The sequence below is a fragment of the Ipomoea nil genome, unplaced genomic scaffold, assembly GCF_001879475.1.
Source record: "Ipomoea nil cultivar Tokyo-kokei standard unplaced genomic scaffold, Asagao_1.1 scaffold2279, whole genome shotgun sequence".
Lineage (NCBI taxonomy): Eukaryota > Viridiplantae > Streptophyta > Magnoliopsida > Solanales > Convolvulaceae > Ipomoea > Ipomoea nil.
Window position 1 is genome coordinate 631,857 of NW_017618707.1, and position 64,454 is coordinate 696,310.

Here is a 64,454-nt window from a genome sequence, read left to right on the forward strand (position 1 = left end):
AGTTATAAAAACAAGTCTACTTATACACATTCCTTCTTAGGACCAGTCTAAAAAGAATAGGGTCTTGTGCAGTAATTTAACTTGGACCCTGCTTTATATAATTGTGAAATTAAAAAAAATATATTGAAAATTTCTACCAAAATATAAATATTTTTTTAACATGCAAAAAAAAAAAAAAATCTATAAAGAATTACAAATTATACAAAGTTAATTACTAAAATGGTCTAACCTACCCTTGCCCAGGGGGCAAATTATTGTATGGACCATGATCCACACAGTGTTGTGTGGACCATAACAAAAAGTACATTTTAATATACGAAATGTACATTATTTGTGTATTGAATGTACATTATATAAAATAATGTACTTTAAGTACTCAAATAATGTACTTTTCCTGAATACAATGTACATTATTAACATATAAAAAATTACATTATTTTTGTACTAAATGTACATTATTTTATAGCAAACAAAATATGGTCCGTCGAACTTGTGTAGACCATAATCCACACAACAATGATTGTGCCCAGGGTGGCCTGGGAGGAAACTAGAATATAATTATATGTAATTTGTTTTAACAAAATCATGCATTTTAAATTGACTATGAAGTAGAATGTTGCATGTTGGAAACTAATCTCTCTCTAGGTTCTCTAGAGTTTTGCTCTCTCTACTAGGTTATCCTAGGGTTTTCAACCGATTTCTTTCGCTCTCTCCGGTGTGTTGCTGGCGTTTCTTGTCTTTCTTTGGCTCCGTCTATCTGCTTCTGTATGGTTGCGTTAACGACGGGGGATGCTGTGGCTGGTCTCACAGCTCGTTGGGCCGATTTGGTCCTAGAGGATGAGGGGTTGGAACCTGTCGTGGATGGGTTCGAAACGGCGGTGGAAGGTTCCGATGAGAGGTGGGTGCTTGTGGGTCGGTTTTTGACGAAGAAGGTGGTTAAGGTAGAGTTCATGCGGTAAGTGATCGCGTCCGTATCGCAACCGGTTGGGGGTATCTAGGTTTCGGAGATTCAGCCATCGTTGTTCCTCTTTGTTTTCTTCCACAAAACAAATATGGGGCTTGTGCTTAATGATGGTCCGTGGGCATTCGAAGGGAGCACATTAGTCTGCAAGCAAGTTGAACCGGGTGTCCTCCCTGGTGACATCCTGTTGGACTCGCTTGATATGTGGATCCAAGTTCACGACCTACCGTTCGGTTATACTACAATTCCGATTCTAGAACATGTGGGTAACTTCTTGGGGCAATTTGTGAGGATGGACGACAGATTTCAGGATGCACCTTGGCGTGCTTTCTATCGGATTCTCGTAGCCATCCCAGTTGCGAAGCCGCTCAAACGCCGCATGAAGCTGATTAAAAGTGATAAATCTACCTGTTGGGTTACGTTCAAATACGAACGGTTGCACACATATTACTTCTGTTGTTGTTTGCTCGGATATGCATATAAATACTGTCTTAAGGCAAGGAACTTGGACATGCCTGTGGAATTGTACCCGTACGGTGATCTCCGGAGTGCATGGGGCAACCGTGATCCTCGGCCGGTGGGTGATCCTTGGATTGTGCCTCTCGGGTAGTCCAGAATGGAGGTTGTATCAGATGAGGGGAGTGATCTGTGACAGTCGGCTGAATTGATACCGCCGGTAGGAAGAAGTCGGGATGATCAGCGTGGGGTGGTGGCGGTTTCGAAAAGGAGGAGGGAGAATTTTGGTGGTAGGAGGCCTGGCTTGGGCAGTGGTGACATAACAATGGCTGAGGTTCCAAAAACCTTGCATCCGGCGGGTTCTGTGATCCCAATGAGTACCATCAGTTGGAACTGTCGTGGTTTGGGCAATCTACGGACATTTCGAGAGATTGTGGACCTGGTGTCCCGTAAGATGCCTGATTTCGTCTACTTAATGGAAACTAAAGTAGCGCGAACACACGCAGAGCAGCTACGTATCAAGATTGGTTTTGAAGGTTTTTTTATGTGGACAATGTCGGCCTGAGTGGTAGTTTGGCATTGTTATGGAGGAAAAATAATACCGCTAGGCTATTGCGTTTCTCCAACAATCATGTGGATGTGGAAGTTAGTTTAACGAATGACAGATTGTGACGTATGACGTGATTCTATGGTTACCCTGAACGGTGGAGGAGGAGGGAATCATGGCAGTTGCTTGATGTATTGAGGGGCAGATCAACACTCCCTTTGGTTGTGATAGGGGATTTTAATGATCTTCTATATCAGCATGAGAAGAGGGCGAATCCGCATCCAGATAATCTCCTTCGCGGTTTTGGGGAGGTTATTGACAGTTGTGGTTTGCTTTAGTTACCGATGAGTGGGCACCAGTTCACCCGAGAGAGAGGGGGAGGTATGGAAGGCTGGATAGAGGAGAGGTTAGACAAGGTGTTGGCCACGACAGGTTGGAGTGATATGAATGGCGGTGCTTGGATTGAAAATATACTGACTCGTACTTCGGATCACTCGACTCTTTTCCTCAATATTAATGCAACGACTTTGCATAGGGGTAGGGGTTCGAGGGGTTTTAGGTTCAAGATGGCTTGGCTCCATGATGAGGGGTGCAGGGATGTGGTTGAGACTGTCTGGCAGGATGGGATGACTGAGGGGTTGCTGAATTATCAGCAGCATTGTGGTAGTAGACTGATGCGGTGGGGAGGGGAACACTTTCATAAGTTTGGGGACCGTATGAAACAACTGCAAAAGAAGCAGGAAGTGTTGAGAGATCGGAGGGACCAGGTTGCGTTGGCCGAGTTCCAGCGATTGGAGGGTTTACTTTGCCAGCTGGAGGCCTAGGGAGATGTATTTTGGAGGCAACGAGCTAAACAACACTGGCTACGTGGTGCAGATGTCAATACAAAACTCTATAACAGGTATGCTTCTGCTCGTAAGAAAAAGAATTTTATTCATAAAATTAATAATGCTGATGATGTGTGGGTGGATGGAGAGGCCATGAATGTGGTTATCTTGGAGTACTATAGATCTATTTTTGCCTCTAATAATTCTGTGAGTGATGACCCCCTGTTCGATAATTTCACCCCCGTGTGTCTCATGATCAAAATAACACCCTATTACAACCCTTTGAATATGAAGAGGTCAAAATTGCACTTTTTGCTATGTTTCCTGATAAAGCTCCAGGACCGGATGTAATGAATCCGGGTTTCTATTAGCACTTTTGGGATGTAGTGGGAGGTGATGTGACTTCATTTATTTTGGGTTGTTTAAATTCTTCTTCCCTTCCTGATGGATTGAATGATACGAAAGTGGTTTTGATCCCTAAAAAAAGTGAGCCGAAAACGGTAGCTGATATGAGACCAAGATGATAGCTAACAGAATGAAACCACTAATGGGGAATCTAATTTCGGAGTCCTAGAGTGCTTTCATTCCTGGTAGACTCTTCACAGATAATATGCTAATAGCTGCTGAAGTAGGCCATTATTTGAATAGGAAGTAGTGTGATTTGACAGGATGGGGGGCTTTAAAAATGGATATGGCAAAGACCTATGATAGAATGAAATGACAGTTTTTACATAAAATGCTTGTGGTTATGGGATTTGATGATCGCTGGGTCAAACTGATTATGCTATGTGTAACCACAGTAAAGTATAATATTCTGGTGAATGGTATGAATAGTGGGCGCATAACTCCCTCCCGTGGTCTTAGGCAAGGTGATCATCTCTCCCCATATTTATTTATTATTTGTGCAGAAGGATTATCAATGTTATTGCAGAAGGCTCAGATGGCAAGATCTATACATGGATGTAGGGTGGCTAGGAGGCCCTCCCTATTTCACACTTGTTCTTTGCAGATGACAGCCTACTATTCTTTAAGGCAAATATTCAGGAGGCCAGTGTGATAAAACAATGCCTGGTATGTTATGAAAAACTGTCTGGTCAAATAGTCAATTTTCGTAAATCCAATATCTATTTCAGTAGGAATACCATGGAGAATGATAGGGCGGCGGTGGCGGAATGTTTGCAGGTAGAACAAGCTCCCAATTTTGGCAAATATCTTGGCCTACCTTCATTTGTGGGAAGGAATAAAAGGGCTGTTTTTTCTTATGTGGAGGATAAAATCAGACAGCGGATTAGTTCATGGAACAAAAAGTTACTCTCAGGCTGGTAGGGAGGTGCTATTGAAAAGTGTGGCTCAATCTATGCCTACTTTTACAATGAGTGTTTTCTTGCTACCTGATTCAGTTTGTTTATGTATTTAGAGGACTATGAACATGTATTGGTGGGAGAGTGGAACAAAGAGAGGAATTCACTGGAAAGCTTGGGATAAGTTATGTATTCCTAAGAATTTTGGTGGATTGGGTTTTAAGGATCCCCGTGGTTTTAATTTGTCTATGCTAGGAAAACAGGTCTGACGTTTCCTCACAAATCCCACCTCCCTAGTAGCAAAGATATATAAGGCAAGATATTATCCTGCTACTTCATTTGTTGATGCAACAGTAAACAGCTGCCCAAGTTATTGGCTGAAGAGTATTATAGTTGCGCATGATATTGTTTGTTCCGGGGTGTGCATGAGGATTGGTAATGGTAGAACGACTTTGATCTGGGGTCACCCATGGTTACCAGACGACCCTAGTTCGCTGGTTCAAACAGAGATGCCTATTGAGATATGCTCGGGTTGCAGGGCTGATTGATCAGCAGACTAATACTTGGGATCCCTATATTTTATCTGATTTATTTATTACTGAGGATGTGGCTCGTATATCTAAAACTCATGTTAGCCCTAAAAGACTCATGGTATAGGCTTGGGGACCCAAAGGAATTTATTCAAAGAATGCCTATAGAAATATTGGTGGGGATTATGTGTGTGCCCAGGTGCTTTTGATAAATGGGCTACACTTTGGAAACTAAAAGTCCCTCCCAAATGGAAGACATTCTTGTGGAGAGCAATTTGTGATATTCTCCCCACTACTACCAATTTGATTATAAAGAGGGTGGAAGTGAGTCCTACATGACAAATGTGTGGTTTGGCTCATGAAGATGTTAAGCATGCTCTAGTATTTTGTGAATATTCTAGATTTGTTTGGAATGTTACAGAATTACCAATCACAAATATTGTTACCAACTCCTTTCCAACATGGTTTATGGGTGCATTGGCATCTTGATGGAGGAGCAATGTGGACTGATGATCGCCGTGTTGTACCATTTGTGGGGAAGCCGGAATTCGGCCGTGTGGAAGAGGGTTCCCCCACGCCCAGCTAATGTTTGGAAGAGGGCTGCCACCGCCATGCACTCTTTCCGGCAGGTGCATCATCGCCCTGCACAGCCCACGCCGGTAGCAGCAATAGCGACCGAGGACCATGACGGCCCGCGGTGCTACGTCGATGCCAGTTTCCGGCAGGACACCGGGGATGCCACGTACAACATTGTTTTACTCTCTTCACGAGGTCGTTCATGGCAGCAAGAAATGGCAAACTACCGGTCTGTTTCTCAGCACTTATGGCGGAGGCCCTAGTTTTTAAGGAGGCGTTATCTTGGCTTATGGAAAAGAATGTCACAACGGTGAGCATTTTCACAGATTGCTCGGTTCTACGAAGTGTTTTACACCAGGAAACAACATCTATCTTGTCCTATGTTGGGGTCGTGGTGGATCAATGCAGGACTTCTATGTCATTATTTAGTTGTTGCTCATTTAGTTACGTTTCTTGGCAGGTTAATTTACATTCTCATACTCTAACTTAGTTAGCTCTTACTCAAGATCAGTCTATGTATTGGGATTCTATCACTCCTGACTCTATTGCTGCTTTGATTCATTAATACAATCATCTGATTGGCTTTCAAAAAAAAATTGACTATGAAGTACATAACAAACTATTCTAATTCAACTAGCTAACACAAATTGACTAAAAATAACTTTTGGTTCATATACTCAATTAGAAGATATATATTTGTCTCAATTCTGAACTTCATGTGACATATATCTCGTTACAAGAGTCTATATCCATAGAACGACTTGAATTCATCTTGGGCTTTCTCTTAAATGCTCTGAACACCCATTTTAGCATCTTGACTGTGATCTGAATTGTGTGCCCCAACACAAGAATCACGGCATGCCCAGCTAAGAAACAGGCCCCAATTCTGTACAAGAAAAGTGCTATGTTCATGTTCATCATGTTATTCCCCTTCGGAGTAATCATGTTTATGCAGAAGAAATAACTTAACCCAATCCCAGTGATGGCCACCCACATTATGATCATCATAATGTACATAAAGAACTTGCGGCTTAGCGGCAAACCGCTAATCAACAGCAGTATGATACTGAGAGATGCAAGAAAGCTGGTGGTGTTGGCCACCAGGAACATACTATAAACCGGCGGCTTGTAATAAGACATCACGGATTTCCCAATTGTACCATTTATCAGTGTGTCACTAGACGGTGCAGCTGCAGGTGCAGAGGCGACAAAGGAGGATTCGGAGTTTCCTGTAAAAGATAAGAAACCATTTATGTTGTTTTGGATTTCTGACTCTCTTATGACTGTGTTGTCTTGCAATAAACCGCCGGGAGGGCTGACAACTGCCTGGAAAGCCATTGTTGCGAGCAAAGAAGCCGCCACCATTAATGCGTCTCGCATTTTTTGAACCCAGTTCTCTTTTTTCGCATTTGGCGGCTTGGTATTATTGTTGCCGATTGGCTTTTTTCTTTTGTTTTTCTTCTTGTTGTTTCTGGAGGGTTGGCTCTGGGGGATTTGCATTTGTTTAGGTGCCTTGTGTTTCACATCATTATTTGTAGTTTGAAGGAGGATGTCCATAGGTGTTAACCCAATCAAGTCTTGATGAGCATCCACTTCTATTGTAGTATGCTTCACCAAATACTTCACAGTCTGCATGCAATGCAACCCATTAAGTGCATGCAATGCAACCCCTTTTCAAATATTTAATTAATTTGAATGAAAGTATTAATGTCTTATCAAATGCATAGCTCAATTATTATAAATGTAGAAAAGGGAATTGAAATAAACAATTGAATTGAAGATGGGATATGTTTGTATAGTATCTGGTATCTACTATCTAGTCAAATTAAAGGAATTAGTTACCAATGAATAGATACTACATTGTAACAGAGTCCGTAGTACTAAAAAAAAAAAGAATTAGTTACCAAGTCAAAATTTGAGATTAAATTTTGAATTATTATTATTATTATTATTGAGGGTCAAATATGCAATCGAACTATACACGATAATGCAATTAGGTCCCTAAACTAGCCAAATCCATGCAATTCTTCTAATTTGCAGGTTTCCATCATTTCCAAATTAAATTATTATTTTTTTCTAAAATAAATTTTTAAAAATAACTATTTAAAAATGCAAGGTACGGAGTGGGATGTGGAGTGTGGGAATGACATTTTTACAGCTCGTGATGCTAATTTAATTATGTGTAATCCAGTTAGTTTGCGGTTGCCACAGGATCGGTGGATATGGCGATGGGATCATAAGGGAGCTTACTCTGTCAAGTCTTGTTATAAGCACCTAACTAATGTGGCAGGGGATGAGCGCCAATGGGCTAGGATATGGAGCTTACACATACCACCAAAGGTGAAGATGTTTTGTTGGCAATTAGCATCTTTTTTTTTTTGGCTACTAGGGACAACCTAAATTACAAGCATGTTGCTTGTTTTCTCGATTGCCACATGTGCAGGGCTCAACCGGAATCGGCATTCCATCTTTTTTGCAAAGTGTCACCATACTGTTCGTATTTGGAATAAGCTGGGGTGGGGGTTTTTAGCTGGCTACACTGGTAATGACATTGGTGGTTGGTTTTTCTGGGCTTTGAATGCTTTGACTGTTACTGCTGTGCCTAACTTTGTAATGGTTTGCTGGGGTCTATGGGGTAGTAGGAATGATTTTGTGTGGAAGGATGTTGTATTCAATGGGGACTTGACAGTGCATAGGGCGGTAATGTTTTTGGTCAATTGGTGCCATGCGAATGAGGACAGTGGTGGAGGCCATGTTGCTGTACATGCTGCACGTTGGACCAAACCTGCAAGGGGGAGGTTGAAATTAAATTGTGATGCTGCCTTTAGCCAAGAACGAAATGCAATGGGGTTAGGTTGGGTGCTCCGCGATGACGAAGGATCCTTCCTAGCGGCCAAGAACATGGTATTGCCTGAATTTTTTTGGTGAAAGAACCGGAGGTAATTAGTATCCGGGAGGCACAAACCTGGGTGAAGAATACGGGGCTAGGGAGCGTGGATGTGGAGATGGAATGCCAGGAAGTGTATAACGCTCTACGTGCGCCTAGCTTTTGTTCAGCGTTTGGTTTTTTGGTAGATGATGTAAAGGATTTGGCATCATAGGGGATGTTGAATTTAGTTTTGTTAAGCGATCTGCGAATCGCGCCGCCGACGCTGTTGCGAAGGAGGCCTTTTCTGTGTCAGGTTGCGGGGGTGGATGGATACACCACCCTCTTTCCTTCTGAATGTTCTTGATTATGACTTAATGAATTAATCTTTCTTCTTCAAAAAAAATAATTATTTAAAATTATAAAAAAGAAAAACAGAACTTCCGGCCGGAGACTAAGAGTTTCTTCGTCTCCATCTCCGTCCATGAGACGAAGCTTCGTCTGGACGGAGATGTCTCCATGGCCGGAGACGAAGAAACTCTTGGCCGACCTCTCCGGCGGGAAGTTTTGTTTTGTTTTGTTTTGTTTTGTTTTGTTTTTTTTTTTAAATTTTAATTTTAAATAATTATTTTATTTTATTTTTAAATAATTTAATTTGAAATGACATGTTGGAAACTTGCAAATGAGAGAAATTGCATGAATTTGGTTAGTTTATGTTGGGTAATAAGGTTGAAAAAACCCCAAAATAATAATCCTACGGAAAGATTATTATTCTATGGGAAAACAGAAAAGCTGGGAAGGAAAAGAGGTGGGAAAACTGGGTAAGGGTTAGCACAAGTTTGAACGTAATGTTCTTTTCCTTAAAACCTTATTTGCTACATCCCCCACAAGTGCTAGGAGCGTTGTAGCCTAGGTTTCCCAGGATAAAACGTGCTACGATTCTTTGTTTAAGCACCTAAACAAAGAACCCGGCAAACAAAGCAAAGCTGGAACACAGATTGGCTAAAGAAGAGAGTAGAAGCATAGTTTTGAGAGGATAAAGCTACTGGAATTCCTTTGTTTCTCTACTGTGTAAAAAGCTACTGCTCTACCTCTCTTTATATAGGGATGTTGGAGTGATAGCATTCAACATGGCCATTAAATTGATATTAAAATCAATTGTGTAACACTTGTAACAGCCACCCACTAAGTAGGATTAAACTCAGTTTTAAAAAGGGATGTTGGAGTGATAGCATTCAACATGGCCATTAAATTGGTATTAAAACCAATTGTGTAACACCTGTAACAGCCACCCACTAAGTAGGATTAAACTCAGTTTTAAAATTGAAATTAAAACAGTGTTAATTCCAGTAACAGATGAGTTTAATCTTCTGAACATCTCTCGTGCGCGCTGTGGTGCAACCCGAGAGTGCACCTCTCGTGCTCTCGGTTTCGGTCGAACCAAGTGACTATATGTTTGGCATAACTTATGCCCGCAAGGCCAGCCAATTTTCGGACGACATTCGTGCCCGCAGGCACCGGCGCACGCAAGCTCGGGCTTGAAACAAGCCTTTTCGATCTCTTCTAGTTGGATTTTAATTTAGATAATTATTGTTTTTTTAGGTTCAGTGACCCCTAATTGCATTATCGTGTGCAGTTGGATGACATATTTGACTCTTATTATTATTATTATTATTATTATTATTATTATTATTATTATTATTATTAATATTATTATTATTATTATTATTATTATTATTATTATTATTATTATTATTATTATTATTATTATTATATGTCAATTCGCAAGCCATCTACGACTTATTCAAAGTCAATGGATAAAACATTTGATTGTTCTAGTTGGATTTTTTTTATATCTCTTGGTTATGTTGAAATATTTACATTTAAATTTTAATTATTAATTTATTAAATTTAATATTTAATTTTTGTGTAGTATACAATATGTTAAATGCTTTTGTTGGGCCAATGAAGGACCAAGCTAGTCATAATTGACTAGGGGATCGTTGGACAAATGCCTAAAGAGTCAAGTATAACATTATGCATACCTCTCGAAAATGTTGTGGTATGAATAAATAAAATTTCGCTTTCGCTACTAGTTATAACTTTTGATGTATAGTACTGGTAAGTGCTCGATAATGAGCAAAATTAAACCAAAAATTACTATCTAATCTCACTCATGTATAACAGCTTGCAATTCACGGGAAAATGCATTTTTGAGACACTAATGTTATCATATTGAAGGAAGAAACTAATGATAAGATTTAAAAAAGAAAACATACATACCTCAAATTGTTTATCTGCCACTGCAAGATGCAGAATCGTGTTGCCAAACCTATCTCTCTGATTCACAAAACCCTCACCACCATCTCCTATCATCTCCACCACAATCTTCAAAGCCTCCAACTGGCTATGCTTAACACACAAATGCAAAATGCTCTCTCCCAACCGCTCATCATCCACACCCATCATATCAACCAATCCACTTCTAGAAGACTTCCTTATTGCATCAATCAACTCCTTCAATACTTCAAGTCTTCCTTTCATGGCTGCAAGGTGGAGCGGTGTTAAGCCATCTCTATCACGACCCTTACACATCCCGGGATCAGCTAACACCAAAGCCCTAACCACATCAACGTGCCCTTTGGCTGCCGCGAGGTGAAGAGGGGAGGAATGCTTCGAGTTCAACTCCTTAACGAGTTGGGGTTTTCTTGTAATGATTTCCTTAACAAAATCATGGTACCCCAGCATCGCTGCAACATGCAATGGGGTCTCGGAATATATGTTCACTATGGTTCGGTCGAGAATCAAAGGATCTTCATGTAACAACCTCTTTAAGGTTCCCACATCTCCCTCTAGTGCAGCTTCAAAAACCCGCCTTTCCATTTTGATGTTTTTTAATTTGTCACAATATACACTGTACTATATATTGAGACACATATTTGGGTGTCTTATAGTTTTAGCTTCCATATTTTGAACTTTCCGCTAACGAAAGTTGAAAGAAGTTTCACACAATCTATATAGAGAGAGGCTGGCCTGGCCAGGTGGTATTTGAGAATATGAAATTGAAGTAGATGACAATTAAAAATCTGTTGAGTTTTTTTTTACTAGACAGGTTAGATGTGTAGATGAATGGCTTGCTTGTCTTTCACGGCTATTCAAAGTATGAAATGCAACATAAAATAATCTGTTAATGGAATAGTATAACTTGGACTCCTTATTTATGGATTTTCTCTTCTAAATTTTTATTTCTAAATCTTTCTAGAGACATCGCCAACCAATCCTCTTGGATTAGTCAAGTGGTTGAATTTATTCTTATTTAACATAGTATAAGTAAAGGAACAAATTTATAAAAATTAAAACACAGTGACAAGATTTATAATTCTAACAATTGAGAGAGCAAATGTGTGATTTTACCGATTAATTTATTTAAATGAAGCATTAGGTCGTCATCTAGACAATGGAAATTCTACAAATGTCAAAAAATAAGGTACTTATCATTATAATAAATAGAAATTAAAGGGTCTGTGATATTTTTATGAATAATTAAATTAATTATTTGTAAATGTCAATTCGCAAGCCATCAACGACTTATTCAAAATTTGAGCTAATTACTGTTGATACATAATCAATGGATGGCCAGGTGCATATATGGTATTTGAGAACATGATTAATTAATCAGAGTACAATTAAAAATCTTTTGAGTTTTTTGACTAGACAGATTATTATATGCGTAGATGAATATTGTATAATGGATTACTCGTCTTTCATTACTTTAATACAAACCATTCAAACTATAAAAGGTGACATTTCCTTTCAGAAAAAAAAAAGTGACATTTTTTTTCGGATCCTCTTTGCTTGTCATATTCATATCGTGTCATGACATGTATATATGAAACATATGCGTTTAATACATATTGTAACAGTTAATCTACTTTGAAATAATCATCCATCTCTTTTTTGGTAAATATTGTGATTTTAATTTGATTAATTTTAATAGACATTCCTCTTATACCTTGTACCTAATTTTTCTAATACTTTGAAATGATTTTGCCATCTTGTCTTTGTTGATATTCAAACTAGGTTTGCTAACCCTTATAAGTTATAAAAACAAGTCTACTTATACACATTCCTGCTTAGGACCAGTCTAAAAAGAATAGGGTCTTGTGCAGTAATTTAACTTCTACCCTTCTTTATATAATTGTGAAATAAAAAAAAATATTTATTGAAAATTTCTACCAAAATATAAATATTTTTTTAACATGCAAAAAAAAAAAAAAAAAAAAAAAAATCTATACAGAATTACAAATTATACAAAGTTAATTACTAAAATGGTCCATTGACTATAGCGAAATTATCAATTTGGTCCCAAGTTAACGGATTTCTAATGGCGGACCAAATTGGTTAAGATTTTTAAAGTTGAGGGACTTAATTAGTCAAAAAATAGTCAAGGACCAAATTAGTAATTTCGTTATAGGCAAGAGACCATTTCGGTAATTAACTCTAACACAAAACACATTGTACGTCTTATTTTACGAATTTATGTCTTATATTATGGGATTATGTTGTTAGACTATAGTTTATTATTATTATTATTATTAATGTTATGTTATGATGTAGTCTAGATTAGTCCTAGTCTAGTGGCTATTAGTTAGTTCTCTCTCCAGAGAGTATTAATTATAATCTGTTTCAGTTATTGAATTGATTATCTCTTTCCACATTCATCTGGTATCAGTTAGCCAGGCAAATTCCACGCAATTTTTTTTTCTTTTCTTTTCCCCTCCATCGACAATGTCCAGCAGCTCTGAGCGCACCGTAACCACCATCTCCTCCCCAAATAATTCCTCCAACACTTTAACAAGCGCACATCATTTCGTGTCGCTCAAGCTTACCCATCGGAATTACTTATACTGGCGGAGTCAGGTGATCCCGTTCCTCCGGGGTCAAGGTCTGCTAGGCTTCGTAGATGGTACACGGTCGCAGCCTTCACCATTCCTAGAGGTCCCCGCCGGCAGCAACTCCAGCGACAACATCTCCACGACGGAGAATCCGGCGTATGCAGCCTGGGTACAGCAGGACGCATCAATCCTCTCTCTTTTAATCTCCTCACTATCTGAGGAGGTGATGTATCTAGCTCTTGGACAAACCACCGCACGTGGTGTTTGGACTGCGGCAGAGACGGCCTTAGGATCATCCACGCAGGTTCGTTGTCTCAATCTGCTTGGGCAAATCCAATCCCTTCGCCAAGGAGACAGCTCCACCTCCGAATATCTGGGCAGGGCGCAGCATCTTGTTCAGGATCTCGCACTTGCCGGGAGGACTCTCACGCCGTCGGAGCAGAATTTGTACGTCTTTCGCGGTTTAAGGCCGGAATTCCGTTCAATGGCGTCCGCGTTGGCGATCAACGGCACGCCCGTTTCCATTCCGCAGTTGGCGGATTTTCTCTAGGCCCAACAATTCATCCATGAGGATGATTTCCCGTCGCACACATCGGCAGCAGTGGCTGGGTCTCCGTCGGCGATGTACGCATCGCGTGGTGGCGGTGGTCGTCGTCAGCATGGAGATGGCGGCCGGCAGTCACGTGGTGGCGGAGGACGCGGCAATCAACGAGGCGGCAGAGGAGGCCGCGGTCGGTGAGGTGGGGTGCGCTGCCAAATATGCAGCAAGCAGGGGCACTCCGCCGCATTTTGCTACCGGCGGTACTCCGAACCGCCGCCGACTGTTCATGTTGCTGTTGCAGGTGGCGGAACAGCGCCGGCATCCTCACCCTCGGTGACCACCTGGCTTCCAGACACGGGGGCCTCAATGCATGCTACCCCCGATTCCAGCATGCTCACGCAATCCGAGGAGTATCACGGTGACGACGTGTTGCGAGTGGGCGATGGCACAGGTTTGGCCATCTCGCGTGTGGGTCATGCAGCAATTCCGTCTATTAATAAATCTTTAAAAGTGTCCAGTATTTTACATGTTCCTGAATTGTCTGCATCGTTATTATCCGTTAATCGGTTTTCTAGAGATAATAACTGCTATTTTGAGTTTCACCCCACGTTTTTTGTTGTGAAGGACTGCATCACTCAGGCGGTCTTGCTTAAAGGGCCAAGCTCGGGGGGCTTGTATTCGCTGTCAGTTCCTAGCGCGCATTATGCTTTTGTTTCGGCTCGTGCCACTTCTGCGGTCTGGCATCAGCGTCTCGGTCACCCACACAGTCAGGCGCTTCATCGTGTTCTACGAGAATGCCCCGTTGAGTCCAATAAAACTACTGTTCCTAAATTGTGTGCTCCGTGTCAACTTGGCAAGTCTGCCCGATTTCCTTTAGATAGGGTAGTCAAGTCAAGTAATAATGTACTCGATTTAGTTTTTACTGATATATGGGGCCCCGCACCAGTTATTTCTGCGGATGGTTCCCGTTATTTTGTATTATTCGTAGATGATAACACCCGCTACTGTTGGTATTATCCTCTACGTCTTAAAACCGACATATATAAAATCTTTGATTTTTTCGGGCGACGGTAGAACGCACCTTTTCGTGTTCTATCAAGTCCATCCAGTCCGATTTGGGAGGGGAATACCAAAAATTACACAAACTTTTCACAAAGTTAGGGATTGTCCACAAGCAATCATGTGCCTACACACACGAGCAAAATGGCCGTGTGGAACGCCGGCATCGGCATATTGTCGAGACCGGCTTGGCGCTAATGGCACAAGCGTCTGTCCCACAACGCTACTGGGATCACGCATTTGAAACAGCCACCTTCCTAATCAACCGACTCCCGTCTGCTCCACTCCAGTTTGATACACCCTATTACCGCCTGTACAAAGTCCCACCCTCGTACACATATCTACGTGTGTTTGGGTGCCTTTGTTTTCCTTATCTCCGTCCGTATAACCGTCATAAAATCGAGTACCGGTCGAGTCCCTGTGTCTTCTTAGGTTACCCACCATCATTTAGGGGTTACCGCTGCATGAACCTGGACACCGGGAAGACCTACACTTGTCGTCACGTCCGCTTTGACGAGTCCACCTTTCCTTTTGCAGAAACTAGTCCCAAAGTTCGAGAAGTGCCGCCTGGCGTCCAAAGTGTACCATGGGGCTCTAGTCCCATTCTCCAAAGTGGCAGTGGTACCATATCAGCACCACCGAGTGCACCAGCACCATCGGTTCCTTGTGCACCGGCTCGTGCAACGAGGAAAAGGGGTCCACGGACACGGCCCCTGGAACGGGCCCACGTCATGCGGCTACGGCGTATGATTAAAGGGACTGGGGAACAACTTCAGGCACTCACAGCTTCAACTGCGGAGCCGACTTGCTATTCCCAAGCAGTTGGGCATCCACAGTGGCGAGACGCTATGGACCAAGAGTTCAATGCGTTACATCATAATGAGACGTGGCAGCTGGTTCCTGCTACACCGAGCATGAACGTTGTGGGGTGCAAATGGGTGTATCGCACTAAGCGCAAAGTCGATGGTTCGGTTGAGCGCTACAAGGCAAGGCTGGTGGCCAAGGGTTTCAACCAGGTTGCAGGCAAGGACTTCTTCGAGACATTTAGTCCCGTGGTCAAACCAACCACAGTTCGGATATTAGTGTCATTTGCCATATCACGCGGGTGGACACTCCGTCAACTGGATGTCCACAACGCCTTCTTGAATGGACACTTGTCTGAGACTGTCTACATGCGCCAGCCACCGGGGTATGAGGACCCTGATCATGTCTGTCACTTACGACGTTCCTTATACGGGCTTAAACAGGGCCCCGCGGGCCTGGTTTCATCGTCTACACAATTTCTTACTTGTAACAGGGTTTATTGCCTCCAAAACAGATGTGTCTCTGTTTCACTACTCAGCTGCAGATTCTCGTGTTTTCCTGCTTGTGTATGTAGACGATATCATCATGCTCGGAAATGATGCCACCTTAGTTGAGTCTCTACTACAGCGGCTAGCTGCGGCGTTTAAAATCAGGGATCTCGGGGCACCGACTTTCTTCCTTGGCATAGAAACCATCACAGTTCCAGATGGTATGATTCTCACACAGTGACGGTACATACGAGACATTCTGCAACGAGCGGGCATGACAGACTGCAAGCCGCTAGCCACACCAGCGTCTATTACTCAGCCAGTCAGCCAGTCCGATGAGCTTTTTGATAATCCGACACAGTTCAGACGGCTAGCGGGGGCACTTCAGTATCTTTCCATCACTCGACCGGATATATCCTATGCGGTCAATCGACTGTGCCAGTTTATGCACAGTCCCACACAGGAGCATTGGGGTTTGCTTAAGCGAGTTCTTCGCTATATAAAGGGGACTTTAGACTACGGGCTACGCATCTCACCATCCAGGACCTCGGAAATACATGCATACTCGGATTCGGACTGGGCCGGGTGTCCTGTGGATCGTAAGTCCACTAGTGGTTATGCTGTCTTCATTGGTACCAACCTTGTCTCATGGGTCTCTAGGAAGCAGCGTACAGTGGCTCGTTCGTCAACGAAGGCCGAATATAAGGGCTTAGCAGATGTCTGTGCAGAGGTTACATGGGTCCTATCTTTACTCCGTGAGTTGGGTCTTAACTCCACCACTCCTCCGACTCTTTGGTGCGACAATCTTGGAGCAACATACTTATGCGCCAATCCAGTCTTTCATGCGCGCACTAAGCATGTCGAGGTGGACTATCACTTCGTCCGGGACAAAGTTTCGTCTGGCGAGTTGTCAACTTCGTCTCCACCAAGGACCAGCTTGCTGATATATTTACTAAACCACTACCGGCTGCACGCTTTGGTGTTCTTCGCTCCAAACTCAATGTGGTGCATCACCCACCTTGCGCTTGAGGGGGAGTGTTAGACTATAGTTTATTATTATTATTATTATTATTAATGTTATGTTATGATGTAGTCTAGATTAGTCCTAGTCTAGTGGCTATTAGTTAGTTCTCTCTCCAGAGAGTATTAATTGTAATCTGTTTCAGTTATTGAATTGATTATCTCTTTCCACATTCATCTATGTGTCTATATGAGATTAACTATTTACATAAATTAGATATGAGAATAAGTAAAATATAAAACATTGTGTATGTATATCGTGTTATACGTTTCTGTGCATTATGTTACGAAATTCTGTACATTAAACATAATAATTCTGTACATGAAATTGATTAGTTGAAATTGATTTTCATATACACATTAACAATAATTACTGAGGAAACCATGCCCGATTATATCATTTTATAGGCTTTGGGCAGAGCAAAGAAAAAAAAAATCTAAATTTAACATATATTTTCGTACTTAAAATTAAATTACATAAGGAAAAAAAAAATACTAATATCAAATAACTTGAAATAAGATTTACAAGTTTTTAAAATGTATACATACACACTTCAAAAAGAAAAAAAAGTATACATAAACAATATTAATCATGAAAAAAAAAAAACAAATTCTAGGTGCTATTCTAAAGACAAAATAATCCACCGCATAGTGCCTTCATAAATAATAACTGATAAAAGTCAAATAGACCATTCAACTATATATCAAAATACAATCAGACACTCGAACTAAAAAAAAACCTCCAATTATACCCTCAAACTTGTTAAATAGGTTATTAATTGCATAAATTTAACAAGTTTAAGGGTTAATTGCACAAATTTAACATGTGATAAGTTGGAACTTGAATTGCTGGTTCGTTGGTCTTCTTGTACTAGAAGGAAATTATATTTGAAGACTATATGAATCCAAGATCAAGACCTACGATTGGTACAATAAGCAAAAAGGAGTAATCGCTCAACAAGCTACTCAGATGAAGCAAAGGAGAGAAGAAGACATGAGAAAAGTCAAAGAGCTAAGGAGAGTCTTGACAACAGGAAAATCGACTGTAATGTGATAAAATAATCGTGCATTTTCAAAAGTAGGACGATCTGAAAAGTTGAACAATTTTAAGAAAAAGACGTATGGGACTTGCGTTTGATGTCAAGAACGCATGTCCCAAATGTCTTTGTGAATTTTTTTTTAAAAAAAATTGTTTGAGGTATTTTATATGTCAGACACACAATTCGTACTTACGTTTGACGTATTTCTCTTACCATTAATACGCATTTTTGAGATGTTTGGTAGTGTATCACACATAGGACCGCAAGTCGCACTTGTGGTCTGGCGGTGGGATGCGACTTGGGTGAAGACCACAAGTCCCACTTGTTGTCTGGCGGCGGGGTGTCAGCGGCCATGTGGGTTGTAGGGTCGCCATTCAATTCAACCAAGGTTCATTTCAATTGCAGCGGCTGAGTTTGATGAAGATGGAAACCAAATTAACCCTCACATACATCCCAAACTACATGTCCTCTGCACCCTGGTATCTCAAATGCCCAGAAACCTTCTTTAAAGCATCAAAGAAAATGGAAGCCACATCCCACCGCCACACCCCAATTTTTTTAAAAATAATAATTTCACAAAGACATTTGGGACATGCGACCTCAAACGCATGTCTCAAACATCTTTTTCTTAAAATTGTCTAACTTTTCAGATGGTTCTATTTTTGGAAATGCATAATTGCTTTGTCACATTATAGTCAATTTTCCTAAACAATTCTACCAGAGGTCCTTTGTTTTTTATGTCAATTCTAAATTTTGTCATAGACTATTATTTTTGTCATTTAATATCTAAATTATTATTTTTTGGACACTTTTAGTTCTTCTCATGACTTTTTCTATTTTTAGTAAGGGTAACTTTGTCTTTTCATTTTTTATTTCAACCGGTTTAATTAGTTTAGGAATTTAGGTAACCTCTTATTTTTAGTAAGCATATTTTAAAATCGGGTTTTAGTAAAATCATAAACTAGTTAAACCGGTTGAAACCGGAAAAATAACAAAAGAAAAATATGAATGGACAAAAATGCTCTTACTAAAAGTAGGAAAAGTAATGAGAAAGATTGAAAGTGTCCAAAAAAATACTCCAATATGGGATGTTAAATGAAAAAAATAATAGTCTAAGACTAAATTTGGAATTGTCACCAAAGACAAAGGACATTTGGAAGAATTAACTTTTCTTAAAAAAAAGTATACATACACAATTAATCATGAAAAACAATTCTAGGTGCTATTCTAAAGGCAAAATAATCAATAACTACATAGTCGACGATAAATAAATAATTATAGTTTATAAAAGCGAAAAAACAATATTTTTTGAAACAAAGAATAAACAATTTGTCTCAGGTTGCCCATGCTTTGGCAACCGCAGTTATTGTGAGTCTATGTACTGGGAGGGTTCTCCCACGTCTTTTATTTGGGCGATGCTTTAATATGAAGTTTTGGAGTTTTAGATTTAAAAAAAAAAAGAATAAACAATTTAAAATCAAATATATTTACAAATAATATCATTGATTCATTTTTATCATAGTAAATTAATTATTAATAAAAAATTTAAAATAAAACTTACAAATATAGGCAAAACTATTGTACCCTTATTAACTTTTAAAATAACAAGCGTAAATACCAAAAATGATCCCTTAACTATAGCTAATTCACAAATTAGTCTCATCGACTATTGATTTTAACAAATTAAGTCCTTAACTTTTCAATTTTGATCCAATTTCGTGTTGAAATGACCGTCTACTTACCGTGATCAATAGTCAAGAATCAATTTGTGAATTTATCTATGGAAGAACCATTTTGGATATTTACGCAAACAACAATCATGTGACTTACCAATTAAGTTACTTTGTCTTTAAATAAAAATTTTGTGTGTGTATATGGGGGCTCCTAGCATGGGCCCTGAGTAAGGGTCCAACTAGCCCTTGCCCAAGGTGGCTCGGGAGGAAACTAAAATATAACTAATTTGTTTTAACAAAATAATGTATTTTAAATTGACTATGAAGCACATAACAATTTTTTTTTTTTTTTTTTTTGAATACTACTAACTTTGTTATAATACAATATTGGTTTATAACTACTTTCTCAAACTTATTGATATACAAAGAGTCAATACCGGTTACTTGATGCTAGACCACAAGATAAGTACATAACAAACTATTCTAATACAATAACACAAGTCCATACTTAATTAGAATATATATATATATATATATATATATATATATATATAATTTGTCTCAATTCTGAACTTAGCTTCTTCAATTCATGTGACATATATCTCGTTACAGGAGTCTATATCCATAGAACGACTTGAAGTCATCTTGGGCTTTCTCTTATATGCTCTGCACACCCACTTTACCATCTTGATTGTCATCTGAAGTGTGTGCCCTAACACAAGAATCACAGCATGCCCTGCTACCCAGCACGCCCCAATTATGGGCAAGTAAAACCCTATGTCGTTCATGTTATTCGTCTTCGGAGTAATCATGTTTATGCAGAAGAAATAACTTAACCCCATCCCAGTGATGGCCACCCACATTATGATCATCATAATGTACATAAACAACTTTCGGCTTAGCGGCAAACCGCTTATCAACAGCAGTATGATACTGAGAGATGCAAGAAAGCTGGTGGTGTTGGCCACCAGAAACATAATATAAACCGACGGCTTGTAATAAGACATCACGGATTTCCCAATTGTACCATTTCTACCGTTGTTGTTTATACTAGACGGCGACGGTGCAGGGGCGAAAAAGGAGGATTCATCTGAGTTTCCTGTAAAAGAAAAGAAATCACTTATGTCATTTTGGATATCTGAGTCTCCTATGAATATGTCGTTGGCTTGCAATAAACCGCCGGGAGGGCTGACAACTGCCTGGAACGCCATTGTTGCCAGCAAAGAAGCTGCCACCATTAATGCGTCTCGCATTTTTTGAACCCAGTGCCCTTTTTTTGCATTTGGCGGCTTGGTATTTGGCTTTTTTCTTTGGTTTTTCTTCTTGTTTCTGGAGGGTTGGCTCTGGGGGGTTTGTATTTGTTTAGGTCCCTTGTGTTTCACATCATTATTTGTAGTTTGAAGAAGGAGGATGTCCATAGGTGTTAACCCAATCAAGTCTTGATGAGCATCCACTTCTATTGTAGTATAGTTGAGCAAATACTTCACAGTCTGCATGCATGCAACGGAACCCATGCTCTCTTGGTAAGTTACGTATCGTAGTAACAAATATTATATTATATTCATTATCATCAATGTTACGTTAAATAATGCAAGTTCCTAGCTTAGCTTATATAATCTGAAAATAAATTTCCACTGATGGATATATTGGACCCGGAACGAACCGACCCAGAGAGACGGACCCGAGGCGCCTCGGCCCAACCCCTTGGGCCGTGGCCGGGTCGGCCCAAAGCAACTCGGCCATGGGCCGTGCCCGGCCACGGACGAGCTCGGTACACCCGAGCTCGTCACCATGGACCCGGCTACTGCTGAGCCAAGCCGGTCCGTGGTGGACTCGGCTAGCCCGAGCTCGGCACATGCCCGGCTCGGCCATGCCGAGTCGCCCCCGGTCCCAGAGGGGACGCGGTCAAAGCGGGCCGATCTAACCACCCCCGGTTCTAGGGGTGCTGTTGGGGGTTGAGCTGGTATAAAAAGCTCCCTCCTTGTCCTAACAAAGGACCCTGATCATTATCTTACACAACACAACATATTCCTGAATTACTATCTTCTAGCATTATTGTCCTAATCAAGTCTTGTAATAGCTTATTAGCGACAATTAATACAATATACGGTCCCTGCGGCCTTACGATATCTCTGCGTTACATTATTTATTTCGTACGTATTCTTATCCGGGTTTAATAATTCGGGCTACCCCGGGTGAATTAAATCCATCATTGGTGCTCTTGTTGAGAGCTGCTGTACCAGCTCAAGCGTGTTCTATATTCAGTGGTCCACCGCGACCAGCTACCATGATAAGGTCGAGATCCAACTCTCCACCACACCAACGGTTCCCGTAGCACCCAGCTCGCCGCAACCGAGAACGGCCCCAACTGGGCCCCCAACCTCCAACCGGCCGCCTCCACTAGGTCGGATACTTGAGAGATCACCTCACCAACCATCACAGCGGTGGGGTGCCATCTTCCATCGTCCCTCCTCCAAATCTCGCCCCGCTACAGGAGGGGGCGGTTACCCTTTAGCAATCCTTTACGACTTTGGCTCACCTCATAGAGGGTCCCCAAGGAGGTGCGCACGACGGTCTGGAGGCCACACAAAGGATGCCGACCCCGCCTCCACCTCCCTCAAGGGGCGCACCGGTCCAAGCACCCCGCTACCTCGGGCACTCAACACTCAAATCGAAGAGGATGTCAACTCACCCCGACCATCGGACACGCGGGGAGGGGGTGACATCTGCCAAGATCACCATCGAGAGGGTGATAGAAGGAGGTCGTCCCATGTTAGGCCCGCCTTTAAGAGGCTGGGCATGCGCGTGTCGGTCCGAGATAGGTTGGGCCCAAGGCCAACCCCTAACGCACTACAAGCGGAGGAATCATGTCCCCGAAGGTCGCCAAGCCGCGGGGCTCGAGCTCCGCCGCGACGCGAGTAGGCCTCCCGAGATGAGAGGTCGGGAAACAAATGGTCGAGCTCCAAGCACCAATCGTGACGAGGTCGAGCAGCTCCGTAAGCGAATGAACGAGCTCCCAGAGGGGATGAATCGCGCCCCAACAAGCTACCACCTTGTCGACCCACCCCGTTGAGGGGCTCCAAAGAGGTGTCCGAGCCCTCTTGCTTGGCCCCGACGTCTCTCGAGGGGTGCCTACATTTACCCCGCCCCTCCCAAGGGGGCGTGATAGGTCGAGCACCCGGCTCCCCCGAACCCCAGGAGCTCAAATATTGACATATGTTCTTATTAACCCATGGTTGCGGTCGTGCGTGTCGCCCCTGACCTTGTCATTTACCTAACGGTAGTACATGGGGGACGCCCCACTCACTACCTAACGGAAGAACATGTTATGGGTTGCTTTCCCCTTGACAAGGTCAAAGCCAAACCGGTGGGGAGAACCTACATAGTCCCCCGTGATATACACAACAAGAAGTCCTCCAATGACACCTTGCTACATTAGGTGTCAGTCGTAGAGGAGGTCCACAATGGGACCTGCCCGGTCCACCGGGGGGTCCGTCCCCTGTAATGATGTTTTAAGAGGTGGAGCATTCCCTCCAAAGATGTTGCAAGAGGTGATCCGTCCTCTCCAATAATGTTTCAAGAGGTCATCCGTCCTCTCCAATGATGTTTCCAGAGGTCGTCCGTCCTCTCCAATGATGTTTCAAGAGGGGGAACGTCTCCTCCAACGATGTTTTAAGAGGTGGAGCGTCCCCTCCAAAGATGTGGCAAGAGGTGATCCATCCTCTCCAATGATCTTCCAAGAGGTGGGACGTCTCATCCTACAACGTTTTAAGAGGTGGAGCATCCCCTACAACGACGTTTCAAGTCCCTCCAACGATGTTGTAAGAATCGAGTACTCACCTGACCTCCCCAACCGTACCCTAAGGGGGCACGAGGTTCGACCTCGCGTACCAACCCCGACGGGAGAGCCCGATAGCTTAGTCCGGCAGGACTTGGCTCATGCGGGTAGTGTACCCTAAGGGGGCACGAGCTCCGACCTCGCGTACCAACCCTGACGGAAGAGCTCGGTGGCTTAGTCCGGCAGGAATCGACCCAAGTGGCTTGCGCACCCTAAGGGCGCACGAGGTCCGACCTCACGTACCAACCCCGACGGGAGAGTCCGAGGGCTTAGTCCGGCAGGACTTGGCTCATGCGGGTAGCGTACCCTAAGGGGGCACGAGGTCCGACCTCGCGTACCAACCCCGACGGAAGAGCTCGGTGGCTTAGTCCGGCAGGACTCGGCCCAAGCGGCTTGCGCACCCTAAGGGGGCACGAGGTCCGACCTCGCGTACCAACCCCGACGGGAGAATCCGATGGCTTAGTCCGGCAGGACATGGCTCATGCGGGTAGCGTACCCTAAGGGGGCACGAGGTCCAACCTCGCGTACCAACCCCGAAAGAAGAGCTTGGTGGCTTAGTCCGGCAGGACTCGGCCCAAGCGGCTTGCGCACCCTAAGGGGGCACGAGGTCCGACCTCGCGTACCAACCCCGACGGGAGAGTCTGATGACTTAGTCCGGCAGGACTTAGCTCATGCGGGTAGCGCACCCTAAGGGGGCACGAGGTCCGACCTCGCGTACCAACCCCGACGGAAGAGCCCGGTGGCTTAGTCCAGTAGGACTAGGCTCAAGCGGCTAACATACCCTAAGGGGGCACGAGGTCCGACCTCGCGTACCAACCACGACGGAAGAGCCCGGTGGCTTAGTCCGGTAGGACTAGGCTCAAGCGGCTAACGTACCCTAAGGGGGCACGAGGTCCGACCTCACGTACCAACCCCGACGGAGGTGCCCGGCGGCTTAGTGGTCCAGGGGGACTAGGCCTCAAACGGTTAACATAAGGCATTGTGCTAAAAAAAAATGAATCAATAAGGGAGAGCTGATTGTCCATTCAAAACGCCAAGTCAATACAATGTGCCCACCTCCCAGAGGGGAAACATAAAATGTGCCCACCTCCGAGAGGGGAAGCATGTTTAACGAAGCAAAGACAAAAGAAAGTATCTCCCGGAGGAGAGACATAAAATGTGCCCACCACCGGGAGGGGGAACATGTTTAACAAAGCAAAGACAAAAGGAAGTACCTCCCGGAGGGGAGACATAAAATATGCCCACCTCCAGGAGGGGAAGCATGCTTATCGAAGCAAGGTACAAAAGGACACACCTCCCGGAGGGGGCCATAAGATATGCCCACCTCATGGATGGGAGACATAAAATATGCCCACCTCCCTGAGGGGAGTCATAAAATGTGCCCACCGCCCGGAGGAGAGACACAAATGTGCCTACCTCCGGGGGGAGAAGCATGTTAGGAAAAGTACAAAGTGGTGGAGCGGAAGACGGAACCATATGATAAAGAAGGGATGACGCTAATCAAGCCGCTATCAAGTCTAATCCTTGAGGTTGGGGTCAGTCACGTTGGGGTCGGCCACGTTGGGGTCGGTCACGTTGGGGTCGGTCACGTTGGGGTCGGCCACGTTGGGGTTGGCCGTGTGGGGCTCGGATCCGTGGAGTGCGACTCGTGTTTACTCTCCTCCATTAACGAACCTCGGCCCAAGAGGGGCTACCTCATGAGCTCACCCAAGAGGAGGACGACTACCCCATGAGCTCGCCCAAAAGTGAACTCAGAAATCAAAGTCTCATACACGATGCCAGGGAGTCCAAGACTTGTTAGTGTTCTTGCGGAAGAGAAGAAGTCTCACTCATGATGGATATCTTACGATTGGAGCAAATCGACCCGGGAAAGCGGAACAAGGAAGTATGGAATAGACCCGGGGCATAGTGGTGAGGCCCCTTACTCGGCCCAAGGTGCCTCGGTCATGGTGAGCTCGGTCACAGGAGGTCGGCTAATTATTAACTCGGGGCAATCGCGTGGGAGTCGGCTCGCAATGTGTCTACTCTCTATCGTTGTCGACTTATCACAACGAAGAGAGTGGGGGACTCGTGATGGATATATTGGACCCGGAACGAACCGACCCAGAGAGACAGACCCTAGGCGCCTCGGCCCAACCCCTTGGGCCGTGGCCGGGTCGGCCCAAAGCAACTCGGCCATGGGCCGAGCCCGGCCACGGACGAGCTCGGTACACCCGAGCTCGTCACCATGGACCCGGCTACTACCGAGCCAAGCCGGTCCATGGTGGACTCGGCTAGCCCGAGCTCGGCACATGCCCGGCTCGGCCATGCCGAGTCGCCCCGCTTTGGACCCGGTCCCGGAGGGGACGCGGTCAAAGCGGGCCGATCTAACCACCCCCGGTTCTAGGGGTGCTGTTGGGGGTTGAGCTGGTATAAAAAGCTCCCTCCTTGTCCTAACAAAGGACCCTGATCATTATCTTACACAACACAACATATTCCTGAATTACTATCTTCTAGCATTATTGTCCTAATCAAGTCTTGTAATAGCTTATTAGCGACAATTAATACAATATACGGTCCCTGCGGCCTTACGATATCTCTGCGTTATATTATTTATTTCGTACGTATTCTTATCCGGGTTTAATAATTCGGGCTACCCCGAATGAATTAAATCCATCATCTACAATTCCACATGTATATGTCAATTCGCAAGCCATCTACGACTTATTCAAAGTCAATGGATAAAAGACATTTGATTGTTCTAGTTGGATTTTCTTTTATATCTCTTGGTTATGGTAGAATATTTTCATTTAAATTTTAATTATTAAATTATTAGATTTACTTCTTAATTTTTGTGTGAGTTAATTCCACCATAGGTTCATTGTCTTTGGTGGCAATTTTAAATTTAGTTCAGACTATCTTTTTGCCATTTACCGTCCCTAGACTATTATTTTTTGGACACTTTTAGTCTTTCTCAGGACTTTTTCTATTTTTAGTAAGGACATTTTTGTCTCTTCATATTTTTCTTTTGTTATTTTTCTGGTTTCAACTGGTTTAATTGATTTAGGACTTTAATAAAAATCGGTTGAAAAATATTATTACTAAAAATCAGAGATTACCTAAACTTATAAACCAATTAAACCGGTTGAATTCGGAAAAATAATAAAAGAAAAATATGAAAAGATAAAAATGTCTTTACTAAAAATAGGAAAAGTGATGACAATGACTAAAAGTGTCCAAAAAATAATAGTTTAGGGATGTTAAATGGCAAAAGCGATAGTCTCGGACTAAATTTAAAATTGCCACCAAAGACAAGGGACCTCTGGTGGAATTAGTATACAATATGTTAAATGCTTTTGTAGGGGCGGATGCCAATGAAGGGCAAAGTTATAGGTAGCTAGGGGACGAAAAGTTATGATTTTTTTTTTTTTAATTATCGACTAACATTATTGTTGGATTGAAATAACGAGATTTAATTTCCAACCGTGGCAGATGCCTAAAGAGTCAAGTAGGGATGGAGCCAGAAATTCGGTTGGGGGGGGGGGGGGGGGCGAAGAAGTAGCGACAGATTCAGAAATTGTTTTCAGTAAAGGCGAAATATTAAAACAAAAGAGATAATTTTAAAAAAAAATTAAACACATCTCATTATTAATATAAAAGAATGTTATATATATGTGTGTATTAAATATTAAAAAGTTGTTAAAAACGTGACTGTGTTGAAACCATAGGGAAGGAGTTAAAAAAAAAAACTGTTGAAGCCAACTATAAAACTATGTTAAAGCCAAAATTCCAACACATATCCTTTATCATAACTCAACATGTGCTCAATCAACTCATCTAAATCAACTCTTGTTAACATTCAATAGTTTTATTTTACTAATACTAACACATGTACTATATATACATATATACATACAAAAATTATATATGGGGTGGGGGTGGGGGTGGGGTGAGGGGGCAGCTGCCCCTTGCCCCCCCTTTGGCTCCGTCCCTAGAGTCAAGTATAGCATCATGTATGCCTCTTAAAATGTGGCGGTATGAAGAAATAAAGTAGCGCCTTCGCTATTATTTATAATTTTTGGCATATAGTTGTGGTCGCGCTTAATAATGAGCGAAACCAACAACCGCTATTTAAAAGTGTAGATTGTGTATATCTCACTCGTGTGTAACAGCTTGCAAACCACATGAAAATGCCTTTTGTTCTTTAAAATGTGATATATGGCAAGAAGTAGCTATTTTTGAGACACGTACTAATGATTAAGGGTCATTATTGTTCAAATGAGTCTACCCCTTCTCATGGGTCCATATAAACAGATATGATCCATTAAAAGTTAGAGATTAATGGTCTTGATTTTTCACAATTGTGCACTTCATAGACAATTGCACAGTTGAAAAAATCTAGCTAAACCATTAATCTCTAACTTTAATATACCGATCTGTTCATATGGACTTATAGGAAATGGTGGACTTATTTGATCATGAGTCATGATTAAGATTTAAAAAAAGAAACAAACAAAAAAAAAAAAAAAAAAAAAAAAAAAAAAAAAAACATTGCATACGTACCTCAAATTGTTTATCTGCCACTGCAAGATGCAGAATGGTGTGGCCAGAACTATCTCTCTGATTCACAAAATCCCCACCACCATCTCCTATCATCTCCACCAGAATCTTCAAAGCCTCCAACTGGCTATGCTTAACACACAAATGCAAAATGGTCTCTCCCAACCGCTCATCATCCACACCCATCATATCAACCAATCCACTACTAGAAGACGATGATATTGCATCAATCAACTCCTTCAATACTTCAAGTCTTCCTTTCATGGCTGCGAGGTGGAGCGGTGTTAGGCCATCTCTATCACGAGCCAAACACATCCCAGGATCAACTAACACCAAAGCTCTAACCACATCAACGTGCCCTTTGGCCGCCGCGATGTGAAGAGGGGAGGAATGCTTCGAGTTCAACTCCTTAACGAGTTGGGGTTTTCTTGTAATGATTTCCTTAACAAAATCATGGTACCCCAACATCGCTGCAACATGCAATGGGGTCTCGGAATAAGTGTTCACTATGGTTCGATCCAGAATCAAAGGATCTTCATGTAACAGCCTCTTTAAGGTTGCCACGTCTCCCTCAAGTGCAGCTTCAAAAACCCCCCTTTCCATTTTGATGTTTTTTTAATTTGTCACAGTATACATACACTGTACTATATATTGAGACATATTTGGGGTGTCTTATAGTTTTAGCTTCTTCCATATTTGAACTTTCCACTAACGAAAGTTGAAAGAAGTTTCACACAATATTCTATGTTGTCTTCATTAACATATAGAGGCTGGCATGGCCACGTGGTATTTGAGAATATGAATTGAAGCAGCTGATGGTTACATTTAAAAAAATCTGGCGATTTTTTTGCTTATATGTGTGTAGACGAATAGCTTGCTTGTCTTTCACGGCTTTAGTACAAACTATTCAAAGTATGAAATGCAACTTAAAAATAATCTGTTACTGTAACTTGGACTCCTATTAATGGATTTTCTCTTCTGAATGACTAAATTTGTATTCTAATATATCTTTCAAAGAGACATCGCCTACCAATCCTGGCCTCTTGGAAAGTTTTTTTTTTTTATTTTTATTTTATTTTTTTGGATAGCATATAAGCACTTTTAGCACTTTTTCTATCAGTATGTCATTGCAGGTTGGCAAATTATTGTGTGGACCATGCATGATTCAAATAGATGTATGGACTATGAACATAAGATATATTTTTAATTTACTAAAAGTACATTTTTTGATAATATATAAAATAATGTACTTACAAATAATGTACTTTATGTACATAAATAATGTACTTTTAATATATTAAAATTATATTTTTATTTATGGTCCAGCATGGCCCATGTAATAATGTTTGGTTGCCTGATTAATTAATTTGCCAATTGTACCTAAGCTAGACTTAATGGTTTGTAAGTCATAAATTTAATTTGGCCTTTATAAGTTATTCTAAAACTAGAAAATTACTTTTTGATTACAAATTTAATTTGGCCTTTATAAGTTATTCTAAAACTAGAAAATTACTTTTTGATTTGTGGGTACTAACTTGTCTATATAATTTTTTTTTTTTTTAAATACTCATAATTCTTTACGAGGTATTATTAGTTCTATATTTTCTTAAACAGTTTCAGCCTAAGAATCTATGCACTCACCACCGGGTTCACACCTACGACCACTCATTTGTAATGGCAACAGGGATGCCATCACACTACATGATAGTTGGCATCTATACAATTTACTTAGCATCATCAAAATTTGTAGAACATAATTCCTAACAGTTGTAAAATTAATTAGTTTTTTTTTTTAAATATAAAATCTTAGAGTGATTTCTCAGTGTGGTTGAATTTACATATATCTTATTTAACAGTATTATTAAGGAGCAAATTTGTGAAAATTAAAAGAGGGTGACAAGCTTTATAATTCCAACAATTGAGAGAGCAAAAGAGTGATTTTACCTATTTATAAAAACAATTAATTTCTTGAATGCTATGGTCAATACCACCTTTGCTAGGGCTTAAATTCATAACAGTTCATTTAAGAAAATCACTTCATGCCACTAAACTGCAAGGTAATTATTAAACTATATATTTACTTTGAATGAAGTATTAATGTATCAAATACATAACTCAATTATTATAAATGTTGAAGAACGAATTGAAATAAACAAATGAAACAAAGATATATGGGATTTGTTTGTATCGTATTTAGGCGAATTAATGGAATTTAATTACCAAGTCATAAATTGAGATTTAATTTTTAGAATTTTTTTGAAGGTAGTTTTAATTTTTAAATTAATTATTTGTATATGTCAATTCGCAAGCCATCTACGACTTATTCAAAATTTGAGCTAATTACTGTTGATAGTCTTGATACAATAATCAATGGATAAAGACATATAGAGGCTGGCCAGCTGGTAACTGAGAACATGAATCAGGTGACAATTAATGTGTAGATGAATATTGAATAGATTGCTTGTCTTTCATGGCTTTAAATTCGTACAAACTATTCAAACTATGAAAGGTAACATTTTTTTTGGGGTCCAGTCATATTCATATCGTATCATGACATGTCCAATTGATACAATACTCGTGAGATAAAAAAATGTGAAAAAAATTCGTTTTAACTTATAATATCTTGTTAAAGCAAAATTTTATGATGTGAGCTATGTTGATGTGGACTATTAATGACTTTCCTACCTATGGTATGTTATCTGGATAGCAAACCATAGGAAAAATAGCATGTCTTTATTGCATTCATTGTACTATTTTTTTTTTTTATCTTAAAAATAGGCATAAGACATGTTGGTTTGATTGTAAGTGACAATTGCTTCCAATAGATCACCTCTTTAGAAAAAATTCATGATTTTTTTATCAAACGGGTAGAGAAGTCAAGACCCTCGAGAATTTGGACAGGGGAGAAGAGTTGTTGGCTACTATGCTGATGTTTTAAAAAATTATTGACGGCCCCCAATCAATCAACTTCGAGTGGATTTGGGATTAAGCAATTAAGTGAATCTGATGTCCGAAGTCACGCATACAAGGGAGAAATACGAAGAATTATACATTAGACAGATGAAATGACTATTTTACCGTTTCATTTAAAGTCCAATTTACCGTAATCTGACGAAAGGACCTCAATTGGAAAGAAATTGAAAGTCAAGAAACGTAAAGTGTTCAAATTAAAAGTCGATGACTAATTTTATAAAATTAATATAGTCGGAGGACCATTGCTGAAATTAACTCTTTTTTTTTTTTTTTTTTTTTTTTATGACCAGGGAAATGTGACCTAGGTGTGCACGGGATAAATATGATTTTGATTGCCGCAAGGTGAACCAGAGTTAGGCCATCTCTTCTATCACGAGCCAAACACATCCCCGGATCGACTAACAAAAATGGTTCTAACCACATCAACGTGCCCTTTGGGCACCGCGAGGTGAAGAGGGGAAGAATGCTTCGAGTTCAACTCAATGAGTTTGGGTTTTTTCTAAGGATTTCTTTAATAAAACCATGGTGTCCTAGTATTGCTGCAACATGTAATGGTGTTTCGGAATAAATGTTCACTATGGATAAGGATAATTCACACATGTCCACCCGTTTACGATTCAAATCGGTTTACAACATATATAATTTAATTTCGATAGTTTTCTTACCTTTACTATGATCGATGGGAATGGTATGGAAGATATCTCATATCATTACTGAAAAAATGTAAATAACCGACTTTTTTTTTTTTTCATTAAAAAAATTAAGTGAAGATTAGTGAAGGTGAAGTGAATTTTTTAATCTCTCTTACCGACTTGTGGTCGAAATTTGTGACCACATTTTTGTTAGTTACTATTATGTTATATATATTGAATTATTATTGTAACTGATATATTTGATGGTTCTAATTAAGTTGTAATAGAAAAATTAGATATCCCAAATTAATGTATGTTTTGTGATGGTCCCAAACGATAAGACATTTTGGGTTGGGGGATTATTATAAGTAAGGGTTGTAAGTAATACAAGTCTACCTAGTAAAAAGACTTTCTTGATACACATTATAAATAGAGAGCCTAATAAGTAGTAGGAGATTTGATTTACAAACATTATTTATTCTAACACGATACGAGGTATCCTCACTGCTAAAAGTAGATTAGCACAAGCACCAATGAGCATACTTATCAAAACAAGTAAATTAAGTTTAATTGAGAGCTGCAAAAGTTAGAGTTTGAAAATAAGTTATACACAACGATAAAGTCTACATCAAATCTTATTGGTAAATTATTTTATTCCCAAGTTGGTGATTCGAATTCGTTCCCTCTATCAAACAAATTTTGAAATTCGGCTATAAATATGAAGATTGTTCTGCACGAGATACATAAGAAATTAAAGCATATCAAAAATACTTTCAAGCACTCTAAAATCGTTTCAAGTTCACATCTAATCATCATAGAGACTTAAAGAGTTTTAAAGAAGATTCAGATTTTCAAGTCTTATTAGTTGCATGATATTCAACCTTTGTATTGAAGTGTTGTAGATCTCTACATCATTTGTGTTGAAGTCCACCAAGCAGTACATCCTGGGATTCGTGCTGAAAAAAGGGAAAGTGATGAAATTGTCCCTTAGATTAAAGATTAATTGGTTAATTAAATTTTTTCGGTGGTATTTGACCGGCAATTTGATCGGAGTGATCAAAATTAATAAAAATTGAATAGTTAAGGTATTAAATTAACAATTTTAAAAGTCGTGGATTGCAATTAACAAGACTCCAATAGTTACAGGACCAAAATTGAAATTTACTCACATTTTAAATTAAATACATATTTACTTAAAATTTTTTTTTTTTGATCATGTGAGAGGGGGATACCCAAAGGAACTAACAGCTAAACATTTACTCCCCTTGTGTTCTGGGGAACTCGTCTAGTCATCATAGCCCCAACCTTATCATGGTGCAAAACTTCCAGGGTCTCCAAAGGGGGATCCTCAAGATAGCAACATCCATTATAGTGGACACTTGCCATCGCAGCCAACCGATCCGCCAGGCGATTTTGCTCACGATATACGTGCTCATAGCTGACCTCGCTAAAATACCCTGCTTCTCTTGCGCATAGCCTAATGATATTATGTCTCCGGTCAGGCTCGCCATTTTGACTGTTTAAGCTATCGATCGTTGCTTTGGAGTCGCTTTCAACAATAATCCTTTGCGCCCCATAATGTTTCGCCATGCGTAAACCTTGAAGAACAGCCCATGCCTCTGCGTCTTCCACCTTGCATCTGCCAATGCGGTACATGAACCCCCTGAGCCATGCCCCACGCTTGTCTCGCAAAACGCCACCGCAACCAGCCACGCCAGAGCCCTTGACGCATCCATCTACGTTTAACGTGAGCCAACCGTCCGGCGGCTTCCTCCACGCTGCTTGTACGGTTCCCGCCGTTGTGGTGTGCCGTGACGTTCTCTGTCTTGCCTCGAAAGCCGCCAGCACCTCCTTGTCATAACTCCTTAGCCACAACATCTTTTGCTCAGTGGCTGGTGTACAGTTGTTGAAGACCCCATCATTCCGCCAGCGCCACAGCCACCAGACGCGAATTGCAAACTTCTCCGGCCAGCCGTCATCGAAACCTGTTTTCGCATCTCCCCGAAGGTTCGTCACTAGCCAGTCATTCCAATTCAAGGTTCCTGTGGCGTTTCGTACACGACTGGGTAACGAAAGATCCCAGATTGGTCGCGCAGCCACACACGTTCTAAACAAATGATTTAGATCCTCTCGTTTCCCTGCACATAGAAAACAAACATCAGAAGTTGTAATATGTCTCCTGCACCGCTCAAAATTGGTGAGGATACGTTCGTGCTTTAACAGCCATAGGAACATGCTAATTTTTGCGGGAACTTGTAGCCTCCAGATTCTACCCCAATCCTCCTCCTGATTCGTAGTAGGAGTCGCAACAATCAGGTCATAGGCCGAGGCCACCGAGAATTTTCCGTTTTTACCCGGCCCCCAGCCCAGCTCATCTGGCATACTCTCCTCCGTCAGGATGTACCCAGCTAATCTCTCTTTAGCCTCTTCCGGCAGCGTCTGGTCAAGTTTCTCCCACATCCACCCACGAGCATTATCCCAGTAGTCCACCACATTCGAGTATAGCTCGGGTAGACTTAAAGGCCTGAGAAGCTGGCTGTATAAGGGTTCCCCATTGAGCCAATTATCCATCCAAAAACGCGTTGTCATTCTGTTACGTACCACTCTTGTGAGCCCCTTATCCAAAAAGCCTTTGGCCTCGGTGATACCTCGCCAAGCGTTCGACGCTTTCTTGCTTCCCGGCATGACCGAGGGCGTAGGAACACTCAGCTTCTTATACTTAGATTCAAGAACTTTCAACCAAAGGCTTTGGGGTTCCGTATTAAGCCTCCATGCAAGCTTCATCATGCACGCTTGATTCATTTCATGGATCTTCCGAAGACCCAGACCTCCATTCGCCCGTTTTGATGTTACCAGATCCCAGTTTGCCAGGTGGATTTTCCGCTCATTCGGCGCATCGCCTCCCCCCCATATAAACCTTCTGGTTCTTTTCTCGATCTCAAGACAGACGCCTTTGGGTAACGCCGCAGTCTGCATTGTGTAAACCGGGATTGCATTCAAAACTGACTTGGCCAACACAACTCGACCCGCTAAAGAAAGTGTTTTCGCCTTCCATCCCTCTAGCCGTGCCGAGACCCGATCCAACAACCCCGAATACGTGCTTCCAACGACCCTACCGTGAAGAGACGGTACGCCCAGATACCTTCCTAGATCGTCAGTCTGCGCGATCCCAAGTTTGGCCGCTATCTCGCTGGCCACTGCTGATACCGTGCACTTTGAAAAGTGAATAAGGGATTTATCTAGGCTAATTTTCTGCCCGGACGCTGCACAAAACTTGTTAAGACATCCCTGGATAATTTCCACCTGCTCGATCGATGCTTCACTGAAGAGGACCATATCATCTGCAAAACAAAGATGAGATATAATTGGACCATTAGAAGCAAATTTCAAACCTTTCCACTGCGTGCTCTCGACTTCGGAAACAATAAGCTGGCTTAAGCGCTCCATGCAAAGGACAAAAATTGCGGGGGACATGGCGTCCCCTTGGCGTATACCCCGTTCCGGTTTAATGGGCTCCATGCGCTTCCCATCCCAGATGATAGACAGGCTTGGAGTCCTAATGCAGGTCATGATTATGTTGGTCCATGTCTCGTTAAACCCTGCAAGCTGAAGGGTCTCCTGGATAAAGTCCCAGGATAGCCGGCCATAAGCTTTCTCAAGATCTAATTTGATAGCCATGTACCCCGTATTACCACGTTTCACTCGCATGGTGTGTAGAACCTCTTGGTAAATGATCACATTGTCCGATATCTGGCGCCCAGGGACAAAGGAGCTTTGGAACGGGCCCACCAACTTTGGCAAAATCACTTTCAGTCTGTTGGTGATCGTCTTTGTTAGGATTTTGTAACTTACGTTACATAGGCTAATGGGCCTAAACTGCGTAATCCTCTCTGGCACTTGAACTTTGGGAATTAGGGCCACGAGGGTATCATTCAGACCGTCCGGGATCGTACCAGTACGAATCGCGTCATGGACTAACCGGGAGATACTATGACCCACCACCGGCCACATATGTTGATAGAAGCCTGCATGAAAGCCATCCGGCCCCGGGGCTTTGAACGGTTTCATGTCTGTCACCGCTGCGTGCACCTCCTCTGGTGTCACCGTCCTGTTGAAAACCCTCCATTCTGAGCCCTCCAAAATGGGAAAGCTTGCTTCGGGGAGAGATACCATCGTCAACTGATCATCCTTGGAGAAAAGGCGGGCATAGAAGAGCCGAATATGATCCCTCAGTCCACTTTCTTCCGTGAGCCAGAGCCCATCTTCGTTCATAAGCTGCGCAACCTTGTTTCGCGAACGCCGAACGGTCGCCGCCGCATGGTAATACGCTGTATTCCTATCGCCTGCCGTGATCCACTCTTCTTTCGATCATTGGTACCATAGAAGTTCTTCCTGGTAAAGAATTTCCTCTAGCTCTCTACGTAGCTTATACTCGAGTTTAAAGAGACCCCTGTGTTGTCGAGTTGCCAGCATTCGTTGCACGCCCCCAATTCGGGCCAGCAAGGAATTCTTTCGGAAGTGGATATTACCGAAGACCGTCCTGTTCCAACCGGATAAAGTCGATGCGAGGCCATGCAGGTTAGATCTGAGGTCAAGACCACCGTTCCAAGTGTCATGAACCACCTCCTGCAAATCCGGGTGTCTCAACCATGCCGCCTGAAAAAGGAAAGGACTCATGTTAGAATAATTTCTGGACCGTCCCCCATCCAGCTTGAGCAGAATGGGGGCGTGATCAGATGCCAAACGGGCCAAGTGTGAGACAGCAGCATCTGGAAAGCGTGCCCGCCACTCCAGGTTGCACATCGCCCGGTCTAAACGGGCGCCTTTGATGGTGGTAGTTGAGCCGTCCTTAACCCAAGTCAACTTTGGCCCCGAAAACCCAAGATCCACGAGGCCTTCATCATTGATCCAATTTACGAACTCTGAGCTTCTTTGAGCAGAGAAAGAGACATAGTTCTTCGTCTCCTCTCTACTAACTACAGTGTTAAAATCTCCCGCCACCAGCCAGGGCCCTTGTATCCCTCTGCTCGCATGCGTGAGATCAGTCCATAGTCTCCGTCGTAGGTGATGAGCTGGGCTGGCATACACTGCCGCAAGGTTCCAGGGATCCTGGCCCGGCTGAGAAACCTGTAGCAAAATAAACTGCGGGTGAGTGAAAGAGACTGTAACCTTAAACACATCTTTCCAAAAAACCCAGATACCCCCACTGAAACCGACAGCTTCAATACGGATCCAGTCCGAGAAGCCGAGGTTGGAGCAGATTTTGTTAGCCTGAGAGCCGGATACCTTTGGCTCAAAAAGACCAAGGATGCATGGCTTGTGCGTTTTCAGAAGATGAAGAAGAGCGCGGCGGAACGGCTTGCCACCTGCGCCCTGACAATTCCAAAACATGCAGATCATTAAAACCTGGGAGAAAATCAACAATTCAAAAGAACCAAAAGAGACAACATAAAAGGAGAAAAACAAAGGTCCAAATTATTGAACCCCGTTATGCTCCCCGATCTCACGCTGCGCCTGACTCGACTCAAGATTCATGACCACATCCCCTTCATCATCCCTTTTTGCGAGAGGGTCACTGTGATGTTCATTAGTCGCCTGCCAAACTGGAGACGGAATGTCACCCACCATGTCCCCCATACACACCCTAGTTGAGCTTATGATCAGGCCCCCCTTTTCACCCCGCACGACAACATGCTCCTCTTCTTCAGCTGCCCGTCTGGAATGCGTGTTCGGGTTTCTTCGTGGCAGAGACGAGGACTGGGCGATGTCGACTGCCCCAGCACGGGCTGACCTTCCAACCTCGTTCTCAATTTGTTTCTCCGTGGCAATCACATTTGGTCTCCTTTGCCTTCCTCCACCACTTACCCGCACAGGTGCGCTATTCTTTAACTCAGCCGGAATTTGGGAGATTCCGACGCCATCCTCATCTGCCGGTCCTTCATCAGCGATCTCAGCATTAATTCCCTCATTGTTGGGATCGTGTCGCAAGGGGGCGAATCTTGAAACCTGTTCACCACCTTTGCGCTTGTCGCCTCCAGCAGCGGGTGCCTGATGCTGGGCAGGGCGGCTGCCTGGTGGCCTGCCCCCTTTTCTTCCTGGAGCAATCATCCAAACGCCAAAAGGTGCCGAACCAACAGCGTCTGGTCTCACTACTGCACTCTGTTTTGCGATGCCCGTCTCAGCTTGTGGCCGGTGTTCCCTCGTCGCCTCTGCTTGGTTCTCCTTTGGATCCTGTGTGGCTTGTGCACGCTTGGGGCATGTCTCTTCTGAATGTCCATATAAACCACACGTAAAACAGACCATATGCAGGCCTTCATAGGATACATACCTTACACGGCCATTGTACGTAAATTTGGAAATCATGGGCTTTGTAATATCGATCTCAACACAAATCCGCGCGAACATGCCCCTCGACACCAAACTTGTTGCTTGATCAACTCTCACCGATCTCCCCACCTTGTTGCCGAGCTTTCGCAGGAAAATTATGTTGTAATATTCCGCCGGCAGACAAGGTATCCGGATCCAAACTAAGACTTTTTCCGTATGAGCCGCGAAAGGATCAAAGTCCGGCTCCCATTCTTTGACGATGAGGTAGTGATCCAACACCATCCAAGGTCCTTCGAACATGGCGAACTCCAGGTCGTCCACAGAGCCGAAGCGAACGAGAAAATATCCATTATCAATCGCGATCAGATCTAGACTCCCCTTTGGTTTCCACATGGAGATCAATCGTCTCAACAGGTAGGCATATCCCACAGTCCGGCCTAGCACCTTAACAATAAGTGTCTTCCTCCACGGTGCGCGGATTGCTTCGATCTCCCTCTTAGTCAGACGTATGGTGGGGCACAAGGGGTCGTCACCTTCGTCGTCCAGCATCTCCTCGTCGTCAGTTGATTCCGCACTACTCAGATCATGATCCGCCACCTGGGAAGGCAGAAGATGCACGGTCGTGCCAGCTAAACTCTGCGCATACGTTCGTCGAGATTGAATCGGCGCCTGCGATGAAGCACGCATTCCCACTTGTGTGTCCATCTCTCTGTCACCTTGATCCTCTGCATGTGCCGATGTGACCTTCGTAACCATCTCATCCGATGGGGTCTCACTCACGACCTCCACATCCGCATGTGTCTGCCCCGCCTCTCCTGATCCCAAAGCGTGGATCTCCGCCGCATCAGCTGTTCGTTTCGGCTTCTTCGTGCTCCGTTCAAGGAGGTCCCGGTCTTCCGTCGAGCGCTGGTTAGAGAGCATATTTTCCAAAACACCCACTAAAAGGAATTACAATTCCATATTTACTTAAAATTTTAGAAACCAAAATTCTATACTAAGATTATGAATGCTCTTAATTGTATCGTAAAAGAAATTATAAAATTAGGTACAAATCATATTTATTATTATAAAAGTTGCAACTTCAATTCGTTTCTTTTTAGTTTCACTTTTTTTTCTTTTGACACAAAACTACATTATTATAAAGTTGTAGCTTCGTCAATTGTCTCTTTTTAGTTTTACTAGTATTTGTACCCGTGCGATGCACGGCCATGATATTATGGTTCAATATATAAAAGATTGTTATATTGAAGATATAGGACTAATAAGGTTTTAGATGTAATAAATAGACAAAATATAATTTATTGGCGTTCCATAAACAAAACAATTACGCATTATTAAGAATTTCTTTGTAAAGTACATTTTGAGTATTTTTTAAATGAGTATTTTTTAAAAGACCTCTAGATTCCCCACAAATTAAGACTTTAAACCATCAGGATTACTCACCCCTGCTACATATAATTGACCATGGTTAAGAACTGATTTTTACTCACCCCTGCTACATATAATTGACCATGGTTAAAAACTGATTTTTTCAGTAACAAACCAACACGTGAAAATGTTTAACCTTGACTTTTGTTGATTGTCATTGCATATGATAGCATAAGTGGGAACTGCTTTCTTTGAAATTTAAATGATAGTCTTTAATATGTTTGACCTTACTTTTGTTGATTGTCATTGCATATGATAGCATAAGTGGAAACTACTTTCTTTGAAATTTAAATAGTAGTCTTGAGTATTAAGGAGTCAATGCTATATTTTAATTGGCCGAAATCTTATACGGAGTATATGACTTTATTATATAGTAGGATTATTATTATTAAATAAAGTAACACATAATTTGTAAACAGTAAAATATCAAACAATTATGTAATTATTTAACTAAACTACTTTAACATGAATTTTACAATCCACAAATATACACAAAATATAAACCATATATATCTAAATAGACTTTAAATATTACTCTAACAATGTAAATACATGTACTATAGGTGTAATTAATTCACTAATAAACTATATATACTATTTATTTATATTATATTAATTTCTATATATAAATATATGTCTTTAAAATATATATTTATATATATCGCTAATCTCCTCAATTAACAGGTGTATGTTAATAAATAAATAAATAAATAAATAAAAGATAAGCTTTGTTGAGAAGAAGGTTGGCTTCTGGACATTTCCGATCTACACTCTCTCTCTCTCTGTCTACAGCACTATCAGGATCTGAAGTTTGCTATGAGGTTTCTTATACTGCTCATTCTTCTGGAGATCAAACAATTCCATAAGCCATGACCGACGATGGCGAGCCGCAATCCTCGACGTCGTCCGCCTCTTCTTCACCAATTTACATCCACCCAAGACGTGAGCCCTTCGAGCACGGCCTTCCCCCCTTTCCCAAGCTCATCACGGCACCGAAACACTGGGCCCCATTTAGGACAAGCTCTCCTACCTCGCTTCCAACTCTAACCGTTAGATCCAATCGCATCACATTTTTGATTTCCTCCAGATATCACCTCAGGTACTAACGTACTAAATTGATTTTAACAGCTATTTAGAGTTTTTAGCTCTTTTTTTTTTTTTTATTGAGAATCATGTACAATTCCATAATTTATTGGTTAAATTGTAAAATTCAAACTTAGGGTAAGTCAATTGTCTTCTTCCTTTTTTTTATCTAACAACAGTTGATATAAATACTAAGATATCAGTTTGCAATTTACCTTTATTTGATGCATTTTGTTTTCTTTTATTGCCTATAGTGGTGGACTTTATAAGTTTCTTCATAATACTCCAATGTGAGAATGAATTTGAACTGTTCTAATCTAATAACTTTTTAGAGAGTGTTTGAGTAGAATAGAATGAGTTACACTGTGTGAAAAGTATTAATTTGAAATTTGAATTGTAGCTGGATTAATCTATTTGTAAATCATCATTGTGTCAATGGAACTCAACAGTTTTATCACTTGTAATGATAGCATATGTCATCATACATGTCCTCACAGTCTGTAAACTTTATTTTGTATGAGTTTTATTTTGCAGCCATTATATATTTAAATCATTATGTTCATTTGTTAAAGTTGGGTGACCATATCCTTAATTTTTATGACAATGTATTAGTAGAATTAAAGAAATGAAATCGGGTATGCCAAGAAATTTACCTCTATTTGTAGCTCTGTGTTTTCACTTACAGCCTATGGTAAGCAAACCTTTCACAATGATTTCACCTGCCTTTTCTTTTGAACTTGCTTGAAACTGAAGATGTTTTGAAAATGGAATATAGAGTATGTTAGTATTGCTTTATTTTAATGTAAGTACTAAAATTTGAAGTCTTTTAGCTTCATAGACCAATGTGAAAATGGTTGGGAAGCCAAAGACATGTTAGAGGGCGTATGAAGATATATGATCTGTTTAAAAAGGACAATGAAGACTAAGGTTAGAAAGGTAAATTTTTAAACCTATATCTAGACTTTGGTTACTGAATTATTGAAATTTGAGATTTTGAAATCCATAATATAATTCCATTTCACTTTGGTTACTTCAATTTTATATCAGGTACTAAAATTTGAGGTTTTAAAGCTTGTAAATCAATGTGAAAATGGTTTGGAAGCTAGAGACATGATACAGGGTGTATGAAGATATATGATCTGTTTAAAAAGGGATATGAAGACATAGCATAGAAAGGTAAATTTTTTATTCTATATTTGATACTTAGTTATATGAATTTTTTTTATTCGAGATGTGCGTAAGTATTTTTTAGCCTTGTTGTTCTTGATAAGCATTGAAGGATGTAGTAGAGAATACTGCACGTAAGTAAAACATGCAGATAGAATATAGAACAATATAGATAAAAAAAAAAAAAAAAAAAAAAAAAAAAAAAGACAAAAAAGCATGAGAACAGCCTTGGATTTCTTAACTTCTTGGCTTGATGAGAATTGGTCTAGTAAGTTACTCTTTGTTGCACCTGTCTCCACTGGTCATCAATGTCATCCAACCTTAGTTTTCCCAGATTCACTCTCCTGTATCCAAAAAAAAAAAAAAAAAAAAAATAGTTAGACAATGAATGAATAAAATTAAGTAACTGAATAGATTAGCTATGTACCTCAGACCCCTCCTCTTGACCTTCTTCATCAATCATCCTAGATACACAACTCATCATCCTTAGTCATTTTCATAACTGTGAGTAGTTTTGCTGGGTTCCTAAAATGTTCAAACCTTAGCAGAAATTTTAAACACCATAGCTTTGTTACAAATACATTCCAACTCAGTTTGAATTGGATTTCCACTCTGCAAAAATAGGCAAATATAATAGCTTTCCAGATTTAATTTAGCATAGCATCATTAATAGAAGATTTTAGGAAAAAAATACCATAGAGCATTTGCACCTGTTCCTCCATGTCGTGGAAGAGGCATTCTTGGCTCTTAACTGCATTAGAGTTTCGGCCTTCAGGTACTAAATATGTGCGAACCAATCTGACCCTTATAGCTTTCTTGTATGTAGTGAAGACTAATCTCAGAGCTAAATCACTAACCACTAACCATTATTTATAGGATTTATGTGAAGGTTGAAGAGTGGGAAATTCAAATTAGCATTGAAGGATGTAGAGTTCCAAAGCAACTCAACCATGGAAGAACAATAATTGTGTTGCACCGAAATATGAAACGACAAAAGTATAAAGGCATAAGATTTTTGAATTGCTGTTCGCAATATATAGAAGGATAGTTTAGGTTTATTGTTTAATTAATTAATAATTAATTTTAATCTCAATTCTCTTTTTCCGATGTAATTATTATTGTTCTGAAAAGAGCCTTTATTAGGAACAACTTTTAACCTATATGGGAAACCTAAAACGTGGCTGAGCATTAGTTAGTCTTTAATACAAATACAAATACTTTTGATAATAGACAATTACTGGCTGAATTAAAAAAAAAAAAAAAAATTAACGCAATATTCTTTATATCAAACGGCGTCACTTTATTTGGGCGGGAAATTGAAGCTATGTGATTGGCTGAATTCTTATGGTTTTATTATATAGTAGGACTTCTTTTCTTTGACACAAATGTGTTGCCTGCAAAACATAGGCATATAGTAGAAATCAATTTTAATGTAAGGTTATATTATTAATATACGAAGTTCCACTACTATTATCCCCAACACAAGTGAAAACAATACACTAGTTGCAAACAAAACCAATTAGGTTATTGATATCTACCAAAGACAGTTCTTAAATGATTTTTTCGTTCTTTATTGTCTTATCGCCATTTCAAAGGGTCGTCCACATAATCACCTTAAGAGAGGTATAAGATGATCCTTAAAGATATTAATCAGAATGACTAAATCAGGACAGAATCTATATGATTCTGTGAAGCTTTGAAAGCTCTTAGAAGAAATTGACAAAAGGGAATATTAATATTAATGACATAATTGGTAAAAAAAAAAATGTAATTTTAAAAAGAGTAAATACCCAAAATGGTCTCTCGACTATAGCTAAATTCACAAATTGATCCTCGACTTTCAATTTCAACCAATTAAGTCCTTAACTTTGCAATTTTGACACGATTTGGTCCTCCATCTATTTGACTGTTTGTTGACCGTGATCGGCGATCTCCAGAAAAACCGTTAGCTCTCGTCGGAGCATGTGGATGCCTCTAGGATAACGTTGCACCAGTTCGGAAACACGTCGTCTTCTTCGCTCTGGTTTGAACTCAATTACATTGAATCCAAAGGGAGGATGAAGAAAGGCGACCGGATTTGGTAGATTGCTTTCGGCAGTGGATTCAAATGTAACAGTGTGGTCTGGAAATACAACCGGAACCTTAAAAAACAGACGATTGACCATGAAATTACATATATATCCTCAAAAATCATAGTCAACAAACGGTCAAATAGACAGAGGACCAAATTGTGTTAAAGTTACAAAGTTAAGGACTTAATTGGTTAAAATTGAAAGTCGATGACCAATTTGTGAATTTAACTATAGTCGATGGACCATTTTGGGTATTTACTCTTTTAAAAAAGTTAGTTAGGGTAGTACTAGTACACTCTAGAATTGTTTAGAAACTGAACTGGGTCCAAGCTAGCATTTTGAAGATCCCAGAACCTGCCAGAAACTTATTTCCTTTCTCCAGAAACTTCTTCTTCCTACATAAATCCCAATCTCCTCAGCTCTTTCAATCACGTCAGCTAACATTCCAATTTCAATTCGCGAAATACCACAAAACACACTGTTGAAGAAATGGATTTGAGGTTGATGGGTTTTGATCACCCGCTCTTCCACCACATCATGGACTACGCCGGCGACGACAAGTCATCCAACAGCAGCGCGCCTTCTCGGACGTTTATGCTGGACGCCAAGGCAATGGCAGCCACCCCGGCGGACGTGAAGGAGTACCCAAACTCCTACGTCTTCATCATAGACATGCCGGGGCTGAAGTCCGGCGACATCAAGGTGCAGGTCGACGGCGACAACGTGTTGAGTATTAGCGGGGAGCGGAAGCGTGAGGCGGAGGAGAAGGAGGGGGCGAAGTATGTGAGGATGGAGAGGAGGGTGGGGAAGTTAATGAGGAAGTTTGTGCTGCCGGAAAATGCGAATAAGGAGAAGATCACGGCGGTTTGCCAGGATGGGGTGTTGACGGTGACGGTGGAGAAGCTGCCGCCGCCGGAACCGAAGAAGCCAAGGACCATTGAGGTCAAAATTGGTTGAGATGATGAGCATATGCATCTAGTTATGAGTGCTCTGTTTTCCTTGCGTGATGAATAATTGTGTTTTTAAATGTGATGCACAATATAATGTATGTTGGAAGGAGTTTCTGTTGGTTTTAATGAGGAAAATACGTGTTTCTATATATAAATAATAGTTTATTGATGGAAAGTAGTGATTGAAAATATCCATAATGAAACCTTCGCACATCCTTGAAACACCTTTGACTCCATGGAAGTGGATGGATGAATGGGATTTCATGCATGACTTTAAAAGATAGGTAGAGAATTAAAATACAATATGTTAGATAGTAATTTATATGGAGTATTAAGAGAAGGGTTGATAGAAGTGCTTACAGACTTGGAAGCATTGGATTATATGTACTCAAAAAGCTAATAATTGTATAGATATTAATTAAGATTTTTTTTTTTTTTTTTGTTTGGGTGCCCTGATAGACTAATCCTCCTATCAAGAAACCAATGGAAGCATTAGAAAGCAAGAAGAACAAGATCAGAAATGGGGAAAAAGAAGTGAAAGGGCTTACAACAGAATTGTGTTCTCTCTCTCACTCTTTTTCTCTGCACTTTTACAGTAACGAAAGAAGAGTTTATATATCACTTCTAACAAACTAGACAAACTAACTCTTAGCTATTCTAACAGATGGTTGTTGAGCTCAGAAGTTAGTTTGCTGATTTGGTTGTCAGTTGTGTTGGATGGTGATTTTGCTGATGATTGAGCATCTGTTGATACCCCGGAGTGTACAGACAATGTAAACCCAGCTTGAAAAAAGAATTAACAGCAAGAGGCTTAGTAAATACATCAGCCAGTTGGTTGGTGGTGATGACATGTAATAATTTCAATGTGTCTCTGCAGCTTCTTCCTTACAAGATGGCACTGTATTTCAATGTGCTTAGTCCTCTCATGGAAGACTGGATTTTCAGCTATTGCTATAGCTGATTTGCTATCATAGTACGACATGGCTGGGGAATCAACGTTGACCTCTAGGTCTTGTAGCAGATAGACTAGCCATTGGATTTCACATGCTGCAGATCCAAGGGCTGTATACTCATCCTCAAATGAGCTTCTGGATATGGTATGTTTCCTTGACTTCCAAGACACCAAGGTTTTATCAAGGAATATGCAGAAACCAGTTACAGACTTTCTAGTATCTAGGCCTGCAATCCAATCAGAATCAGAGAAGCCTTTGATCAATAGAGATGATGATGTTGAGAGGAATAGACCTTGGCCAGGGGCTGCTTTGACATATCTCAGCACCCTGTGTGCAGCCTGCAAGTGTTCATCAGTACGACAATCTAGGAATTGAGGTAATTGTTGTGTAGCATAGCATATATCTGGCCTTGTGATTGTCAGATACAATAATTTCCCTACCAGCCTTCTGTATTGAGTAATATTCTGAAGTGTGTTGCCAGTGGTTCTACTGAGTCTGGATGATGTTGCCATATGAGTTTTGGCTGGTTTACATTCCAAGAAGCCAGCTTCTTCAAGCAATTTCAGGGTGTACTTTCTTTGAGTTAAATTGATCCCTTTGCTATTTTTAGCCACTTTCAATCCTAGGAAGAATTTTAGAGGACCTAAGTCCTTGATGTGAAATGCATCATCCAGATGTTTCTTGACTACTTGTACTTGGTTTATGCAAAGACTGGCAATAACCATATTGTTAGGAATATAGCGGAATAATGCGGAAGCGAAGAATCAAAAATTGAGAATTATAGAAGTTAAATAATAGGGAAAATATATATAAAAGACAAATGAATAATTAACAAGGGAAAATACAATATATATATATATATATATATATATATATATATATATATATATATATATATATATATATATACATATACACGTGAGAGTAGCTAAAAGAGAAAGAAAGAAAGAAAGAACTCAATTTAATGGATATTGATGTAAGAGGTATATTACAAATGTAAATATCTACACTATTTATACAATTCAAATGAAGAGAAAAAAGGGGACATGCAGACGTGTGAAGCGGAGATCTTTGCACTACATGCAAGAGAAGATGCCAGTGCATGCGATGTGGACAACAATTTGGTGGAAGACTAATTCTTCATGGATTTGAGGCATCAAATGTATTATTATTTTCTAACAATCTCCACCTTGGATCAAATCCATTGTGGAAATCAACAACTGGAACAGTCAACTAAACTCAAGCACTGCTTGAACTTAGCAATAGGAAAAACTTCAGAATAGCAGGATGGATCACCATTAACTTCCTATGCGACTGAAAGAGCATAAGCAACCATATTGGTTTCATCATCACTAGCGCACCTAGCAGGTTTTTTAATTGTCCTCCTAGGACGATCCGTAGCAATGGAATACTCTCGTTGTGGCTCGACGAGAGGTGCGGTGCTAGTAGATGGATCAGACATCGATGAGGATACCGCAACTGAACCTGTCATAGTACTGCCATGCAAGACGTACAAGCTTCCAGAATGAGAAACTTTCATGAGAACAAAAGAGCCTTTGATGACCTTTAGAACTCCACCTTCAGCTGTGTACTTGCACCCCAGAGATTCCAAGGTGCCCAATGATATCAGATTGCGTTTCAAATCAGGAATATACCGAACATTGGTAAGAGTCCTGACAACGTTATCATGAGTTTTAATCTGAACACTTCCAATTCCACTAACCTTGCATTGGGTATCATTACCCAGCAAGACAACATCACCATCAACCGGTTCCAGAGAGACGAACCAGTCTTTGTGAGGACACATGTGGAATGTACAACCAGAGTCCAGAATCCACTCGGTTTCGCTCCGTTTGCAACCGGAGGTAACAGATAACATAACATCGCCTTCTGAATCACTTTCAACAACACTAGCTTCAGCGGACTTATTTTCTCTTTCTTGCTTGTTTTTCAACTTGAAGCATTCAGTCACATCATGACCATGCTTCTTGCAGTACTTACATGATTTGTTGGACTTACGTCCTTTGGACTTGGATCTAGAATTTTTATTGCTACTCCCTGATTCAAATGAACGACCCCTTACGGTCAAACCTTCACCTTTGTCCTCAGACTTAATTTCAAAGTCAAACTTTTCTTTGGATAATAGGTTTGACTTAACATTGTCGAAAGTAAGGGTATCACTACTATTACCATACAACATAATTTCTTTGAAATGCTTGTATGAATTAGGGAGAGAGACAAGCAATAAAATAGCACGATCCTCATCTTCAATTATGACATCAATATTTTCCAAGTCCAATAAAATATAATTAAATTCATCCAAGTGAGATTTAATAGAAGTACCTTCCGTCATACGGATTATGTACAGACGCTCCTTCAGGCGTAGCGTGTTTGCCAGAGTTTTGGCCATGTAAAGCGTATCCAGCTTGGACCATAAATATGACGCAGTCGTCTAACTTAATACCTCACGTAGAACCTCTTTAGACAGGCACAATTGATTGGTTGAACGTGCCTTGTCATCCAAATCTTCCCAATCTTCACCTGTCATTGCAGCCGGTTTCTTCTTCTTCCCAGCTAGCGCTTTCTTCAAACCGTTCTGGGTTAGAATGGCTTCCATCTGAACCTTCCAGATAGAGAAGCTAATTTTCCCGTCGAACTTCTCGATATCGAACTTAGTGACAGTCGACATTTTTGAAAATAATTCTCAAATAAACCGCTCTGATACCACTTGTTAGGAATATAGCGGAAGCGAAGAATCGAAAATTGAGAATTATAGAAGTTAAATAATAGGGAAAATATATATAAAAGACAAATGAATAATTAACAAGGGAAAATACAATATATATATATATATATATATATATATATATATATATATATATATATATATTTATATGAATATACGTGAGAGTAGCTAAAAGAGAAAGAAAGAAAGAAAGAATTCAATTTAATTGATATTGATGTAAGAGGTGTATTACAAATGTAAATATCTACAATATTTATACAATTCAAATGAAGAGAAAAAAGGGGCATGCAGACGTGTGAAGCGGAGATCTTTGCGCTACATGCAAGAGAAGATGCCAGTGCATGCGATGTGGACAACAATTTGGTGGAAGACTAATTCTTCATGGATTTGAGGCATCAAATGTATTATTATTTTCTAACACATATCATCAACATATACAAGTAAGGCTATAAAGTCATTACCTTTGTCTTTTGTGAATAGAGAGGAATCAGATACAGCTTGTTTAAATCTCATGCTCAGAAGTTCTTGGGTCAGCTTCACATTCCACTACATACTAGCTTGTTTTAGTCCATAAAGGGACTTGACTAGCTTGCTGATGTTATCACATCTGTGCATGTTTTTATAGCTTTTTTGATTCATTTTAGAAACAAAGTTATTGAATCATGACCATTTATTACTTGTTTTCCTTGCTTTCTCGTTAGATTATGTTTTTACACTTGTTTTGAATGCCTTACGGTGTTCGGTAGTGTTTTTCTTCACCATTACAGGGTGAGCGTGAGAGCAAGGGAAGAATTACAAGCACGAAATGATCAAAAGAGGAAGAAGTCGAAGCATCAGCAATTCGACGCGTCGAGCCCATGCCTCGACGTGTCAAAAAATTCCAGTAGCTTCAAACATCGCACATTTTGGAGGCTCGACGCGTCGAGATCGCGGAGAGACGTTAATTTGGAAGACTCCTAAATTGATGCCATCGGGTTTCTACTATAAAAAGATCATCTTCTATCAACCCTAGGGTCTGCTTCTTCTGCGATTTCGGTGTTTTGAAGGCAATCAAGAGCAAAGCACAAAGAGGACCAACTTGAAGATTTACAACTAGCTTTGGAATAGAGAACTAGCTAGAAAGATTCGGGAGAACTCTTTCACTCTTACTCTTATTCTCGTTGTTATTTGTTTATCTTTAAGCATTGAATTTACTGTTATTATGTCCATGAGCGGCTAAATTCCTTAGGGGTTTTTGGGTGAATTTGTTTATGAACCTATGTGCCTTGTTCGTTAATTTCTTAATATATTTATGTTTGGTTTTATGATTTGTGTTGCAGTCTTGTCTTAACCTGTTGTTGTTGGTAATTAAAGGCCTAAATTACTAGCTTCATAGTCATATTTGTGTCACCAATGGGAATTTGGGCATAAATTAGGGCACACACGATTGCACCTAATAGTTAGACCTTGGGAAAGGGGAATTTATTAGGGGAAGTTAATTCTAGATTGTTGCTCATCGGGAGATGGTAGTAATTAGGAATAATTGAATGCTGATCTTCGATCTTATCGGGTGTTTAAGCCACGGGAGTGGAAATTCACTAGGAATAGAGATTACGGGAGTAATTCGATTCCACTTTGCATTCCCACACAGATCTTAATTCCAAACCAAATATTACAAACGTTAATTGGCACTAGGTGATTAAACATTGTGATCCCAAGAATCCCATTTTGCTCTATTGCTTACGAAACCTTAATATTTGTTTTATTTCTTGCTCGTTATTTTATGCAACCAATCAACCATCAAGTTTCGATCAGACTAGCTCGTATAAGTAAGCGAGTAATTAGTGATTAGTACCCCATCTTCCTGTGGTTCGACAACCCGAATACTCCGGGTATTATTTGTTTGCAAATATACTACGCATCACTTGCACACTTGATCTGATTTTGCTGATGTGAAACTAGGGGGCAATGTCATGTAGACTTCTTCATTTAAGTCTCCATGTAAAAAAGCATTATTTACATCTAGTTGGTGAAGAGTCCATCCTTTGATTGCAGCCACAGCAAGTAGGACTCTGATTGTTGTTATTTTTGCCACAGGACTGAAAGTATCTAGATAATCTAAGCCAGGTGTCTGAGTGTATCCTTTTGCCACAAGTCTGGCCTTGTGTCTTTCAATAGTACCATCAGCCTTTAGTTTAGTTTTGAACACCCACTTCCATCCTATAGGCACCTTGGAAGGAGGGAGGTCAGTTAGGATCCAAGTATTGTTGGCTGTAATGCATTTATCTCTGACTACATGGCTTCTCTCTAGCATTCACTCTTGATTGCTTCATTGTAGGTCTTTGGCTCCCTGGCATTTAGAGTATTCATAGCAAAGACCCTATAGGCTTGTGAGAGATTATCATAAGACAGGAACTTTGAAATGGAATGTGGAGAAGTTCTGCTTATGATACTCTGACAAGCATAATCACCAAGGTAAGCAGGCTTGGTCCTTGCCCTTGTTGATCTTCTTGGCTCTGGTGGTGGATCTGTATTGCCTTGACCAACAGGAGGGACCTCAGATGTGCCTTGTGGAACAACTGGGGCTTCGATGGGAGGTAAGATAAAGACAAAAATTACATAAGCTTGAACATGGACCAGTCTTTGACCTATCCCATATTACATGAAGGGTGATTGGCATGAAAAATTATATCATGGATCATGGTTGATCTTGTATTGTTGATTTTAATACAAAATTACATTTAGATTATGTGTCTCAATTTTGTGTCAGGTTCAGTTTTGAAAAAAATAATAATAATATACAACACATATATGATATATGAACAATATATCTTATGACATTCCATTTGAAATGGTAATATATAGTAATGCGGTACTTGACATATAATGAGAATAATAATAATAATAATAATAATAATAATAATAATAATAATAATAAAAAAAAAAGATTGAAGATTTAGAGAATTAGAGATTTATCATTTTATGGAATTAGGGTTAACTAATTAAGAGAATAAGGTTAAAAATTGGTTCAAACTTGAGCATTTGCAAGTTACGTTGTTGCCAACTTTTCGGAGTGTTGAATGATTGGACGATGATCAATCGGTGGAGAAATGAGTTGAGTCGCTAAGAATCTAAGATGAACAGAGAAGATGGGATATGGGCGTGGTTGTGGTAGTGCGTAGTCGTGAAGGAGCCTAGGAAGCCAGAAACTTAAGGTTAAAGAATGAAGATGAATGAAAATGACGATGAAGATGAGTGAAAATGGTGGTCTCACACAATCACTAAGAAGCCTAGAAATTGTTAGGAATATATAGCTAGAAAAAAGATTATTTCCACAAAAATAACAAGCACAAAAAATGAAAGGAGAAAGGACTAGATTAACTTAAATCATGTAATACCCACACTATCTTTAAAATCTTATTTACTACATTCTAAAGGTGCTAGGAGTGTTGTAGCTTAAGTTTTTCAGGATAAAACAAGCTACGGTTTAATGTTTAAGCACTAGCTCTAACGAATAAACCTGGCGAACTAGAACACGGCTTTGAACATAGAAATGTTAAAGAGGAAATTGAGCTGAGTTTCGAAAGAAAAAGCTTGGATTTTCAGTATTGTAAAATCACCTGCTTAACCAAGGGCTTATATAGAAAAAATGAGGATAAATAATATTTAATCATGACATTAAAACTGATAATAAAATCAGTCATTGTAACCTTCATAACAGACAACCATTATTCTGAATATTTTTTTAATACCATTATTCTGGTTATTAATTCTAATAAAATTAAAAATTGAAATTAAGGTTAAGATACTTATTTTTATTATTAATGTAGATTAATTCTAATAAAATTCAAAATTGGAATTAAGGTTACGATACTTATTATTAATGTAGAGAGCACACAGTAGAAAAGGGAAAATGATAGAAGAGGTCCGGGATCCAGAGAAATACGACGTCGTTGCAAGGAATTCCGATTTCTGAAAATAAAACATCGCCGTTGCCGGGGATCGAACCCGGGTCACCCGCGTGACAGGCGGGAATACTCACCACTATACTACAACGACCGAATGCGTTTTCGTCTAACATTTATTCATTTTATAATCAAAGCATTTACAGATTAATGAGAAAAGAAAAGGAAAAGAAAGGGTATACTTAAATTAGATTTGGGCTTCTGCACATACATATAAAATAATTAAAACAGTTTAGTTGGGTCATATTAAACAAACTAACCGGGATAACTTGGGTTCGATTCCCACAAGTGACGATTCCCTTTGGGCCAGCTTCTGTGCCTCTCGGAGCGAACCGGGTGGACCTGGACCGTTAAACGGACAGAGAAAGACCCAGACCACAATGTGTGGTTGACACCAAAAAAAAAAAAAAAAAAAAAACAAACTAAAAAAAATTGACATAATCTTAAAATGATGTGGTTTTGAAACTATATAATTTTCTATAATAAGAACAATTGCTTCTATTATTCTCATGCGCATATTATGTTGTGCAAGTGCACCATGTATGATATACACGGTTGCAAAAACAACGTCGTTTTGACTAAAAACGAGCGTTCCATTTAAAAAAATAAATTAGGTTTGATTCACGACAATAGCATTTTTTTGTGTATAATTTAAATTATATATCCACAACTTCATAACTACATATCCACAAATTCATAATTATATATCCACAGTGAATGAATAACACAAAATCCAGAATGATTGAACTAAATATCTACAATGAATGAACTAAATATCCACAATGAATGAACTAAAAATTCACAATGAATGAACGTAATGCTATTGAGGGGAATTGAAACTGAATTTTTTTTTTTTTAAAATGGGACACGCGTTTTTAATCAAAACGACGTCATTTTGCAACCATGTGCACCATGCATGGTGCACACGGTTGCACAGCATAACTATTGATTCCCATGTTAGATTTGTCGTTGCCTTAATACATGATATAACAATTAAATTGGCATGTCCACATATGCAAAGCAGCCTAAGTATGCAATCGCATATGCATGCTAACCGTCGGGGTTAGCCCCTCATTTAGATCTCTAATAAGGATTAAGGGGTCTTGGATTAGTTGATGGTCTTTAGATCTTGCTCATCAATCTCCCTCCTCTACATCACCACTCTTAAAAGATTTGAAATTTCATTGGCTAATAAACCCACACGTACACCTACATATATATCCACAATGAAATAATAAAGTTCCTTTGGCTTGATATCTTATAAAGTTCCTTTGGCTTGATATCTTATAAAAATGATTTTTTTTTTAGGTGGCGTTTGGTTCACAGGATCTGAAATTACATCAGATAATAAAATTACTTTTTGAAATATAATATGAGATTTTGAGAAGATAAGATTACTTAGGGTGTGTTTGGTTCGCACATAGGAATCGGAATCGGAATGGATATCAAATACTTGGTAATGGTAATGGGTTTTGGTGAAAGTGTTTAACATGTTTGGTAGTAGGGTGGAATGGGAATGGTTACTAATAGTAGTGCTTGAGAATGAATAAGGGAATGAAACCCTTATCTTATTTGGGTATAGGTTTTTCAATTGATGCATGGGGTATTCAAAACCCATAGTAGTGTTCTAAAAACCTATCAACCAAACAACAACAATCACTTTCATACCCATTCCTATGGACAAAACCCACCAACCAAACACACCCTTAGTATGTTTAGTTTGCACGGTAGCTGATGGCGCCATCAAGACCCATTTTATTGGAAAAGTATTAATTCAAGGAGGTAGTGGTGAAGAAACAAGGTTGGCGCAAGTCTTGTTGGGCTAAGAAGACAAGCATGCATAATGATCCAAAACATACAAAGAAGGAGAGAGAAGAAGCCGCCCCGAGGGCCATGTAAGACTCATCGGACAACCGGCACTGGTGAATTTAGGTGCACGTACACCCTGGCTTGAATATGGAAAGGAAAAATAAATTAAATAGTAATTGCCATAGGGGGTGTCAAACTTACAACGAACCTCTGACAAGGTAACACAAGTACTAACCACCCAAGCTACTCAAATTTCATATACCAAAAGGCAGGATGCTCTATTTACCTATGCGAAGATTGTTGGCATCCAAGTAGTGTGGGGGATACATGTATGGCCTATAATGAAGGCAAGTTAGTGCTATACAATGTCAACCATTCGTGAGTTCTTCAACACTATAAATAGGATGCTTCGTCTCCTCTTTAGACATCGTGGTCTAGACATAACAACTATCCTAGGTTGATGGCTTGTGGTCTTGGCTTTCTGTATGGGTGTCTGGGTTCAATCCCCATGCCTACATTATTATTCTAGTCCATTATTTGGTTATAACGTGTATTGTTCATTTATTATTTGGGCTAGTGTTTCAAACTTTGTACGTACTTAAAATTATAATTATATATCCGATTTATGGTGGACCCGGTTCCAACAAAATCATAAATAGCTTAAAATTATAATTATATATTTGCAAATGGTGTCTCTTTTTTGAATTAATTCTTATTCTCACATATAAGCACTAAATTATTAGAAAAAAATAAATAAAATATTTATTTTATCCATATTTTTAAGAGTAAAATGTCTATTTATACATAAAGGAGAAAAATATTTATATTTTTATACATAAAGAAGAAAAGCAACTACTATACTTTTAAAATAATTGGGGAACTAATATAGACACATTAATAATTCAAAAAAAACGTTTAAATATATTTTTTTTTTGAATGCAAACGTTTAAATATATAATTCTTGATAAAAAAAAAAAAAATGTTACTTTCCTTTCATATTATAACAAATTGATCGATTTTGGATATAGCTTTAAATCTTATTCCAGAACATCCTTTTTATCATGGTCTAACCCATTCTTGATTATTCCAGAACAGGACAGATCATTCCTCTCTGATCTCCAAAAGCAGAAATATTCATTTTCATAAACCAGAAGCTTCTGGCAACTCCACTCCCTTCTCTCTCTCTCTCTCTCTCTCTATATATATATATATATATATATATATATACAACTTCATCTACTTGTGGAAGTCGACAATCAAAACCATCAAGCAATTAGCTTTAAGATCGAAGCATCATTTACCTAAATAAATGGATCTCAGGAACTTTGGCTTATCCAACTTCGGGTTAGAACCGCAGCTCCTCTCAACCATCCAAGACATGCTCGACTTCGCCGACGACCACGACAAGCCGGCCGGGCCCCACCAGAACAACCCATCCCGGGCCTACGTCCGGGACGCGAAGGCGATGGCAGCGACCCCGGCGGACGTGAAGGAGTATCCGAATTCCTACGTGTTCATCGCGGACATGCCGGGGGTAAAGGCCGCGGAAATCAAGGTCCAGGTGGAGGACGACAACGTTTTGGTGGTGAGCGGGGAGCGGAAGCGGGAGAGGGAGAAAGACGAGAAGGATGGGGTGAAGTATTTGAGGATGGAACGGAGGGTGGGGAAGTTTATGAGGAAATTTGTGCTGCCGGAGAATGCCAACGTGGAGGCGATAAATGCGGTTTATCAGGACGGGGTGTTGCAGGTGACGGTGGAGAAATTGCCGCCGCCGGAGCCGAAGAAGCCAAAGACAGTTGAAGTCAAGGTTGCGTAGGATCGGAGAAGAAAAAGTGGAATGCATATATGTATGTGTAATGTAATGTGTTTCACGGAGTAGAAAGCTTTGCTGCTTTAATTTGGTGTGTTTCTTATTACAGATGTGTTTTCTAACGTTTATGTAAAATGTGGTACTAAGATCTAAATATATTTGGGTTTTTGAAGAAACCTAAATATATCATTCCCATTTTGCGTTACGTTGGTTATGTTTTTCTTCTTTGGTTATGTTTTCACATGTTAGGTTTTTCAATTTACATTAATTATTAGGAATGTGATGTTTTGAAGAAAAATATAATATATTAAAGAGTTTTTAAATTTTATTTTTGGTTTTAAATTTATATGTAGTTGTTCACTTTTAGTCTTTTTTAATTATAAAACCTTAATTTGGTTATAGTATTATTATGACATGACTATATTTGGTTTAATACAGTTAAATATAATAATATCTTGATTTTTTTATATAAAGTTGATTGACCCATTATATTTTTATGTTTTTTTTTTTTAAAAAAAAACAAATCAAAGACCAAAATGCTCTTGTATTTAACGACATTTAAATTGTTTTGTTGATATATTACTAAAAATAAGCCTGCCAGAATAATATAGGACTAAATGAGAATTTATTAATAAAAAATAACTTAAAATGAACTGTCACTTATAAATCTAAGATCAACAATAAAATTAATTACTTATAAAGGAAACTATAATACTTATGACGAAGAGGGTAATATTTATAAAAAAATTATGATTCGTCTTATAGATAAAGATTTATGGGAAATTGACTGAAATGTACCAAAATCAACATACAATTCTCAAAATTTGACAGTTCGAAAAGGTGGACGATTTTAGGAAAAGGACGTTTGGGACTTGGGACTTGCGTTTGAGTTCAGAAACGCAAGTCCCAAATGCATTTGAAATTTTTTTTTTTTAAATGTTGATCATAAATGCAAATAGAAATTGCGTTTGATGTATTTTATACATCCGACTACTGCCGCCGCCAAACACAACACCCATCGCCGTCAAAATCACACCCTCGGTCATCTCCATGATGTCGCGGAGGAGCCATTGCGGGATGACACCAAAGGAAAATCAGCCTCCTATAGCCGAAGCTGGTCGCCGTCGTCGCCGGAAGGGAACGGAGGTCACCAGATCTTCTGCTCATCGGATCTGCTCTGCTTCTCCGGAAAATAGGGACCGCCGGAGGTAGCCGTTGCTGCTGGAGAAGTACGACGTAGCTATACCATCGTTCTACTGTCCGATATGCTGTTGTGCTCACCGGAGATGGAGGCTGGCGCGTCGACTGAGATAATTCCTTTGTTTCTTATTTTTCGGGATACGCTATGTGTTTGGGTCGATAGAGATTCAGATGAAAAGGAATGAGAGAGAAATAGAGAGTGAAAAACAGTTGTGTATTGCCAATTTGCAGAGCTCACAACAATAACCTCCACCACCGCCCCCCATTGCCGCCTGGATAATACATCAAACGCAAATGGAAATTGCGTTTGATGTATTTTATACATCAAACGCAATTCCCATTTGCATTTGTGGTCAGCATTTAAAAAAAAAATTAAATTTCAAATGCATTTGGGACTTGCGTTTCTGAACTCAAACGCAACTCTCAAACGTCCTTTTCCTAAAATCGTCCACCTTTTTGGACCGTCACATTTTAGAAATTGCGTGTTGATTTTGACACATTTCAGTCAATTTTCGAAAATTCATAAATTGATCTCATACGAGATTTTGCCTTGACTTAAAGTTTTATATTTTACACAAAAGAAATGGCAGAATCTTCTATGAAACTATGTCATGGATTATCCATCGTTAGATGAATCGTTTTACTTGTAAGTATTACAGTTGGGCATGAACTTAGCTTGGAAACACAGTAATATATATGATACTGCTAATTCTACGTAAGCAATATAAAATAAACTCGAGACCAATTAAAGCAAGTAAAAGACTTTATTGATCACGGTAAAGGCCCTAAGTACAATCTACTTGGTTGCTCTGAGTGCCGACTGACTGCGGTCGGGATTCTCTAGTAACAACCTATCGATCGTCCAAAAGTCCTCTACACTGTAGCTACTGTGGGTATTTATAGCCGCTGTGCCGGGGACAAGAATCCGGCCGTTCGGCATGTTCTCCACGTAGCCACCACGTGTCATCCTCCCGGGTGCCCTATCTGTCATCGTAAAGAGCTGCCACGTGTCCTTTGTCAGCTCTCTCGCCAAAGGGCTACCGCTCGGTGGTTAACACTACTGCTCGGGCAACTCCCGGTCAGACCCTGACCGGGTTCTTCACAAAGAGCCCGACCTGCTACTTGCAAAGACAAAAAGACAAAGACGAAGGCACCTCGGTCGTGGTAGAGCTATGGCGGTCGGGATATTCCCTATCAAAAGCCCCTCCAGCCCGGGCCTTTTTGACCGTCCAGGAAAAAACGGGACGGGATGAAGAAGCCCAAACGTCGGCCATCAAACCGACCGGCCAGCTGTCATTCCTTCCCTCGCCACGTGTCGGCCACTGCCGGCCTCGGCGACCGCAACGGTCGCCTCGGAATCAGTGCGGGTCATGTCACGCAAGTGGACTCGTTTTTCCGCCTAAATGCTCTCCTATAAATTGGCCCTTGAGGCCTTCATTTGAACTTTCTTCAATCCACTGAAGCAATCGGTACCCTCAGAGAGTCCCGAGCAGCAGTTCAGCGAACCAATCGAGCAAACCAAGCTTCAAGTTTTCTTCCAAGTCTCATCAACCGGTAAGCTCTTAATTCCTTATCTTTTTCTTTGTTCTTAACTTTGCGTAGGAATAGGATAGAACTAACTCCGAACTAACTTCCCGAACCCCGTACTAACCCCGACCGACCTTTAGGTAGAACCACATGTCGGACTCGGACAGCCAAAACGTCTCGGTCGCAGATTACGACCATGGTTTTGAGCAGATCAGCGACGAGGAGATAGAGATCATGTCCGATTCTCCCGAAATCGTTCAACGCCCGGGGAAGGCTCCCGAGCGAGCCCCCGAGCAGCAGGCATCCTCGAGCACAAGCGACTCTTCGGGATCGAGCTCGAGCGGTTCGGGAAACTTAGGCGGCGAGAGTGAGGTGATTAGAGAAACGCCCACCCGGGTGATAGGGGATCACCCGGAGACCGTTCTTCAAGGAGACGATCTGCCGGGCAGTAGCGAACCGGTCGATGAGGAGATGACCGAACCGGAGATCGGTAGGGATGACAGGTTTGAATATTTGAACAGCGAGAGTTTCGCCCAACAAATGAGCGAATTGACGCACGGAGAAGCTGCGCGGATGGAGGAAAGACTAAGCGGTCGAGTGGAGTTCGACACAAGTCGGCGGCTCGGGAATGTTATCGATCGTCACCGGGGCAAGTGGATTGGGATGCACTATGACTCCCTACTAGCCCCGGTCGTCTTCCCGTTCACCGCCATCTTGAACGCTTTCCTGGGCTACTACCAGGTCATGCCAGCCCAAATCTGCCCGAACTCGCATCGCATCATAGCATGCTTTCCGCAGATTTGTGCTCGGCATAAGGTACCCTGCACGATGGAGCTCTTCAACTATATCTATCAGGTGAAGGTCCTCTCGGGCAACTACGGAGGTGGGTTCTTGATGGTGCAATCCCGAGAGGGAAGATGCTCGATCGCAGGCCTGCCCGGGAACAACAAAGGGTGGAAAAGGAGGATCTTCTCGGTCAAGTACGACCCATGGATCCTCCCGATCGACAGAGTCTGGAGCACCCATTTCAGAAAACAAGTCACGCCGGTCGAGACCCCGGCTCTTCGGGAAGCTGCCGTCCGGATCTTAAACGAGATCCACGAATACAAGATCTTCCAATCGGCGGAGAGCCTCGAAGCCGCCCGGTTACCAGATCCGGTATATGATCTGAGAGAGAAGTATAAGCCCGTGCCGATGGGCGTGGTGGTAGCAGGTCCTCCTACTCGGGGTAAACGGAAGAAGACAGGTTTATCCTTGACTAACTCTCCCGCTCGTAACTCCCCGAGCAACGAATCTACTCCCGAGCTAACGTAGTTATTTCTTTTGCAGATATGGCGCCAAAACGCTTCAACAGCGGAGCTCCAAAATCTCCTCCCCGAACGAAGATAACTTTGGGGAAGAAGAAGACAACTGCTGGGTCTTCGGGAGGGGATTCCATCCCGGTTGCCCGACCCTTGTGCCCCATCCCGATCATCACCGACGAGGGTGGGGTCCTGGATGCCTCGGACACATTGGTCACCCGAGTGACCAGCAAGCCAAAGGGGCAAACAACGGAGAAAGCGGTCGAGGAAGCGGCCGGGAGCAAGAGGCAGAGGACGGAGAAGAGCCCGAGCCCAGTGGTCGGGTCTGCCATGGCTGATGCCTCCATACTATCTCGGATCGGCAATCTGACGTCGGTCGAGATAGACCTGACCAAGCTGAGCCCGACCCAACTGGCAGAACGGCTCGGTCGTGAGCTGGCCGAGGTAAGAGTTCTTCCTTCTTTTACTTTTGTATGAAGGACCTTCCATCGAGCTAACATGCCATACTCTGCAGGCATCTCGGATCGGGGCGGCCCTCCACGGCCAAGCGTTACTGGCCTCTGAGGCCATAAGGCTCAAAAAGGTCGCCGATCGGCGATTCAAGGAGCTGGAGGAGATGTCAGCCGAGCTGAAGAAGGCCGAGGAGGCGCTGAAGAAGGCTCGGACCGACCGGAGCGCCTTGTCGAAGGCGTTGCAGAAAGAGAGGGAGGCTCGGGAAGAGGCGGTCAAGAGGAGCACCGACCCGGCCGCCGCGATCGACTATTTCTTTCGGGAGGTCGAGCCCGGTATGGCCTTCGTTCGGCAAATGCGGAGAAACGCGGTTGCAGACGAGCTCTTCTGGTCCTTCGGCCACTGGGCCTACAACAGCGGTCAGAGGGACATGAGGGAGAGGACGGAGGCCAATATGCGAGAGGCACTCGAGGGCGAAGACCTCGAGCTAGTCTTGACCACCCTCCCGACTGAAGTCTCCGACCCCGGCCTGGACCCCTATGATCCCGAGATCGAGATCGTCGGCCCGAGCGGAGCTGCTGTTGAGAAGCCTGCCGACCCGGCCGCTGCCGAAGCCGTGAAGAAATGAGTCCTGCTGGTTTTATTTTTTCCTTTTGTAAACACTTAATCGGGAGCCCGGTCCCGAGTTGTACCGGGCACGTTTTGATTAAATAACAAACCCTTTTGTGTCTAAGCTGTGCCTTTCGTTTTTTGCTTTACGTTTTTATCTTCAACGCGCATATACCGATCGTAAGTGCTCGACCTCTCGGCCATTTAGCCCGGTCGTGCACCACTCACTCGATATCCGACCTTGTGGCCTTATGGCCCAGTCGTGCATCCAAGATTTCGACGTCTCATTGGCCTACCCGACCGAATTTATCCGATCCTGAGGCCTTGTCGAAATTTTGAGAATAGGTAAGCCTCCACGTTCGGGATATCTCCGAACAACGGACTTATGTCAACGTCACATTGGCCTTCCCGACCGCGGAGTAATTGCCCGGTCGCCATAGTGGATTCCCGGGAGACCGGAAAGAGGCAAAAGATGGAACCCATAACCTTCACCCTGGAAGATCAACCCAACAGTGGCGACCACGGCATGGAGGTGCTCGTGGTCACAATTGATGTGAAAGGGACGGATGTCCAGAGGGTTATGGTTGACACTGGCAGCAATGTGAACGTCCTTTATTTGGACGTGTTTGAAAAGCTTGGATTAGACAGGAAGGAGCTGACTCCGGTCGGTGTACCACTGTCTGGCTTTACCGGGGCTCTTATTTACCCCGAGGGAAAGATAACGCTCCCGGTCGAGATCGGCACAGCCCCGAAGTCGATCAAGACGGAGCTAGAATTCGTTGTGGTCAACCTCCATTGCGTCCACAACATTATCTTGGGCCGACCTGCCATTATGAAGATTGGTGGGATAATTTCAATGCCCCACCTATGCATGAAATTCCCCACCCCCAATGGGGTCGGTGTAGTTCGTGGCGATGTCCAATCCGCCCGGAAGTGTTACACCCGAGCGGTTAACAGACGCGATTCCGGTTCGTCTTCCCGGGTGAACACCATAGCCAAAGAGGAGGCTAAAGATCGGAAGGAACAACCTGAGCCTTCCGAGGAGATAGAAGAAGTTCCCCTATCCGAGGACCGACGGGATAAGAAGATTAAGATTGGCCGTGCCCTTACCCCCGAGCTCCGAGCAGAAATTTTAGCCATACTCCGGGAGTATGCCGATATCTTCGCCTGAGGGCCCGAAGACATGCCCGGGATCGACCGATCAGTAATTTGCCACAAGCTAGCCGTTGATCCCGCAGCAAAGCCGGTCGTGAAAAAAACCCAGCACCTTTCTTCCGATCGCCGCGAGTTTGTTAGAGAGGAAGTTAAGAAGATGGCGGCGATCGAGCACATCCGACCAGTGATCTATCCCGAGTGGGTGGCTAATATAGTTCTTGTTCCTAAGCCCCCAGCGTGGAGGATGTGCATTGATTTTACCGACCTCAATAAGGCCTGTCCGCTCGACCCGTATCCTCTGCCGAGTATTCACCAGATGGTCGACGAGACGGCCGGGGCCGAGTTAATGAGTTTCATGGATGCATTAAGGGTTATCATCAAATCATGATGCACCATGAAGATGAGAGCAAGACAGCCTTCGTGACCCCGGACGGGCTGTATTGCTACCGAGTGATGCCGTTCGGCCTTCGTAACGCAGGAGCGACCTATCAGAGAATGGTCAATATGCTCTTTGCCGATTTGCTGGGCCGAACGATGGAAGCTTATATTGATGACATGCTGGTCAAGAGTTGGGACCGATCCGACCACACTCGGGATCTCCGGGAGTGCTTCCAAATCATGAGGAAGTACCAGTTGCGGCTGAACCCGACCAAGTGTACATTTGCGGTTCAGACAGGCAAATTCCTCGGCTATATGATGACTAAGAGAGGAATTGAGCCCAACCCGGCGAAAGTGAAAGCGATTCTGGACATGCAACCACCTTCTACCGTTCGGGAAGTCCAGCAATTGACCGGTCGGTTAGCAGCCCTCAGCCGATTCCTCTCCAAGTTAGCCGAGCGCGCTTTACCTTTCTTCAAGGTATTGCGGAAGGTTAATGGATTCGTCTGGGACGAAGAATGCCGAGCAGCTTTTGATGAGCTGAAGGAATATCTCAACCTATCGATCGTCCAAAAGTTCTGACTTGACCGATCGGAGCGGTGATGAGAGCGCCGCTGATCTCTCCGATCGGTATTCCTCTTGGGGTCTTCTCTCCTCCCCACACACTTGTCCAACTTCCTAAGATTGAGCAAATCCTCCAATAGTTGGCGCAAGTGGGTACATTCTTCAGTGTCATGCCCAGCACATCGATGGTAAGCGCAATGCTTACTCTTGTCAGGACCATCTCGATCGGGATGGTGAAGCTTGATGAGATTGCAAGACTGGGCATACTGCATGGCCTCCGCTGCAGATCGGTTCAAGGCCGTAAACTCGCCAGGCCTGGTGCAGGATCGGGGATGGTCATCGCCCGATCGGTGTTCCGCCCGGCCGGCCGGTTTACGGGACGAGGACCCGACCTCCTGCGAACGCTTCACGGCATTCGCCTCGCCAGCATTGGCATAATCCGTGACCCTTCGAAGGGCCTCCTCATAAGTAGCCGGGGGATGTAAAATAAAATCTTGATATAAATACCCCGTCCGGAGAGAGATGTGTAGCATGTGGGTGGCGGTCGCATCATCCATGGGCTCGACCTCCCCGACCGCCGCCTTCCACTTGATGAGGAAGTCGGTCAAACTTTCGCCTTCAAGTTGCTTGGCCTTCTCCAGAAACATATAAGACTTCCTCACCACCTTGGAAGTAATAAACTTCCTCACGAACTTGATCCCCAGGGTGTCAAACCTGTCGATCGAACCCGGCTGCAAAGTTCGGAACCATTCCGCCGCCCGACCGGTAAGTGTGGAATAGAAAGCCCTGCACATTACGGCGTCTGACACACCCTTCAGCGTCATATTGCTGTAGAAGTCGTTAACGTGAGCCTCAGGGTCTGTTCGGCCATCATAACTCTTCTCTCCAGAGACCTTTAAATCAAGAGGGTAAGGCTGAGCCATCACCGCCGCTGTGAAAGGCGTCTGGTGTAGGGTCGGTTGTTCGACCGGGGGTGCTGCAGGGTGCACGTTTCTGAATTGCGCAAATTCCGCCTGGAGGTTATAGAGTAATCCTCGGGTCTCGTTGAGCTCGGCGGCTTGAGCGGCTTAGGCTGTATCCCGAGCGCGTCGCCGTCGATGAGATCTCGACCCGCTATACCCTGATGAAGCCTCCTGGCTGGCCTCCTGCATCTGTACGTCTTCTTGCTGGCGGTTCGGGTCTTGGGGTCCCAAACGCTGACGAATCTCCGGTCGAAGATGATCAAAAGCTGCCGCTCGGGCAGTTTCTTCGGGGTCCTCCGCGTGAATGGGAACCTCGGCCGCTTGCTGGGCCTGCTCTGGTGCCTCCATCGCATCAGCACCCCCCGACCCCAACCGCGAACGAGCCGAGCGTCGAGCCCGGGAAGCGGACTGACGCTGCGGCTCTACCTGTGCGGTCGGTTGTACTGGAGGGGC

The 64,454-nt window shown here is 41.7% G+C and overlaps 7 protein-coding genes, 1 long non-coding RNA gene and 1 other non-coding gene across 10 annotated transcripts; 5 read left to right on the forward strand and 4 right to left on the reverse strand.

The window, feature by feature from the left end:
- The first annotated feature begins 1,052 nt into the window (after window positions 1-1,052).
- LOC109150387 lies at window positions 1,053-1,571 on the forward strand. The gene has a single exon (XM_019298296.1). It carries the CDS (start codon window positions 1,053-1,055, stop codon window positions 1,569-1,571), a length of 519 nt encoding a protein of 172 aa, XP_019153841.1.
- A 737-nt stretch (window positions 1,572-2,308) lies between these two features.
- On the forward strand, window positions 2,309-2,788 carry LOC109150388. The gene has a single exon (XM_019298297.1). The coding sequence runs from the start codon at window positions 2,309-2,311 to the stop codon at window positions 2,786-2,788; it is 480 nt and encodes a 159-aa protein (XP_019153842.1).
- Window positions 2,789-5,801: 3,013 nt separating this feature from the next.
- LOC109150326 (ankyrin repeat-containing protein NPR4-like) lies at window positions 5,802-28,579 on the reverse strand. Of its 2 annotated transcripts, none has more exons than XM_019298222.1 (3): window positions 27,965-28,579; window positions 20,158-21,074; window positions 5,802-5,910 (listed from the first exon to the last, which is right to left on the reverse strand). In XM_019298222.1, exons 1-2 carry the CDS (start codon window positions 28,562-28,564, stop codon window positions 20,172-20,174), a joined length of 1,503 nt encoding a protein of 500 aa, XP_019153767.1. In that variant the 5' UTR covers window positions 28,565-28,579; the 3' UTR covers window positions 5,802-5,910; window positions 20,158-20,171. The 2 variants fall into 2 exon arrangements, with proteins under 2 accessions (XP_019153767.1, XP_019153766.1); XM_019298221.1 differs by having other exon boundaries at window positions 5,855-6,374; window positions 20,628-21,074.
- Window positions 28,580-35,934: 7,355 nt separating this feature from the next.
- LOC109150389 lies at window positions 35,935-38,814 on the reverse strand. The gene is made up of 2 exons (XM_019298299.1): window positions 37,051-38,814; window positions 35,935-36,939 (listed from the first exon to the last, which is right to left on the reverse strand). Exons 1-2 carry the CDS (start codon window positions 38,812-38,814, stop codon window positions 35,935-35,937), a joined length of 2,769 nt encoding a protein of 922 aa, XP_019153844.1.
- Window positions 38,815-40,054: 1,240 nt separating this feature from the next.
- LOC109150464 lies at window positions 40,055-42,745 on the forward strand. The gene is made up of 4 exons (XR_002049143.1): window positions 40,055-40,420; window positions 41,235-41,340; window positions 41,452-41,580; window positions 42,448-42,745. It is a non-coding gene; the product is annotated as an uncharacterized LOC109150464 (long non-coding RNA).
- A 1,310-nt stretch (window positions 42,746-44,055) lies between these two features.
- Window positions 44,056-44,719, forward strand: LOC109150449 (17.2 kDa class II heat shock protein). The gene has a single exon (XM_019298360.1). It carries the CDS (start codon window positions 44,133-44,135, stop codon window positions 44,598-44,600), a length of 468 nt encoding a protein of 155 aa, XP_019153905.1. The 5' UTR covers window positions 44,056-44,132; the 3' UTR covers window positions 44,601-44,719.
- Window positions 44,720-45,416: 697 nt separating this feature from the next.
- LOC109150390 (uncharacterized mitochondrial protein AtMg00810-like) lies at window positions 45,417-46,271 on the reverse strand. Its single transcript, XM_019298300.1, has one exon. It carries the CDS (start codon window positions 46,269-46,271, stop codon window positions 45,417-45,419), a length of 855 nt encoding a protein of 284 aa, XP_019153845.1.
- A 5,987-nt stretch (window positions 46,272-52,258) lies between these two features.
- On the reverse strand, window positions 52,259-52,330 carry TRNAD-GUC. The gene has a single exon. It is a non-coding gene; the product is annotated as a tRNA-Asp (tRNA).
- A 2,941-nt stretch (window positions 52,331-55,271) lies between these two features.
- Window positions 55,272-56,031, forward strand: LOC109150453 (18.8 kDa class II heat shock protein). Its single transcript, XM_019298364.1, has one exon. It carries the CDS (start codon window positions 55,355-55,357, stop codon window positions 55,859-55,861), a length of 507 nt encoding a protein of 168 aa, XP_019153909.1. The 5' UTR covers window positions 55,272-55,354; the 3' UTR covers window positions 55,862-56,031.
- The last annotated feature ends 8,423 nt before the right edge of the window (window positions 56,032-64,454 follow it).

What these genes read in the sequence shown, in the direction of transcription:
- LOC109150387 (XM_019298296.1), top strand. Translation starts at nt 1,053, where the DNA reads ATGGGGCTTGTGCTTAATGATGGTCCGTGGGCATTCGAAGGGAGCACA.
- LOC109150388 (XM_019298297.1), top strand. Translation starts at nt 2,309, where the DNA reads ATGAGTGGGCACCAGTTCACCCGAGAGAGAGGGGGAGGTATGGAAGGC.
- LOC109150326 (XM_019298221.1), bottom strand. Translation starts at nt 28,564, where the DNA reads ATGGAAAGGGGGGTTTTTGAAGCTGCACTTGAGGGAGACGTGGCAACC. An exon ending in TGGCAGATAAACAATTTGAG is followed by an intron (nt 21,075 to 27,964) that starts GTACGTATGCAA and finishes GCATGCATGCAG; the next exon opens with ACTGTGAAGTATTTGCTCAA. An exon ending in CGTCGCCGTCTAGTATAAAC is followed by an intron (nt 6,375 to 20,627) that starts AACAACGGTAGA and finishes GCACCGTCTAGT; the next exon opens with GACACACTGATAAATGGTAC.
- LOC109150389 (XM_019298299.1), bottom strand. Translation starts at nt 38,814, where the DNA reads ATGCTCTCTAACCAGCGCTCGACGGAAGACCGGGACCTCCTTGAACGG. An exon ending in AGATCGGGGAGCATAACGGG is followed by an intron (nt 36,940 to 37,050) that starts GTTCAATAATTT and finishes TGGAATTGTCAG; the next exon opens with GGCGCAGGTGGCAAGCCGTT.
- LOC109150449 (XM_019298360.1), top strand. Translation starts at nt 44,133, where the DNA reads ATGGATTTGAGGTTGATGGGTTTTGATCACCCGCTCTTCCACCACATC.
- LOC109150390 (XM_019298300.1), bottom strand. Translation starts at nt 46,271, where the DNA reads ATGGTTATTGCCAGTCTTTGCATAAACCAAGTACAAGTAGTCAAGAAA.
- LOC109150453 (XM_019298364.1), top strand. Translation starts at nt 55,355, where the DNA reads ATGGATCTCAGGAACTTTGGCTTATCCAACTTCGGGTTAGAACCGCAG.